The sequence below is a fragment of the Pongo pygmaeus genome, chromosome 12 (assembly GCF_028885625.2).
Source record: "Pongo pygmaeus isolate AG05252 chromosome 12, NHGRI_mPonPyg2-v2.0_pri, whole genome shotgun sequence".
NCBI lineage: Eukaryota > Metazoa > Chordata > Mammalia > Primates > Hominidae > Pongo > Pongo pygmaeus.
Window position 1 is genome coordinate 19,875,361 of NC_072385.2, and position 72,089 is coordinate 19,947,449.

The following is a 72,089-nucleotide window of genomic DNA, read 5'->3' on the forward strand; positions in this document are numbered from 1 at the left end:
AATGGAAGGGAATGTGCAATGGAATGGACTGGAATGTGGAATGGAACGTGGAACAGAATTTAATGGAAAGTGGAATGGAAAGTGGAATGGAATGGAATGGAATGTGGAATGGAATAGAAGGGAATGTGGAATGGAATGTGAAATGGAATGGAATGAAATGTGAAATGGAATATTGATTGGAATGGAATGGAATGTGGAATGGAAATGAATGGACTGCGGAATGGAATCTGGAATGGAATGTGGAATGGAATGTGGAGTGGAATGGAATGGATTGGATTGGAATGTGGAATGTCATGTGAATTGGAATGCAAAGGAATGTGCAATCGAAAGTGGAAAGAAATGCAATGCAATGAGAGTGGAATGTGGAATGGAATGTTGAATGGAATTTGCAATGGACTGCGGAATGGAATGTGGAACGGAATGTGGAATGGAATGCAATGGAATGGAATGTGGAATGGATTGTGAATTGGAATGCAATGGAATGTGGACAGGAATTTGGAATGAAATGCAATGTAATGAGAATGGAATGTGGAATGGAATGTGGAATGGAATGTGGAATGCAATGTGAAATGGAATGTGGAATGGAAACGATTGGAATGTGGAATGGAATGTGGAATGTAACATGGAATGAAATCGAATGGAACGTGCAATGGAAAACGGAATGGAATGTGGAATGGAATGTGGAATGGAATAGAATGTAATGTGGAATGGAATGTGGAATGAAGTGCGGAATGGAATGGAATGAAATGTGGAATGGAAGGGAATACAATGCGGAATGGAATGTGGAAAAGAATGTGGAATGCAATGGAATCGAACCTGGAATGAAATGGAATGGAATGTGGAATTCAATGGAAATGAATAGAATGTGGAATGGAGTGGAATGGAATGGAATGTGGAATGGAATGGAAATGATAGTGGAATGGAATATGGAATTAAATGGGATGAAATGTGGAATGGAATGTGGAATGGAATGGAATGAAATGTTGAATGGAATGTGGAATCGAATGGAATGGAACGTGGAATGGAATGGATGGTGGCATGGAATGGAACGCAACGCGCAATGGAATGGAATGGAACGTGGAATGGAATGTGGAATGCAATTTGAAATGGAATGTGGAATGGTATGCAACGGAATGTGGAGTGGAATGCACAATGGAATGGAATGTGGATTAGAATCTGGAAGGGAATGGAAAGGAAAATGAAATGGAATGGAATGGTGTGGAATAAGGAATGGAATGGAATGGAATCTGGAATGGAATGTGCAATGGAATGGAATGGAACATGAAATGGACCGTGGAATGTAATGTGGAATGTAATGTGGAATGGAATAGAATGCAATGTGGAATGAAATTCAATGGAATGTGGAATGGAAAGGAATGGAATGTGGAATCGAATGGAATGGAATGTGGAATGAAATTCAATGGAATGTGGAATGGAAAGGAATGTAAAGTGGAATGCAATGGAATGCAATGGAAAATGGAATGGAATGGAATTTAATGTGGAATGGAATGAAATGGAATGTGGAATAGAATGTGCAATGCAATTGAATGGAAAGTGGAATGGAATGTTGAATGCAATGGAATGGAGCAGAATGTGGAATGGAATGTGGAATGCAATGTGTAATGGAATGGAAAGTAATGTGGAATGGAATGAGGAATGGAAAGTGTAATGGAATGGAATGGAATGTGGAATGGAAGGTGTAATGGTATGGAACGGAAAGTGCAATGGAACGTGGAAAGGAAAGTGGAAGGCAACGTGGAATGCAACGTAGAATGGAACCTGGAATGGTTCCAGGTTGAGTGGAATGGAATGGAATGTGGAATGCAATGAAATGGAACGTGGAATGGATTGTGTAATGCAATGTGGAATGCAATGCGATGGAATGTGGAATGCAATGCAAAGGAATTTGGAATGGAATGTGGAATTTAGTGTGGAAGGGAATGTGGAATGGAATGGAATGGAATGTGGAATGGAATGTGGAATGCAGTGTGGAATGGAATGTGGATGGAACGGAAAGTAATGTGGAATGGAATGTGGAATGGATTGTGGAATGGAATGTGGAATGGAACTGAAAGGAATGTGAAATGGAATGTGGAATGTAATGTGGAATGGAATGGAATGCATTGTAAAATGGAATGGAATGGAATGATATGGAACCTGGAATGGAATGGAATGGAATGTGGAATGGAACGTGGAAAGGAACATGGAATGGAACTTAGAATTGAACGTGGAATGGAAGGTGGAATGGAATGGAACAGGACATGGAATTGAATGTGGAATGGAATGGAAGGGAACGTGTAATGGAAAGCGGGATGGAATGGAATGGAAAGTTGAATGCAATGTGGAATGTAAATAAATGGAATGTGGAATGGAATGGAATGGAAAGTTAAATAGAATGGAATGGAATGGAATGTGGAAGAGAATGGAATGGAATGGAATGGAATGCAGAATGGAATGGAATGTGGAATGCAATGTAACTGAATGGAATGTGAAATTGAATAAAATGGAATGTGGAATGGAATGGAATAGAATGTGGAAAGGAATGTGGAATGGAATGGAATGGAATGTGGAATGGAATGTGTGATAGAATGAGAAATGGAATGGAATGGAAGGTGGAATGGAATGGAATGGAATGGAATGCAGAATGGAATGGAATGGAATGTGGAATGGAAAGGAATGGAATGGAATGTGGAATGGAATGGAATGCAATGGAATGGAATGTGCAATGGAATGGATTGGAATATGGAATGGAATGAGATACGGAAAGGAATGAAATGTGGAATGGAATGGAATTGAATGTAGAATGGAATGGAATGGAATATGGAAAGAAATGGAATGGAATGCAGTGTGGAATGGAATGGAATGGATGTGGAAAGGAATCGAATACAATGGAATGTGGAATGGAATGGGATGGAATGGAATAAGGAATGGAATGGAATGGAATGGAATGGAATGTAAAGTGGAATGGAATGGAATGTGGAATTCAATGGAAAGAATCGTGGAATGGAACGTTGAATTGCTCATGGAATGTAAAGTGGAATGGAATTGAATTGAGCGTGGAATGGAACGTGGAATGGAACGTGGAATGGAATGGAATGGAAAGGAAAGGAATGCAGTGTGGAATGCAATGGAAAGCGGAATGGAATTTGGAATGGAATGGGATGGAATGGAATGGCATGTGGAATGGGATGTAATGTGGAATGGAATGGAATGCAATGTGGAATGGAATGGAATGGAATGTGTAATGGAATGGAATGGAATGGAATATGGAATGGAAAGGAAAGGAATGTCGAATGGAATGGAATGGAATTCCGAATGGAATGGAATGGAAAGTGGAAAGCATTTGAATGGAACGTAAGGGAATGTGGAACGGAACAGAATAGAATGTGGAATGGAATGAGGAATGGAGTGTGGAGTGGAATGTGGAATGGAACGGATGGAATGTGGAATGAAATGTGGAATGGAGTATGGAATGGAATGTGGAAAGGAACTAAATGGAAGGTGGAATGGAATGTGGAATGGAGACTGAAATGGAATGTGGAGTGCAATGGAATTTAAGGTGGAATGGAACGTGGAATGAAATGTGGAATGCAATGGAAGAGAGTGTGGAATGGAATGGAATGGAATGGTATGGAACATGGATCGAATGGAATGGAATGTGGAATGGGAAGTGGAAAAGAACGTGGAATGGAACTTGAAATGGAACGTGGAATGGAAGTTGGAATGAAATGGAACGGTACGTGGAATGGAATGTAGAATGATGTGGAAAGGAATGAGAAATGGAATTTGGGATGGAATGTAATGGAATGTGAAATTGAAGGTGGAATGCAACGTGGAATAGAATGTGGAATGCAATGTGGAATGGAATGTGGAATGTAATTGAATGGAATGTGCAATGGAATGGAATGGAAAGTGGAATAGAATGGAATGGAATGGAATGAGGAATAGAATGGAATGGATTGGAATGGAATGCGGAATGGAATGGAAATTGGAATAGAATGGAATGGAATGGAATGAGGAATAGAATGGAATGGATTGGAATGGAATGCGGAATGGAATGGAATGGAATGGAATGTGGAACGGAAAGGAATGGATTGTGGAATCGAATGGAATGGAAAGTGGAATCGAATGTTTTGGAATGTGGAATGGAATGCAACGGAATGTGGAAAGGAATGGAATGGAACGTGGAAGGGAATGTGGAATGGAAATGAATGGAAAGTGGAATGGAATGTGGAATGCAATGTGGAATATAACATGGAATCGAACGTGGAATGAAACGAGAAAAGGAATGTGGAATGGAATGGATTGGAATGTGGAATTGAGTGTGGAAAGGAATAGAATGCAACGTGGAATGGAATGCAGAATTGAATGGAATGGAATTTGGAATAGAAAGTGGAAAGGAACGTGGAATGTAATGTGGAATGTAACGTGGATTGGAATGAAATGTGGAATGAATTGTGGAGTGGAATGGAATGGAATGGATCGGAATGTGGAATGGAATGAGGAATGGAATTTGGAATAGAATGTGGAATAGAATGTGGAATGGAATTTGGAATGCAATGTGGTATAGAATGTAGAATGGAGTGGAATGGAACGCGGAATGGCAGGGAATGGAATTCACTATGGCATGTGGAACAGAATGGAATGCATTGGAAAGTGGAATGAAATGGAATGGAATATGGAAATGAATGCAATAGAGTGGAATGTGGAATGGAATAGAATCGAATGTGGAATGGAATATTTCGAATGTGGAATGCAATTTGGAAATGAACGGAAAGGAATGGAATGGAATGTGGGATGGAGTGGAAACTGGAATGGAATGGAATGCGGAATGGAATGGAATGGGATGTGGAACTGAATGTAATGGAATGTGGAATGGAATATGCAATGGAATGGAATGTGCAATTGAATGGATTGGAGTGCAATGGAATGTGGAATGGAATGGAATGGAATGCAATGTGGAATGGTATGGAATGTGGAACGGAATTGAATGAAATGTGGAAAGGAATGGAATGGAATGTGGAATGGAATGGAATGAAATGTGGAATGGATTCTGGAATGGAATGGAGTGGATGGAAAGGAATGTCGAATTTAATGGAATTGAATGCAATGTGCATTGGAAAGGAATGCAATGTAGAATGCAATGGAATGCAATGTGGAATGGAATGTAATGGAATGGAATGAAATGTGTAATGGAATGCAATGGAATGTGGAATTGAATGGAATGGAATTAGGAATGGAATGGAACGGAATGTGGAATGGAATTTGGGTTTGAATGGAAAGGAATGGAATGGAATGTATAACGAAAATTAAAGGAATGTGGAATCGAATGTAATGTAAAGTGGAACAGAATGGAATGGAATGAGGAATTGAATGTAATGGAATATGAAATAGAATGTGCAATGGAATTGAATGGAATGGAATAGATTGTGGAATGGAATGGAATGGAATTCACTGTGGAATGGAATGCAATGGAATATTGAAATGAATGTCATGGAATGGAATGTGTAATGGAATGGGATGAAATGCAATGTGGAATGGAATGCAATGGAATATGGAATTGAATGGAATGGAATGTGGAATGGAATGTTGAATTCAATGGAATGGGATAGAGTGGAATGTGGAATGCAGAGGAATGGAATATGGAATGGAATGTGGAATTCTGTAGAATGGGATGGAATGGAATGTGGAATGGAATGGAATATGGAATGGAATTGAATAGAATGGAATGTGGAATGGAATGGAATTGAATGTGGAAAGAATGGAATGGAAAATGGAACGAAATGGATGGAATGTGGAAATGAATGGAATGTGAAATGGAATGTAGAATGCAATGGAACGGAATGGAATGTGGAATGCAAAGTAATGGAATATAGAAAGGAATGGAATGGAGTGGAAAGTGGAATGCAATGTAATTGAAAGTGGAATGGAATGGAATGGAATGGAAAGTGCAATGGAATGGATTGGAATCTGGGAGAGAATGGAATGGAATGGAATTTGGAATGGAATGTAATATGGAATGGAATGGAATTGAATGTAGAATTGAATGTAATGGAATGGGGAATGGAATGTGCAATGGAATGCAATAGAAAGGAATGTGGAATGGAATGAAACGGAATGCAATGTGGAATGGAAAGCATTGGAATGTGGAATGGAATGGAATTGACTGTGGAATGGAATGGAATGTAATTGATTGTGGAATGGAATGGCATTGAATATGGAATGGAATGGAATGGAATGCAGTGTCGAATGGAATGTAATGGAATGAGGAAAGGAATTGAATGGAATTCGGAATGGAATGGAATGGAATGTGGAATTGAAAGGAATGGAATGTCGAATGGAATGCAATGGAGTGGAATGAGGAATGTAATGGAATGGAATGGAATGGAATGGAATGGAATTTAATGCAAAATGCAATGAAATGGAATGAGGAATGGAATGGAATGGAATGTGGAATGGAATGGAATGGAATGTGAAACGGAATGGAATGTGGAATGGATTGTGGAATGGATTGGAATGGAAGGGAATGGGATGTGGAGTGGATTCTGGAATGGATAGGAATGGAATGTGGAATGGAATATGAAACGGAATGGAATGAAATTGAATGGAATTTACAATGGAATGGAAAGGAAAGTGGAACGGAATGGAATGGAATGCATGTGGAATGGATTGGAACGTAATGGAATGCGATGGAAAGAGGAATGGAATGGAATGGAATGCGGAATAGAATGGAATGGAATGTGGAATGGAATGTGGAATTGAACGGAATGGAATGTGGAATGGAATGGAATGGAATGGGAATGCAATGTCGAATATAATTGAATGGAATGTAGAATAAATGGGAAAGTAATGTTGAATAGAAAGGAATGGAATGGAATGTGGAAGAGAATCGAATGGAATGGAATGGAATGCGAAATGGAACGGAATGGAATGTGGAATGCCAAGTAAATGAATGGAATGTGAAATTGAATAAAAGGGAATGTGGAATGGAATGGAAAGGAATGTGGAATGGAATGGAATGGAATGAAATGTGGAAAGGAATGTGGAATGGAATGGAATGGAATGTGGAATGGAATGGAATGGAATGGAATGTGGAATGGAATGGAATGCAATGTAATGGAAAGTAGAATGGAATGTAATGGAATATGTAATGGAATGTGAAACGGAATGCAATGAAATGTGGAATGGAATGGAATTGAATGGAGAATGGAATGGAATGTAAAATGGAAAGGAATGAATGTAATGCACTGTGGAATGGAATGGAGTGTAATGAGGAAAGTATTGGAATAGAATGGAATGTGGAATGGAATGGGATGGAATGGAATAAGGAATGGGATGGGACAGAATGGAATGGAACCTGCAAAGGAATGGAAGGGAAAGTGGAATTCAATGGAGTGAATCGTGGAATGGAACGTGGAATGGCCCAAGTAATCGAAAGTGGAATGGAATTGAATGGAGCATGGAATGGAACTTGGAATGGAACGTGTAATGGAATGGAATGGAATGTGGAAAGGAATGTTGTGTGGGATGCAATGGAAAGTGAAATGGAATTTGGAATGGAATGGAATGGAATTGAATGGCATGTGGAATGGAAATGAATGTGGAATGGAATGGAATGCAATGTGGAATGTAATGGAATGGAATGTGTAATGGAATGTGTAGAGGATTGTGTGGAATGTGTAAAGGATTGTGAAATGGAACGTGGAATGGAACGGAATGTAATTGGAATGCAATGGGGAATTTAGTGTGGAATGGAACTTGGAATGGAATGCAGTGGGATGTGGAATGCAATGTGGAATGGCAAGCAATGGAACGTGGAAGGGATTGTGGAATGGAACGTTTAATGGAATGTATTGGAATGTGGAATGGAATGTGGAATGTAACTTGGAATGGATTGGAATGTGGAACGGAACGTGAAATGCAATGGAATGGAAAGTAGAATGTAACGTGGAATGGAACGTGGAATGGAATGTGGAATTGAACTTGGAATGGAATGTGTAATGGAACGGAATGGAATGTGGAATGGAATGTGGAATTGTGTGCGGAATGGATGGTGGAATTTAATGGAATTGAATGTGGAATGGAATGGCATGGAATATGGAAGGGAATGTGGAATGGAATGGATTAGAATGTGGAATCGAATGGAATGGAATGTGGAATGCAATGGAATGGAATGTGAAATGGAGGAAAGAAAAGGAATGGAAAGTGGAATGGAACGGGATCTTCAATATAATGGAAAGGAATGTGGATTGGAAAGGAATGCAATGGGGAATGGAATGGATTGGAATATGGATTGGAATGGAATGCAACGTGGAATGGAACGGAATTCAAAGTGGAATGTAATGGAATGGAATGTGGAATGGAATGGAATAGAATGGAATGTGGAAGGGAATGTGTACTGGAATGTGTAATGGAATGTGGAATGTAATGGAATGGAATATGGAATGGATAGTGGAAAGGAAAGGAATGGAATGTGCAATGGAATGGAACGGAATGTGGAATGGAATTGAATTGATTGCGAAATTGCGGAATGGAATGGAATGCGATGTGGAATGAAAAAGAATGGGGAATGTAATGGGATGTGGAATGCAAAGTGGAATTGTAAGGAATGGAATGGAATCTGGAATGGAATGGAATGGTATGTGTAATGGAATGGAATGGAATGTGGAACGGAATGTGGAATAGAATGGAATGGAATGCGGAATGGAATGTGGAATGGAATGTGGAACGGAAAGGAATGGAATGTGGAATAGAAAGTGGAATGGAATGGAATGGAATGTGGAACGGAATGTAGTTTAATGAGGAATGGAATGTGGAATGGAATGGCATGGAATATGGAAGGGAATGTGGAATGGAATGGATTAGAATGTGGAATAGAATGGAATGGAATGTGGAATGCAATGGAATGGAATGTGAAATGGAGGAATGAAAAGGAATGGAAAGTGGAATGGAACGGGATCTGCAATATAATGGAAAGGAATGTGAATTGGAAAGGAATGCAATGTGGAATGGAATGGATTGGAATATGGATTGGAATGGAATGCAACGTTAAATGGAACGGAATTCAAAGTGGAATGTAATGGAATGGAATGTGGAATGGAATGGAATAGAATGGAATGTGGAAAGGAATGTGTACTGGAATGTGTAATGGAATGTGGAATATAATGAAATGGAATATGGAATGGATTGTGGAAATGAAAGGAATGGAAAGTGCAATGGAATGGAATGGAATGTGCAATGGAATGAATGCGGTGTGGAATGGAATCGAATGGAAGGGAATGTGGAATTGAAGGGAAAGAAATGTGGAATTTAATGTGCAATTGAATGGAATGGAATGCGGCATGGAATGGAATGGAATGTGGAATGGAATGCGGAATGGAATGGAATGTGCAAAGGAATGTGGAATGTAATGGAATGGAATATCGAAAGGAATGTTGAATGGAATGTGGAACTGAAGGGGAAATGGAATGGAATGTAATGTGGAATAGAACGTGGAATGTGGAATAGAACGTAGAATGTGGAATGGAATTGAATGGAATGTTTAGAGGAATGGAATAGAATGGATTGGAATGTGGAATGGAATGTGGAATAGAATGTGGAATGAAATGGAATGGAACATGAAATGAAACGTGGAACGGAAAGTGGAAATCAATGTGGAATGGAATATATTGGAATGTGGAATGGAATGCAATGCATCTTGGAGTTTAATGTGCAATTGAATGGAATGGAATGCGGAATGGAATGGAATGGATCGTGGAGTTGAAAGTGGAATGGATTGTGGAATGGAATGGAATGGATGGTGTAATGGAATGGAATGGATTATGGAATAGAATCGAAAGGAATTGAATGTGGAATCGAATGGAATGGAATGTAATGGAATGTGGAATGGAATTTAACGGAATGCGGACTGGTTTACAACGGAAGGTTTAATGGAATGGAATGGAATCTGGAATGGAATGGAATGCAAGGTGGAATGGAATCTAGAATGGAATGGAATGGAATGCGGAATGGAACGTGGAATGGGTTGAAAAGGAATACGGAATTGAATTTAATGTAATGGAAGGTGGAATGGAATGTGGAATGGGATGAAATGGACTGTGGAATGGAATGGAATGGAATTGAATGTGGAATGGAATGGAATGGAATCCGGAAAGGAATGGAACGTGGAATAGAATGGAATGGATTGTGGAATGCAGTGGAATGGAGTGGAATGGAATTTGAAATATAAAGCGGAATGGAATTTAAAATTGAATGAAATGCAACGTGGAATGGAATGAAAGTGGAAAGTGGAATGGAATGGAATTAAACGTGGATAGGAATGTAAAGGAATGTGGAATGGTATGAGTAATCTAACGTGGAATGGAATAGAAAGAAATGTGGAAAGGAATGGAATGGAAAGCGGACTGGAATGGAATGGAATGGAACGGAATGGAATGTGGAATGGAAGGTGGAATGGCCGGTGTAATGGAATGGAACGGAATGGAATGTGGAATGGAAGGTGGAATGGCCGGTGTAATGGAATGGTATGGAACGTGGAGTGGAACGTGGAATGGAACATGGAATGGAAGGTGGAATGGAAGATGGAAAGGAATAGAATGGAACGTGGAATGGAATGTGGAATGGAACGCAATGGAATGTGGAAAGGAAAGTAATCAAATGTGCAATGGAATGTGGAATGGAATGGATTGGAATGTGGAATGGAATGTGGAATGGAATTGAATGGAATGTCAAAGGGACTTAGGAAGGGAATGTGGAAGGTAATGTGGAATGGAATGGAATGGAATGTGGAATGGAATTTGAATGGAATGGAATGGAATGTGGAATGGAATGGAATGGAATGGAAAGGAATGTGGAATGGAATGGAATGTAGTATTGAATGGAATGGAATGCAATGAAATGGAATGTGGAATGGAATGGAATTGAATGTGGAATGGAATGGAAATGAATGTGGAATAGCATGGAATGTAATGCAATGTGGAAAGTAATGGAATGCAATGTGTAATAAATGAAGTGGAATGTGGAATGGAATGGAATGGAAACGAAGGGAATGGTGTGGAATGGAATGGAATGTGGAATGGAAACTAATGTGCAATGGAATGGAAAGTGGAATGGAATGGAATATGGAATGGAATGTGGAATGGAACGAGGAAAGGAACGGAGTGGAATGTAGAATGGTATGTGGAATGTAATGGAATGGAATGTGGAATGGAATGGAATGGAACTGAAGGGAATGCGGAATGATATGCAGTGAAATGTGGAATGGAATAGAAACTGGAATGGAATGGAATGGAATTCAATGGAATGTGGAATGGAATGCAGTTAAATATGGAATGGAATATAATGTGGAATGGAATGAAATGGAATGGATTGTGGAATGGAATAGAATGTGGAATGCAATGAAGTGGAATGGAATGTGGAATGGAATGGAAAGTGGAATGGAATGGAATGGAACTGAAAGGAATGTGGAATGGAATGCAGCGGAAAGTGGATGGGAATAGAATGTGGAATGGAATGAAATGGAATGGAATGTGGAATGGAATGGAATGGAATGTGGAATGGAATGGAATGTAATATGGAAAGGAATGGAATCCAGAATGGAATCTGGAATGGAATGGGGTGGAATGGAATGGAAAGTGGAATGGAATGGAATCTAATCTGGACTGGAATGTGGAATGGAATGTGGACTGCAATGTAGAATGGAATGGAATGGAATGTGGAATGGAATGGAATGGAATGAGGAATGGAAATTGGAATGGATTGGAAGGGTAAGTGAAATGGCATGTGAATTGGAAAGTGGAATGGAACCTGAAATGGAACGTGGTAAGGAAAGTGGAATGGACTAGAATGGAACGTGGAATGCAATGGAAAGGGATGTGGAGTGGAATGCAATGGAAAGGCATGTGGAATGGAATGCAATGGAATGTCCAATGGAATGTGGAATGGAATGGAATTGAATGCGGAATGGAATGTGGAATGGAATGGAAAGGAATAGAGTTTCCAATAGGTTGAATTGAATGGAATGGAATGTGGAATAGAATGTGTAATGGAATGGAATGGAATGTGGTATTAAATGGAATAGTAAGGGGAATTGAATCCAATGGAAAGTGGAATGGAAAGTGGAATGGAATTGAATGTAATATGGAACCTATTCCAACCATTATATTTCATTCGATTCCACATTCCATTCCACATTCTATTCCAGTCCTCTTTCCATTGCATTCAGTTCCATTCCATTCCATTCTACTTTCCATTACATGTTCCATTCCACGTTCCATTCCATTCCATTCCATTCCATTCCACATTCCATTCCACATTCCATTCCATTCCATTCCACTTTACATTCCACTTTCAATTCCATTCCATTCCATTCCATTCCACATTCCATTCCACATTCCATTCCATTCCATTACATTCCATTCCACATTCCATTCCATTCCATTACATTACATTCCACATTCCATTCCACATTCCATTCCATTCCATTACACATTCTATTCCAATGCATAGTATTCCAGTCCACACTCCATTTCATTCAATTCCATTCCACATTCCATTACATGCAAATTTGCATTACAATCCATTTCTAGCCACATCCTTTTCCATTCAATTTCACGTTCCATTCCATTCCACATTGCATTCCTTGCCACTCCACATTCCATTCCATTCCATTCTATGTTCCATTCCATTCCGTTCCACATTTCATTCCACTCCATTCCGTTACAGTTCACATTCTATTCCATTCCATTCCATTCCACATTCCATACCATTGCATTCCACATTCCTTCCATTCCATTCCACATTCCATTTCATTCCATTCCACATTCCGTTCCATTCCACGTTCCATTCTAAAGTTTCATTCCACGTTCCATTCAACATTCCATTCCATTCCATTCCGCATTCCATTCTATATTCCTTTCCATTCCATTACACAATCCATTCCACAATCCATTGCATTCCATTCCACATTCCATTCGACATTCCAGTAAATTCCATTCCAGTTCATATTCCTTTCAGTTACATTCCATTCCATGCTACATTCCATTCCATTCCATTCGACATTCCATTCCATTCCACATTCCATTCCATTAATTTCCATTCCACATTCCATTCCACATTGCATTGGATTCCATTCCACATTCCATACCACATTCTATTCCATTCCACGTTCCGTTCCATTCCACATCCCATTCCACTTTCCATTCCATTCCCTTCCACATTCCATTCATTCCATTTCAAATTCCATTCCTTTCCATTCCACATTCCTTTCCATTCTATTCCACATTCCATTCCACATTCCTTTCCTTTCCATTCCGCATTCCATTCAATTCCATTCCATTCCATTCCACATTACATTCCATTCTATTCCATTCCAATCCAATCCATTACATTCCATTCCGCATTCCATTCCATTCCATTCCATTCCATTCCATTCCATTCCACATTCCATTCCCCTCCATTCCACATTCCATTCCGTATTCCTCTATTCTTTCCATTCCATGTTCCATTCCACATTATATTGCATTCCATTTCATATTACATTCAATTCCATTCCACAATCCATGCCATTCCATTCCACATTCCATTCCATTCCATTCCATATTCCATTCAATTCCATTCCATTCCAGATTCCATTCCATTCCATTCCATTCCACATTCCATTCCATTCCATTCCACATTCCATTCCATTCCATTCCATTCCATTCCATTCTATTCCATTCCATTCCATTCCAGATTCCATTCCATTCCATTCCACATTCCTTCCCATTCTATTCCACATTCCATTCCAATCCATTCCAAATTCTATTACATTCCAACCCATATTCCATTCCATTTCATTCCATTCCAGATTACATTCTATTCAATTCCACATTCCATTCCATTCCTTTCCAAATTCAAGTTCATTCCATTGCACATTCCATTCCATTCCATTCTGTTCCATTCCATTCCACATTCTATTCCGCATTCCATTCCTTTCCTTTCCAATCCATTCCATTCCATTCCATTCCATTCCACATTCCATTAATTTCCATTCCATTGCATTCAACATTCCATTCCATTCCATTGCCCATCACATTCCAATCCATTCCGCATTCCTTAACATTCCATTCCATAGCACATTTCATTCCATTCCATTCTACATTCCATTCCTCATTCCTATATTCTTTCCATTCGACGTTCCATTCCACGTTACATTCCATTCCATTCCACAAACCATTCCATTCCATTTCACTTTGCATTCCACATTCCCTTCCATTCCATTCCACATTCCATTGCATTCCATTCCGTTCCATTCCGTTAAATTCCACATTCCAATCTATTACATTACATTCCATATTCCATTCCATTCCATTCCATTGAATTCCACATTAAATTCCATTGCATTCCATTCCACAATCCATGCCATTCCATTCCGCATTCCATTCTATTCCATTCCACATTCCATTGCACATTCCATTCCATTCCAGTCCAAATTCCATTACATTCCATTCCACAATCCAATCCATTCCATTCCATATTCCTTTTGATTCCATTCCATTCCATTCCACATTGCATTCCACATTCGAAACATTCCATTCCTCATTCCATTGCATTTTGCCTTCCATTCACGTACACATTCCATTCCATTCCACATTCCATTTCATTCCATTCCGTTCCACATTCCAATGCATTTTATTCGATTCCATTCCACATTCCATTCCACATTCCATTTCCTATTTCTTTCCGCGTTCCATTCTATTCTATTCCACATTCCATTCATTCCATTCCATTCCATTCCACATACCATTCCACATTCCATTCCACATTCCATTCGAATCACTGCATTCCACATTCCATTCCATTCCATTCCACATTCCACTCCCTTCCATTCCATTCCATTCCGCGTTTCATTCCACATTCCATTCCATTCCATTCCGCATTCCATTCCATTCCATTCCATTCCACATTCCATTCCTTTCCATTCCACGTTCCGTTACTTTCCATTCCACGTTCCATTCCATTCCATTCCACGTTCCATTCCATTCCTTTCCACTTTCCATTCCATGTTCCATTGCATTCCATTCCACATTCCATTCCTTTCCATTGCATTCGATTCCATTCCTCATTCAATTCACATTCCACTCCACATTCCACTCCATTCCACTCTACTTTCCTTTCCATTCCATTCCACATTCCATTCCACGTTCCTTTCCACATTCCATTGCATTCCATTCCACATTCCATTCCACATTCAATTCCATACAATTCCACTTTGCATTCCATTCCATTCCACTTTCCATTCCATCACATTCCAGGTTCCACTCCATTCCATTCCATGTTCCATGACATTCAATTGCACGTTCCATTCCATTCCGCTTGACGTTCCATTCTGCATTTCATTACATTCCACATACCAATCTTTTCCATTCCACATTCAATTCCATTCCATTCCACATTCCATTCTCTTCCATTCCACTTTCCTTTCCACATTCCATTCCATTGCATTCCACATTGCATTCCTTTCCATTCCACATTCCATTCCTTTCCATGCCACGTTCCATTCCTTCCCATTCCTCATTCGATTCCTTTACATACCACCTTGCATTCCACATTCCATTCCATTCCAAATTCCATTGCATTCCACTTTCCATTCCATTCCATTCCACATTCCGTCCAACATTCCATTCCATTCCACATTCAATTCCACTTTCCGTTCCACATTCCATTCCATTCCATTACATTCCATTCCACTTTCCATTTCATTCCATTACACATTGTATTCCATTCCATAGTATTCCACTCCACACTCCATTTCTTTCAATTCCATTCCACATTCCATTACATGCAAATTCGCATTACAATCCATTTCTAGCCACATCCTTTTCCATTCAATTTCACGTTCCATTCCATTCCACATTGCATTCCTTTCCACTCCACATTTCATTCCATTCCATTCTATGTTCCATTCCTTTCCGTTAAACATTTCATTCCATTCCATTCCGTTGCAGTCCACATTCCATTCCATTCCATTCCATTCCACATTCCATATCATTGCATTCCACATTCCATTCCATTCCAAATTCCATTGCATTCCACTTTCCATTCCATTCCATTCTACATTCCATCCCACCTTCCATTCCTTTCCATTCCACATTCAATTCCACATTCCATTCCACATTACATTCATTTCCATTCCATTCCACATTCCATTCCATTCCATTCAACATTCCATTCCATGATATTCCACCTTCCATTCCATTCCATTCAACATTCCATTCCATGACATTCCACCTTCCATTCCATTCCTATGCACATTCCATTCCATTCCATTCCACTTTCCATTCCATTACATTACACATTCCATTCCATTCCATTCCATTCCAGTCCACATTCCATTCCTTTCCATTCTACATTCCTTTCCACATTCCATTCCACATTCCATTACTTTCCTTTCCATTCTGTATTCCATTCCCTTCTTTTCACGTTCCATTCCATTCCATTCCACTTTCCATTCCATTGCATTCCATTCCATTCCACAATCAACGCCATTCCTTTCCACATTCCATTCCAATCCATTCCACATTCCTTTGCAATTTCCATTCCATTCCGTTTCACATTCCATTCCACATTCCATTCCATTTTGCATTCCATTCCATTCCATTTTACATTCCATTCCACGTTCCAATCCATTCCATTCCACATTCCATTCTTTTCCACTTTCCATTCAATTGCATTCCATTCCACTTTCCATTCCATTCAATTCCATTCCACGTTCCATTCCACATTCTCTTCATGCCATTCCACATTCCATTACCTTTCACATTCCATTCCACGTTCAATTCCACGTTGCTTTCCTTTCCATTCCACTTTGCATTCCACGTTACATTCTACTTTCCTTTCCATTTTACATTCTGCATTCTACTCCAGGTTCCATTCCTTTCCCTTTCTCTTTCCATTCCATGTTCCATTCCACGTTCCATTCCACGTTACATTACAGATTCCTTTCCACATTCCATTACACATTCCATTCCATCACTTTCCACATTCCATTGCGCATTCCATTAAACATTCCATTCCAATTTCTATTCCATTCCACTCCACATTCCATTCCAATACATTCTACGTTCAATTCCACATTCCTTTCATTTCCATTCCACATTCCATTGCATTCGATTCAACGTTGTATTCCACCATCCATTCCACATTCCATTCCATTCCATTACATTTCATTCCACATTCCATTCGAACTTCCTTTACACTCCATTCCACATTCCATTCCTGATTCCTTTCCATTCCATTCCACATTCCATTGCACGTCCCATTCCACATTCCATTCCATTCCATTCCAGTTTCCATTCCATTTCATTACACATTCCATTCGAACTTCAATTCCATTTTATTCCACATTCCATTCCATTCCATTCCACATTCCATTTCACGTTCCATTCCACATTCCATTCCATTCTATTCTATATTCCATTCCACATTAAATTCATTCTATTCCACATTCCATTCCAGATTCCTTTCCATTCCATTCCACATTCCATTGCACGTTCCATTACACATTCCATTCCATTCCATTCCAGTTTCCATTCCATTTCATTACACATTCCATTCGAACTTCAATTCCATTCTATTCCACATTCCATTCCATTCCATTCCACATTCCATTTCACGTTCCATTCCACATTCCATTCCATTCTATTCTATATTCCATTCCACATTAAATTCATTCTATTCCACATTCCATTCCATTCCATTCCACATTGCATTCCATTCCATTCCACATTGCATTCCATTACACATTCCTTTCCATTCCATTCCACATTCCATTCCGTTCCATTCCACTTTCCATTCCATTGCATCCCATTCCATATTCCATTCCACATTCCATTCCATTCCATTCCACCTGCCATTCTATTCCATTCCACATTCCATTCCATATTCCATTCCATTGCATTGCATTCCATTCCATTCCATTTTACATTCCATTCCACGTTCCATTCCATTCCATGCCACATTCCCTTCTTTTACACTTTCCATTCAATTCCATTCTATTCCACTTTCCATTCCATTCAATTCCATTCCACGGTGCATTCCACATTCTCTTCATGCCATTCCACATTCCATTGCATTCCATTCCACATTCCACATTCCATTCCATTCCTTTCCACATTCCTTTCCACATTCCTTTCCATTCCATTCCACATTCTATTCCACATTCGGGACCATTCCATTCCACCTTCCCTTCCATTCCATTCCATTCTACATTCCATTGCTTTCCATTCAACGTTCCATTCCACATTCCATTCCACATTACGTTCCATTCCATTCCTCGTTTCATTCCATTTCATTCCACGTTCCATTCCATTCCACTCCACATTCCATTCCAATACATTCCACGTACAATTTCATATTCCACGCCATTCCATTCCACATTCCATTCTGTTCCATGCCACTTTCCATTCCACTATCCATTCCACTTTCCATTCTATTCCATTCCACGTTCCATTCCACATTTCATTCCACATTCCATTCCACATTCTATTCCATTCCATTCCACATTCCATTCCACATTCAATTCCAATCCTTTCCACATTCTATTCCACATTCGAGTCTATTCCATTCCACATTCCCTTCCATTCCATTCCTTTCCACATTCCATTCCATTCCATTCCACGTTCCATTACGCATTGCATTCCACGTTCCATTCCATTCCTTTCCTCTTTTCATTCCAATCCATTCCACGTCCCTTTCCATTCCATTCCACTTTCCATTCCACATTCCATTGCAATCCACTCCAATTGCCATTCCATTCCATTCCACTTTCCATTCCACATTCCATTCCATTCCATTCCATTCAACTCTCCATTCCATTTAATTCCCTTCCATTCCACTTTCCATTCCATTCCGTTCCACATTCCATTCCATTCCTCATTCCATTGCACATTCCTTTCCACTTTCCATTTCACATTCCATTTTACATTCCATTCCCCATTTCATTCCATTGCATTCCACATTCCTTTCCACATTGAATTTCATTCCTTTCCACTTTAAATTTCACATTCCATTCCACATTCCATTCCATTCCTATCCACATTCCATTCCACTCCATTCCACATTCCATTCCATATTCCATTCCATTCCATTCCATATTCCATTCCATATTCCATTCAATTCCACATTGCATTCCATTCCATTCCGCGTACCATTCCTTTATATTCTATGATCCATTCCTTTTCATTCCACATTCCATTCCACATTCCATTCCATTCCATTCTTCATTCCATTCCATTCCATTCCACAGTCCATTCCATTGCAATCCAAGTTCCATTTCGTTCTTTTCCACGTTGCATTCCATTCCATTCCATGTTCCATTCCACTTTCCATTCCACGTTCCATTCCACGTTCCATTTCACGTTCCATTCCACTATCCACTCGACGTTCCATTCCATGTTCCATTCCCCGTTTCATTCCAGGTTCCATTCCATTGCATTGCACATTCCATTCCACAATCCATTCCACATTCCGTTCCATTTCACATTCCATTCCATTCCATTCCACATGCCATTGCACATTCCATTCCTTTACATTCAACATTGCATTCAATTCCATTCCATATTCCCTTCCACATTACATTACATTCCACATTCCATTCCACATTCCATTCCATATTCCACTCTACATTCCAAACCATTCCATTCCATATTCCATTGAATTCCTTTCCATTGCATTGCACATTCCAATCAATTCCATTCCACCTTCCATTCCATTCCCTTCCACATTCCATTGCAAGTTTCATTCCACTTTCCATCCCACGTTCCATTCCATGTTCAATTCCAGTCTATTCCGCATTCCATTCCATTGCATTCCATTGCATTCCATATTCCATTCCATTCCACTTTGCATTGCATTGCCTTCCACATTCCATTGCATTTCATTCCACTTTCCTTTCCATATTCCATTCCATTCCATTTCACATTACATTCCACATTGCATTTCACGTTACGTTTTACATTCCATTCCCCATTTCATTCCATTCCATTCCACATTCCTTTCCACATTGAATTTCATTCCTTTCCATATTAAATTTCACATTCCATTACACATTCCATTCCATTCCAATCCACATTCCATTCCGCTCCATTCCACATTCCATTCCATTTTCCATTCCATTCTATTCCATATTCCATTCCATTTTCCATTCAGTTCCACACTTCATTCCATTCCATTCCATATAGATTCCATTCTATTCTATGATCCATTGCTTTTCATTCCACATTCCATTCCACATTCCATTCCATTCCATTCTACATTCCATTCCATTCCATTCCACAGTCCATTCCATTGCAATCCAAGTTCCATTTCGTTCTGTTCCACGTTCCATTCCATTCCATTGCACGTGACATTCCACTTTCCATTCCACGTTCCATTCCACGTTCCATTCTACGTTCCTTTCCACGTTCCATTTCACGTTCCATTCCACTATCCACTCGACGTTCCATTCGACGTTCCATTCAAAGTTTCTTTCCACGTTCCATTCCATTGCATTACACATTCCATTCCACAATCCGTTCCACATTCCATTCCATTCCATTTCACATTCCATTCCATTCCATTCCACATGCCATTGCGCATTCCATTCCATTCCATTCAACATTGCATTCAATTCCATTCCATATTCCATTCCACATTCCATTCCCTTCCACATTCCATCCACATTCCATTCCATATTCCACTCTACATTCCAGTCCATTCCATTCCATATTCCAGTCTACATTCCAATCCATTCCATTCCATATTCCATTCAATTACTTTCCATTGCATTCCACATTCCAATGAATTCTATTCCACCTTCCATTCCATTCCCTTCCACATTCTGTTCCATGTTTCATTCCTCGTTCCATCCCACGTTCCATTCCATGTTCAGTTCGAATCTATTCGGCATTCCATTCCATTGCATTCCATATTCCATTCCATTCCACGTTGCATTGCATTGCCTTCCACATTCCATAGCATTTCATTCCACTTTCCATTCCACATTCCATTCCATTCCATTTCACATTACATTCCACATTACATTCCAAATTCCGTTACATTCCATTCCACGTTTAATTCCACATTCCATTTCACATTCCAATCCATTCCATTCCACATTCCCCTCCATTCCATTACACATTCACTTCCATTCCATTCCACATTCCCTTCCATTCCATTCCACATTCCATTCCATTCCATTCCACATTCCATTCCATTCCATTCCACATCCCATTCCGTTCCATTAAATTCCTAGTTCCCTTTCATTCAATTCCACACTCCATTCTTTGTTCCATTCCATTCCATTCCACGTTCCATTTCACGTTCCATTCCACGTTCCATTCCACTTTCCATTCCACATTTCATTACATTCCACTTCATATTCCATTCCACATTCCATTCCATTCTGTTCCACATTCTATTCCATTCCATTTCAAATTCCATTCCATTTCATTCCAATCCACATTTCATTACATTCCATTCCACATTTCATTACATTCCCTTCAACATTGCATTCCATAGCCTTCCAAATTCCATTCCATTCCATTCCGCATTCAACTCCATACTCCATTCCATATTCCATTCCATTCCATCCACAATCCTTTCCTTTCATTCCATTGCATTAAACATTAAATTACACATTCATTTACATTCCATTCCACATTTCATTGTACAATCCATTCCATTCCTTTTCACATTCCATTGAATTCCAATCCCTTCCATTCCACATTCCATTCCATTCCATTTGTCATTCTATTCCATTCCCTTCCACATTGCATTCCAACGTATACCACATTCCATTCCATTCCATTCCACATTCCATTCCAAATTCCATTCCATTCCATTCCACATTCCATTCCACCTTCTATTCCATTACATTCTCATTCCATTACAAATTCCCTTCCATTACATTCCACATTCCTTTCTACGTACCAATGCATTCCATTCCACTTTCGATTCCATTCCATTCCATTCCACTTTCCCTTCCATTCCATTCCATTCCATTCCACTTTCCCTTCCATTCCATTCCACCTTCCATTCCATTACTTTCCACTTTGCATTCCATTCCATTCCACGTTTCATTCCACTTTCCATTCCACGTTCCATTCCATTCCATTCCACATTCCATTCCACGTTGTGTTCCACATTGCATTCCATTCTATTCCACATTCCATTCCTCATTACATTCCATTCCATTCCACATTCTATTCGACATTCCATTCCATTCCATTTCTCATTCGATTCCATTCGACATTCCACTCTACATTCCAATTCATTCCATTCCGAATGGCATTCCATTCCTTTCCATTCCATTAGGCGTTCCATTCCACTCCATTCCACTTTCAATTAAATTCCCGTCAACGTTCCATTCCACGTTCCATTCCACGTTTCTTCCCACGTTACATTCCATTTTCCATTACCCTTTCCATTCCACTTTCCATTCCACGTTACATTCCATGTTCCATTAAATGTTCAATTCCAATCCATTCCACATTCCATTCCAATCCATTCCATATTCCATTCCATTCCATATTCCATTCCATTCCGTTCCACATTGCATTGCATTGCATTCCACATTCCATTCCATTCCACATTCCATTCCATAACATTCCATTCCACATTCCATTCCATTCCATTCCACATTACGTTCTAAATTCCATTCCAATCCAATCCTCATTCCATTCCACATTCCATTCCATTCCATTCCACTTTGCATTCCAAATTCCATTCCAATTCACGTTCCATTATATTCCTTTCCATTGCATTCCACATTCCATTCTATTCCCTTACACATTCCCTTCTATTCCATTCCATGTTCCATTTCTTACAATTCCACATTCCATTCCACGTTCCATTCCACATTCCGTTCCACGTTCCATTCGACTTTCCATTCCAATCCATTCCATGTTCCTTTCCTCATTTCATTCCATTCCATTACATATTCCATTTCACATTCCATTCTATTTCATTCCATATTTCAATCCACATTCCATTGCCCTCCGTTTCACGTTCTATTCCATTCCATTTCAAATTCCATTCCATTTTATTCCATTCCACTTTCCATTCCATTCCATTCCACTGCATTCCCTTCCACGTTGCTTTCCATTTCATTGCCAGTTCCATTCCATTCCATTACGCATCCCACTCCAGATTCCATCCCACATTCTTTTCCATTCCGTTCCACATTCCATTCCATTCCTTTCCTCTCCATTCCTCATTCCATTCCGATCCACATTCCATTCCACATTCCATTCCACATTCCAGTCCATTAAATTTCACATTCCTTACAATTCTAATCCATTCCATTTCACATTCCACTCCATTCCATTCGTCATTCTATTCCATTCCATTCCACATTGCATTCCATTGCATACCACTTTTCATTCCTTACCATTCCACATTCAATTCCAATTTCCATTCCATTGCATTCCACATTCCATTCCACATTCCATTCCACAATCCATTCCATTCCACTCCACATTCCATTCCACATTCCATTCCATTCCATTCCACATTCCATTCCAAATTCCATTCGATTCCATACAACTTTCCATTCTACGTACAAAACCATTCCATTCCAGTTTCCATTCCATTCCATACCTTTCCACATTCCTTTCAATTCCCTTCCACCTTCTATTCCTTTCCATTCCACTTTGCATTCCATTCCATTCCATGTTCCATTCCACATTCCATTCCACGCTCCATTCCACTTTCCATTCCACTTTCCATTCCACGTTCCACTCCACGTTACATTCCACATTCCATTCCACGTTCCATTTCACGTTCCATTCCACGTTCCATTCCACGTTCCATTGCACTTTGCATTCCTCAGTACTTTCCACATTCCCTTCCACGTTCCAATCCACGTTCCATTCCACATTAAATTCCACGTTCCATTCCATTCCATTCCACATTCCATGGCACTTTCCATTCCGTTCCATTCCTCATTGTGTTCCACGTTCCATTCCACGTCCGTTCCATTATATTCTACATTTCATTCCATATTCCATTCCATTCCACATTCCAATCAACATTCCATTCCATTCCATTCAACATTCCATTCCATATTCCATTCCATCCCATTTCACATTCCACTGCATTCCATTCCGCATTTCACTACATTACATTCAACCTTCCATTCCACTTTCCCCTCCATTCCATTCCACATTGCATTGCACATTCAATTCCACATTCCTTTCCACATTCCATTCCATTCCATTCCACATAGCACTCCATTGCATTCCATTCCACGTTCCGTTCCATTCCATTCCACATTCCACTCATTCCATTTCAAATTCCATTCCATTCCTTTCCATTCCATTCCATTGCAAATTCCATTCCATTCCTTTCCACATTCCACAAAATTCCATTCCATTCCGCAGTCCATTCCATTCCATTCCACATTGCATTCCTTTCCAATGCACAACCATTGCACATTCCTTTCCATTCCATTCCACATTATATTCCATTCCATTCCAAAATTCCATTGAATTCCATTCAACATTCCATTCCATTCCATTCCATTCCACATTGGATTCCATTCCTTTCAATTTCACATTCCATTCCATTCTTTTCCACATTTCTTTCCATTCCACATTCCATTCCACATTCCATTCTACTTTCCATTCAACATTCTATTCCATTCCCTTCCACTTACCACTCCATTCCATTCCATTCCACCTTCCATTCCATACCATTTCACATCCGATTCCATTGCATTCCGCATTCCATTCCATTCCATTCCATTCTATTTCGCATTCAACTTCATTCCATTCCACATTGCATTCCACATTCCATTCAATTCCATTCCACATTCCGTTCCACATTCCATTCCATTCCACTTTCCATGCCATTCCATTCCACATTCCATTCCACATTGCTTTCCGTTAGATTCCACTTTCCATTCCATTCAATTCCACATTCCATTCCACATTGCTTTCCATTCCATTCAACATTCCATTCCATTCGATTCCATTACATTACATTTCTTTCCACATTCCATTCCATTCCATTCCATTCCATATTCCATACCATTACATTGCATCCCGTTTTCCGTTCCATTCCATTCCACATGCCAATCCTTCCCATTCCACATTCCATTCCATTCCATTCCACATTCCATTGCACATTCCCATCCAGTGCACTCCACATTCCATTCCATTCCATTGCATTCCTTTCCACATTCAATTCCATTGCATTCCATTCCACATTCCAATCCAATCCATTCCACATTCCATTGCATTCCCCTCTACATTCCATTGCATTCCCCTCTACATTCCATTGCATTCGTTTCCATTCCATTCCATTCCACCTTCCATTCCATTGAATCCCATTCCGCAATTCCTTCCATTCCGTTCCAGATTCCATTCCATTCCATTCCACTTTACATTCCACATTCCTTTCCACTGCGTTCCACATTCCATTCCATTCCATTCCAAATTCCATTGAATTCCATTCCAGATTCCATTCCATTCCATTTCACGTTCTACTCCACTTTCCATTCCACTTTCTACTCCACGTTCCATTACATATTCCATGTCATGTTCCATTCCATTCCATTCCACATTCCATTCCACACTCCATTCCATTCCGTTCCACATTCCACTTCATTCCATTACATTCCATATTCCATTCCTTTCCATTCCTCCTTCCATTCCATTGAATTCCATATTCTATTCCATTCCATTCCATTTTACATTCCATTCCATTCCATATTCCAATGTACCTTCTACACCATTCCATTCCACATTCCTTTCCATTCCTTACCATTCCATTCCATGTTCCATTCCATTCCCTTCCACCTTCAATTCCACTCTCTTCCACGTTCCATTCCACGTTCCATCCCACGTTCCATTCCATGTTCCTTTCCACTTTCCATTCCACGTTCCATTCCACATTCCATCCCACGTTCCCTTCCATGTTCAATTCCATTTCATTCCTCATTCCATTTCATTCCATTCCACATTCCATTTCTTTCCATTCCATTCAATTCCACTTTCCATTCCACACTCAATTACAGACTCCATTCCACATTTCATTCCACATTCTATACCACCTTCAATTCTATATTCCATGCCATGTTCCATTCCACATTACATTCCATGTTCAATTCTATTGCATTTCACGTTCCATTCCACATTACACTCCATTCCTTTCCAAATTCCATTCCACATTCCATTCCACTTTCCATTCCATCGCATTCCACATTCCTTTCCACACTCCATTGCCTTTCATTCCAAGTTCCATTCTACAATCCATTCCACATTACATTTCACATTCTATTCCGTTCCATTACACATTCTATTCCGTTCAATTCCACAATCCATTCCACATTCCAATCCACTTTGCTTTCCACATTCCATTAAATTCCCTGCCACATTCCATTCCACATTCCATTACATTCCATTCCACACTCCATTCCACATTCCATTCCACATTCCATTCTATTCCATTCCACATTCCGTTTCACATTCCATTCCACTCTCCATTCCACGTTCCATTCGATTACATTCCATGTTCCATTCCACTTTCGATTCCATTCCATTCCACATTCCATTGCACATTCCATTCTCATTGCATTGCACTTCATTTCACATTCCATTCCACATTCCATTGCATACCATTTCACAATCCATTCCACATTCCATTCCATTCCATTCCATTCCACATTCCATTCCACATTCCATTCCGCAGTCCATTCCAATTTCCATTCCACATTCCAGACCACAATCTATTCTCATTCCATTACATTTATTTAGACTTTCCATTACAGATTCCATTGCATTCCAACTCACATGCCATTCCACATTCCCATCAATTCCATTCCACATTATATTCCACATTCCATTCCAAATTCCATTCCGCTCCCCATTCCAGTGCATTCCACATTCCATTCATTCCATTCCACATTCCATTCCATTCCATTCCACATTCCATTCCATTCCATTCCATTCCATTCCATTCCACTTTCCATTCCGCATTCCATTCCATTCCGTTACACGGTCCATTCAACACCAAATTCCATATTCCATTCCACATTCCATTCCGTTCCATTGCACATTCCATTTCACATTCCATGCCAAGTTCAATTTCACATTCCTTTCCATGTTCCTTTCCACGTTCCATTACATGTTCCATTCCACATTCCATTTCATTCCATTTCACGCTCCTTTCCACATTCCAATCCACTTTCCATTCCACAGTCCATTCCATTCCACATTCCATTCCATTCCAATCCAATCCACATTCCATTCCACTCCATTCCACGTTCCATTCCATGTTCCATTCTTCTTTGCATTCCATTCCACTCCGCATTCCATTCCACATTGCATTCCATTTCATTCTACATTGCATTCCACATTCCATTCTATTCCATTGCACATTCCATTCCACAATGCTTTCCATTCCATTCAATTCCATTACACATTCCATTCCATTCCATTCCACATTCCACATTCCGTTTCACTTTCCATTCCACGTTTGATTACACATTCCTTTCCACGGTGCATTCAATGTTCCATTTCATTCCATTCGACGTTCCATTCCACCTTCCCGTCCATTCCATGTTCCTTTCCAGATTCCATTCAATTCCATTCCATGTTCCATTCAATTCCATTTCACATTCCATTCCATTATATTCCATTCCACATTCCATTCCTAATTGCATTCCATTCTATGACATGTTAAATTCCACATTCCATTCCTTTCCATTACACATTCCATTCCATTCCATCCCACATTCCATTCCATATTCCATTCCATTCCATTCCAGATTCCTTTCCATTCCATTCCACCGTCCATTCCACTCCACATTGCATTTCACATTGCATTGCATTTCATTCCACGTTCCATTCCACATTCCATTCCAGTTTCCATACCATTCCATAACACATTCCATTCCAATCCATTCCACATTCCTTTCCATTCCATTCCACATTCCACATTCCATTCCACTTTCCACTCCACGTTCTATTCAACATTCCATTCCACGTTCCATTCCACATTCCATTCCACATTGTATTCCATTCCGTTCCGAATTCCTTTCCACATTCCATTTCACATTCCATTCCACATTCCATTCCATTCCATAACACATTCCATTCCATTCCACTTTCACATTGCATTCCACTTTCCATTCAAAGTTACATTCCACCTTCCGTTCCGCGTTCCTTTCCATTCCATTCTGCGTTCCATTACACATTCCATTCCATTCCATTACACTTTCCATTCCACGTTAAATTCCACATTCTATTCCTTTCCATTCCACATTCCATTCCGTTCCATTCCACATTCCATTCCATTCCACATTCCATTCCACATTTCTTTCCCTTCCATTCTACATTCCATTCCACATTCCATTCAATTCCATTCCACTTTCCATTCCATTCCATTCCACATTCCATTCCACATTCCATTCTATGCCATTCCAGTTTGCATTCCACATTCCATTTCTTTCAAATCCACATTCCATTCCCTTCAATTCCATTCCATTCAATTCCTTTACATATTCCATTCCATTGCATTCAATATTCCATTGCATTCCATTCCACTTTCCATTCCAATCCATTCCACATTCCATTCCATTCCATTCCACAATCCATTCCATTCCATTCTATACCACTCCAAATACCATTCCATTCCATTCCATTACAAATTCCATCCCATTCCACTCCACATTCCATGCCATTCCGTTCCACGTTACATTCAATTACATTCCACGTTCCATTCCACGTACCATTCCAGTTTCCGTTCCACTTTCCATTCCATAACATTCCACTTTCAATTCTATGTTCCATTCCACGTTCCATTCCACGTTGCTTTCCATTCTATTCCACTTTCTACTCAACCTCCCATTCCATGTTCCATTCCATTCCATTCAACCTTGCATTCCACTTTCCATTACATATTCCATTCCATGCCATTCCACATTTTATTCCATCACATACCACTTTCCATTTCACATTCCATTCCATTCCATTCCATTCCATTCCATTCCACATTCCATTCCACATTCCATTTCACTCCCTTCCACATTGCATTCTAGATAGCATTCCATTCCTTTCCACGTTCCATTCCATTCTATTCCAGACTGCATTCTATTCCATTCCACATTCCTTTCGATTCCATTCCACATTGCATTCCATTACTCTGCATTACACATTCCATTCGATATCCCATTCCACATTCCATTTGATTCCATTCCACATTCCATTCCATTCCATTCCACATCCCATTCGATTCCATTCCATTCCATTCCATTCCATTCCATTCCTTTACACATTCCTTTCCATTCCATTCCACATTCCTTTCCATTCCATTCCACATTCCATTCCACATTCCTTTCCATTCCATTCCGCATTACATTTCATTCCATTCCACATTCCATTCCACATCCCATTCCACTCTATTCCTCATTCTATTCCATTCCATTCCAAGTTCCATTCCACATTCCATTCCATTCCCTTCCACAATCCATTTCATTTCATTCCATTCCATTCCATTCCACCTTCCATTCCAATCCATTCCACATTGCATTCCATTCCATTTCATTCTACATTCCATTCCACATTCCATTCCATATTCCATTCCATACCCCGTTCCATTCCACATTACATTCCACATTCCAATCCATACCATTACATTTTCCATTCAACATTCCATTCAATTTCATTCCGCATTCCTTTCCATTTCATTCAGCATTCCGTACCACATTCGTTTCCATTTCATTCGATAATCCATTCCACTTTCCATTCCATTGCACATTCCATTCCACATTGCATTCCATTCCATTCCACATTCCATTCCATTCCATATTCCATTCCATTCCAAACCATATTCCTTTCTATTCCATTCCATTCGAAATTCCATTCCACATTCCATTCCATTCCACATTCCATTCCAATCCATTCCACATTGTATTCCGTTCCATTTCATTCTACATTCCATTCCACATTCCATTCCACATTCCATTCCATACCATGTTCCATTCCACGTTACATTCCACGTTCCATTCCATACCATTTCACTTTCCATTCCACTTTCCATTCAATTTCATTCCACATTCCATTCCATTCAACATTCCATACCACAGTCCTTTCCATTTCATTCGATATTGCATTCCACTTTCCATTCCATTCCACATTCCATTGCACTTTCCATTCCATTCCACATTCCATTCCACATTGAGTTCCATTCCATTCCACATTCCATTCCATTCCATATTCCATTCCATTCCAATCCAGATTGCTTTACATTCCATTCCATTCCAAATTCCATTCCACATTGCATTCCATTCCACTTTCCATTCCACTCTCCATTGCATTCCAGTCAACACTCCATTCCACATTCCTTTCCATTCCATTCCATTTCATATTCCATTCCGTTAAATATTCCTCTCTATTCCATTCCTCTTTCCATTCCATTCCATTCTTTTCCATTCCACATTTCTTTCCACATTCTATTCTATTCCATTCCACATTCCATTGCACATTCCATTCCAAGTTCCATTCGACATTCCATTCCATTCATTTCCATTCCACATTATATTCCACATTCTATTCCATTCCATTCCACTTTCCATTTCGTTCAATTCCATTCAATTCCACTGTTCTTTCAACACTCATTTCCATATTACATTCCACATTACATTCCATTACATTTTACGTTCCATTGCACATTCCATACCAAGTTCAATTGCGCATTCCTTTAAACGTTCCTTTCCACGTTCCATTCCACGTTCCATTCCCTTCCATTCCACGTTCCATTCGACATTCCATTGCATTCCATTCCAATTTCCATTCCATAATCCATTCCATATTCCATTCCACCATCCATACCGTTCCATTCCACATTCCACTCCACATTCCATTCCATTCCATTCGAGATTCCATGCCCTTGCATTCCATTCCATTGCACGTTCCATTCCAATTTGAATTAAATTCCGCTCCACATTCCAGTCCACATTCCAGTCCATTCCATTGCACATTGCTTTCCATTCCAATCGACATTTCATTCCACAATTCATTCCATTCCATTCCACATTCCATTCCACATTCCATTCTATTCCATTCCACATTCCATTCAATTCCATTCAATTCCATTCCACATTCCATTCCACATTCCATTCCACGGTCCATTCCACATTGAATTCCATATTCCATTCCACATTCCATTCCGTTCCATTGCACATTCCATTCCACATTCCATGCCAAGTTAAATTCAACATTCATTTCCACGTTCCTTTCCACGTTCCATTCCACGTTCCATTCCATTCCATTCCACGTTCCATTCGAAATTCCATTGCATTCCATTCCAAGTTCCGTTCCACACTCCTTTCTATATTCCATTCCACCATCCTTACCGTTCCATTCTACATTCCATTCCACAAGACATTCCACATTTCATTCCACTATGCATTCCACATTCCATTCCACTTTCCATTCCACATTCCATTAAAGTTCATTCCGTATTACATTCCGTTCCATTCTTCATTCCATTCCACATTCCATTCCATTCCATTCCACATTCCATTCCATTACACTCCTCATTTCATTCCACATTCCCTTCTATTCCATTCCACATTTTATTCCAAGTTCCATTCCATTCAATTACACGTTCCATTCCACGTTTCATTAAACTTTCCATTCCACATTCCGTTCTAATTCCTTCCACATACCATTCTACATTCCATTCAGTACCATTACACTTTGAATTCCACATTGCATTCCATTTCACGTTCCATTCCACATTCCATTCCACATTCCGTTTCATTCCATATTCCATTCCACATTCCGTTTCATTCCATATTCCATTCTACATTTCATTACATTCCATTCCACATCATTTCACATTCCATTACATTTCATTCCACATTCCATTCCACATTCCATCCCATTCCATTAAACATTCCATTCCACATTCCTTTCCACATTCCTTTAAATTCTATTACACATTCCATTGCACATTTCATTCCACATCCCATTCCTTTCCATTCCACATAGAATTCCACATTCCATGCCACATTCCATTCCACATTCCATTCCATTCCATTCCACATTCCATTCCACATTCCATTCCACATTGTATTCCATTCCATTCCACATTCCAATCCACTTTCCATTCCATTCCATTCCACTTTCCATTCCACCTTCTATTCTACATTCCATTCTCATTCCATTGCATTTCATTCCACATTCCATTCCACATTCCATTGCATTCCAATTTACATTCCATTCCACTTTCCATTCCATTTCATTCAACATTCCTTTCCACATTCCATTGCATTTCATTCCAAGTTCCATTCCACACTCCATTCCACAGTACATTCAACATGCTATTGCGTTCCAGTCCGCATTCCATTACAAAATCCATTCCTCATTCCAATCCACTTTGCTTTCCACATTCCTTTAAATTCCATGCCACATTCCGTTCCACATTCCATTCCATTCCACACTCCATTCCGTATTCCATTCCACATTCCATTCTATTCCATTCCACATTCCATTTCACATTCCATTCCACTTTCCAATTCTTTCCATTCCATATTCTATTCCATTAAATTCCACATTCCATTCCTTTGCATTCCATTCCTTTCCACATTCCATTCCATTCCATTCCATTCCATTCCACATTACACTCTGTTGAATTCCGCATTCCATTCCACTATATTCCATTCCATTCCACATTCCACTCCATTCCATTACATTCCACAATCCATTCCATTACATTCCACATTCCATTCTGTTCCATTGCACATTCCATTCCACTTTCCATTCTACGTCGCATTCCATGTTCCATCCCATGTCACAATCCACGTTCCATTCCTTTCCATTCCACATTGCATTCCACGTTGCATTCCATTCCATTGCATGTTTCATTCAAAGTTCCATTAATAATTCCATTCCGCATTCCATTCCACGTTCCATTCCATTCCATTCCATGTTCCATTCCACATTCCGTTTCCTTCCATTCCATATTCCGTGCCTTTCCATTCTTTTCCATTCAACATTCCATTCCATTCCATACCACATTCTATTCCACATTCCAATCCATTTCATTCTCATTCTTTTCCATTCCATTCCACATTAAATTCCAAGTTCCATTCCACGTTCTTTTCCACGTTCCACTCCACTTTCCATTTCACATTTCATTCCATTCCATTTCAGATTTCATTCCATTCCATTACACATTCTTTTCCACAATCCATTCCATTCCATTCCACATTCCATTCCACGTAATATTCCATTTGATTCCACCTTCCACTCCGTTCCTTTCCACATTCCATTCCTTTCCATTCCACGTTACATTGCATATTCTCTTCCACCTTACATTCTACATTCCATTCCACTCAATTCCAAATTCCATTCCATTCCATTCCACATTCCATTCCACATCCCATTCCTTTCCATTACACATTCTCTTCCATTCCATTCCACGTTCCATTCCACGTTCCATTCCACGTTCCATTCCAAATTCACTTCCACATTCCATTCCAGCTTCGATTCCACATTCTAGTCCATCCCATTCCACGTTCCATTCCATTGCATTCAACATTCCATTCCTCATTCCATTCCACATTCCATTCCATTCCATTCCATTCCACATTCCATTCCATTCCACATTCCATTCCATTCCCTTCCACATTCCATTCCACATTCATTCCGTTTCATTCCACATTCCGTTGCACACTCCAATCCATTCCATTCCACATTCCATTCCATTCCATTGCACCTTCCGTTCCACTTTCCATTCCACATTCCATTACATTTCTTTCCACTTTCCATTCCACATTCCAATCTGCTTTCCATTGCACATTCCATTGAATTCCATTCCACGTTCCAGTCCACATTCTATTCCACATTGCATTCCACACTCCATTCGACGTTCCATTCCATTCCATTCCACGTTCCATTCCACATTGCATTCCACTCCATTCCAAGTTCCATTCCACATTCCATTCCACATTCCATTCCACTTTCCATTCCATTCCATTTCCATTCCACATTCCATTCCATTCGATTCCACATTCCATTCCACGTTCCATTCCACGTTCCATTCCAGTTTGCATTCCATGTTCCATTCCATTCCATTCCACGTTCCATTCCACATTGCATTCCACTCCATTCCACGTTCCATTCCACATTCCATTCCATTGCAATCGACATACCATTCCACATTCGATTCCATTCCATTCCACATTCCTTTCCACATTCCATTCCATTTCATTCCACATTCCTTTCCACATTCCATTCCATTTCCTTCCACATTCTATTCCACATTCCATTCCACATTGCATTCCACATTCCCTTTCCCATTGTTTTCCATTCCATTCCACTTTCTATTCCACATTCCATTGCATTCCATTCCACATCCCATACCACATTCCATTCCACATTCCCTTCCATTCCGTTCCACATTCCATTCCACATTCCATTCCATTTCATTCCACGCTCCATTCGTTTAATTTCCACATTCCGGTCCACATTCCATTCCACGTTCCATTCCATTCCTTTCCACTTTCCATTCTAATTTCAATTAGGCGTTCCATTCCATTCAATTCCACGTTCCATTCTACATTCCATTAGATGTTCCATTCCACGTTCCATTCCACCTTCCATTCCATTACATTCCACGTTACATTCCATAATCGATTGCATTCCAATCCACATTGCATTCCATTACATTCAACATTTCACTCCATTCCATTCCACGTTCCATTCCAATTTCGATTCCGGGTTACATTCAACGTTCCATTGCACGTTCCATTCCATTCCATTCCACATTCCATTCCACGTTTCATTGTATTCCATTCAACGTTCCATTCCACTTTCCATTCCATTCCATTCCACTTTACTTTCCACGTTCCAATCCACATTCAATATCACATTATATTCCGTTCCATTCCACATTCCATTCAACATTCCATGCCATTCTATTCCACATTCCATTCCACGTTACATTCATCATTCCATTCCACATTCCCTTCCGTTCCATTCCACTTTACATTCCACATGGAATTCCATTCCATTTCACATTCCGTTCCATTGAATTCCTTATTTCATTCCTATGAATTGCACGTTCTGTTCCATTCCATTCCCATTCCATTCCATTCCATTCCTTTCTATTCTACATTCCATTCCAGTGCATTGCACATTGCATTCCATTCCATTCCACATTCCATTCCACATTCCATTCTAAGTTGCATTCCATTCTATTCCACGTCACATTCCACAATCCATTCCACATTTCGTTCCATGTTCCATTCCATTCTATTCCAAGTTCCTTTCCATTCCATTCCACGTTCCACTCCACGTTCCATTCCATTCCATTTCACGTTGCATTCCACATTCCGTTCCACATTCTATTCCACTTTCAATTTCACTTTCCATTCCATTCAATTGGATGTTAAATTCCACGTTCCTTTCCATTCCATTCCACGTTCCAATCCACATTCCATTGCACATTTCATTCCACGTTCCATTACACATTCCATTCTACGTTCCATTACATGATCCATTCCACTTTCCATTCCACGTTCCATTGCATTCTATTCCACGTTCCATTCCACATTCCATTCCCTTCCATTCAACATTCTATTTAACATTCCATTCCACATTCTGTTCAACATTCCATTCCACATTCTGTTCCATTCCATCCCGCCTTCCATTCCATTCCACATTCCATTCCACATTCCATTCCATTCCATTCCACTTTCCTTTCCATTCCAATCCACATTCCATTCCATTCTGTTCCACATTCCATTCCACATTCCATTCTACATTCCATTCCATTTCATTCTATTCCATATTCGATTACATTACATTCAGCATTCCATTCCATTCCATTCCAAATTCCATTCCATTCCATTCCATTCCAGTTTACAATCCACGTTCAATTCCACTTTCCATTGCATTCCATTCCACGTCCCATTCCACATTCCAATCCATTATATTCCACTATCGTTTTCACATTCCATTCCACATTACATTCCTTTCCATTCCACATTCCATTCCACATTCCGTTCCATTCCATTACACTTTCCATTTCATTCCATTAAACACTCCATTCCACATTGCATTCCGTTCCATTCCACATTCTATTCCACATTCCATTCCACATTCCATTCCGTTCCATCCCTCACTCCATTGCATTCCATTCCACATTCCTTTCCACATTATACTCCATTCCATTCCACATTTCATTCCATTCAATTCTACATTACATTCCACATTATATTCCACATTCCATTCCACTTTCCATTCCATTCCATTTCAGGTTCCTTTCCACATTCCATTCCATTCCATTTCACATTCCATTCCATATTCCATCCTAATTAATTCCACATTCCATTTCACGTTGCATTCCATTCCATTCCACTTACATTTCCGCAATCCATTCTGCAGTCCATTCCACATTACATTCCGTTTCATTCTACATTCAATTCCACGTTCCATTCCACATTCTACTCCATTCCATTCCACATTCCATGCCACATTCCATTCCATTCAATTCCACAGTCCATTCCATATTCCATTCCATTCCGTTCAACTTTCCACACCACATTCCATTCCATTCCACTCAATTTCATTCCACATTCGTATTTATTACATTCCACATTCCATTCAATTCCATTCGACATTCCATTCCACATAAAATCCACTTTCCATTCCATTCCATTGCACTTTCCATTCCATTCCATTCCACATTCCATTCCTCATTCCATATCACACACCATTACATTGCATTCACCATTCCATTGCATTCAACATTCCATTGCATTCCATTATACATTCCATTCCATTCCTTTCCACATTCCATTCATTTCCACATTCCATTCCGCATTACATTCCACGTTCCATTCCATTCCATTCCGCGTTCCATTCCACGTTCCATTCCATGTTCCACTCCATTCCATTACACGTTCCATTCCATTCAATTCCACATTCCGTTGCACATTCCATTGAATATTCCATTCCTCTTTCCAATCCATTCGTTTCCACATTACATTCCACATTCCACTAAATTCCATTCCACATTCCATTAAACATTCCATTCCACATACCATTCCTTTCCATTCCACTCTCCGTTACACGTTGCATTCCATTGTATTCCATGTTCCATTCAACGATATATTCCACATTGCATTCCACATTCCATTCTGCTTTCCATTTCAGATTCCTTTCCACATTCCATTTGACATTCCATTCCATTTCATTTCACATTCCATTCCATATTCCTTCCATTACATTCCACATTCCATCCCACTTTCCCTGCCACATTCCATTCCATTCCATTCCACATTCCTTTCCACATTCCATTCCATGGTCCATAACATTCCATCCCACATTCCATTCCACTTTCCATTGCATTCCTTTCCGCATTGCATTCCACCTTCTGTTCCACATTCCATTCCACTTTCCATTCCACATTCCATTCTATTCCATTCCACATTCCCTACCATTCCATACCATTCCATTTCACAGTCTATTCCATTCCATTCCACTTTTGATTCCACATTCCATTGAACATTCCATTCTGTTCCGTTCCACATTCCATTCCCCGCTCCATTCCACTTTCCATTCCACATACCATTCCGTTCCATTCCATATGCCATTCCACATTCCATTCCACATTCCAAAGCGTTCCATTCCACATTCCATTGCATTGCATTGCACATTCCTTTCCACATTCCATTCCATTCCATTCCACATTCCATTCCATTCCATTCCACATTCCATCCCTTTCCATACCACTTTCAATTCCATTCCGTTCCATGTTCCATTACACGTTCCACTCCATTACATTCCAGGTCCCATTCCACATTCCATTCCACTTTCCATTCCACTTTCCATTGCGTTCCATTCCATATTCAATTCCACATTCCATTCCACATTCCATTGCGTTCCATGCCACATTCCATTTCATATTCCATTCCAACTTCCATTGCACATTCTATTCCACATTCCATTACATTGTGTTCCATATTTCATTCCACATTCCATTCCGTTCCATTCCACATTTCATTCCAAATTGCATGCCATTCCTTTCCACATCCCATTCCACAATCCATTCCATTCCTTTCCACATTCCATTCCATTTTATTACACCTTCCATTCCACATTTCATTCCATATCCTATTCCATTCCATTCCACATTCCATTCCACATTCCATTCCACATTCCTTTCCATTCCACATTTCATTTCACATTCCATTCCATTCCATTCCACATTCCATTCCACATTCCATTCCATTCAATTCTACTTTCCATTTCATGGCGTTCTACATTCCATTCCTCATTCCATTACACAAACAATTGCGTTCCATTCCACATTCCGTTCCACATTCCATTCCATATTCCTTTGCTCATTCCTTTCCATTCCATTCCACATTCCATTCCACATTCAATCCCACATTCCATTCCACCTTCCTTTCCATTCCATTCCAGGTTAAATTGCACATTCCGTTGCATTATTATTGACATTCCATTACACATTCCAGTCCACATTCCATTTCACATTGCATTCCGTTCCATTACACATTCCATTACACACTCCATTCCACATTCTGTTCCACATTCCATTCCCTTTCATTCCACATTCGTTTCCACTTTCCTTTCCGCATTGCATTCCACAATCCATTCAACATTCCAATCAACACTACATTCCACGTTGCATTCCACATTCCATTCCGTACCATTCCACATTCCTTTCCACATTCCATTCCACATTCCATTCCATTACATTCCACATTCCATTCCACATTCCATTCCATTGCATTTCACATTCCATTCTGTTCCATTCCACATTCCTTTCCACATTCCATTCAATTCCACATTTCTTTTCATTCCATTCCACATTCCATTTCACATTCCATTCCCCATTCCATTTCACATTCCATTCCCCTTTTCACTGCATTCCATTCCACATTCCATTCCTCATTCCATTCCCTTCCACTCCACAATACATTCCAGATTCCATTCCACCTTCCATTCCACATTCCATTCCACATTCCATTACATTCCATTAAACATTCCATTCCATTCCATCCGACATTCCGTTCCACGTTCGATTCCACATTCCATTCCACGTTCTATTCCATATCATTCCGTGTTCCATTCTGTTCCATTCCACATTTCATTCCACCTTCCATTTCGCATTCCATTTGACTTTCCATTACACATTCTTTCCATTCCATACCACATTCCATTCCATTCCATTCCACATTCCATTCCATTCCTTTCCAAATTCCTATCCTTTCCACATTCCATTCCACATTCCATTCCACGTTCCAATCCATTGCATTCTACTTTCCATTCCACATTACATTTTATGTTCCATTCCATTCCATTCCATATTGCGCTGCACATTCCTTTCCATTCCATTTCACGTTCCATTCCACATTTCAATTACAAATTCCATTCCACTTTCCATTCCGTTCCTTGTCACATTCCATTCCACGTTCCATTCCACATTCCATTCCATTCCATTCCACATTCCATTCCACACTGCTTTCCGTTCCATTCCACATTCCATTCGACACTCCATTCAACATTTCATTCCACATTCCATTCCACATTCAATTACACATTCCATACTGTTTCATTCCACTTTCCATTCCACAGTCCATTCCAAATTCCTATCCTTTCCACATTCCAGTCCACATACCATTCCACGTTCCATTCCGTTCCATTCCACATTGCATTCTACATTTCAATCCATTGCATTCCACTGTCTATGCCACATTTCATTCAACAATCCATTGCATTCCATTCCCCATTCCATTTCACATTCCATTCCCCATTCCATTTCAGATTCCATTCCCCTTTTCACTGCATTCCATTCCACATTCCATTCCTCATTCCATTCCCTTCCACTCCACAATACATTCCAGATTCCATTCCACCTTCCGTTCCACATTCCATTCCACATTCCATTCCATTCCACATTCCATTCCATTCCATCCGACATTCCGTTCTACGTTCGATTCCACGTTCCATTCCACGTTCTATTCCATATCATTCCGTGTTTCATTCTGTTCCATTCCACATTTCATTCCACCTTCCATTTCGCATTCCATTTGACATTCCATTACACATTCTTTCCGTTCCATACCACATTCCATTCCATTCCATTCCACATTCCATTCCATTCCTTTCCAAATTCCTATCCTTTCCACATTCCATTCCACATTCCATTCCACTTTCCATTGCATGTTACATTTTATGTTCCATTCCATTCCATTCCACGTTGCGCTGCACATTCCTTTCCATTCCATTTCACGTTCCATTCCACATTTCAATTACAAATAACATTCCACTTTCCATTCCGTTCCTTGCCACATTCCATTCCACGTTCCATTCCACATTCCATTCCATTCCATTCCACATTCCATTCCACACTGCTTTCCATTCCTTTCCACATTCCATTCGACACTCCATTCAACATTTCATTCCGCATTCCATTCCACATTCAATTACACATTCCATGCCGTTCCATTCCACTTTCCATTCCACAGTCCATTCCAAATTCCTATCCATTCCACTTTCCATTCCACGTTACACTTTATGTTCCATTCCTTTCCATTCCACGTTGCACTGCACATTCCTTTCCACAGTACGTTCCACGTTACATTTTATGTTCCATTCCTTTCCATTCCACGTTGCGCTGCACATTCCTTTCCACAATCCATTCCACGTTCCATTCCACATTCCACATTCCTTTCCTTACCATTCCTTTCCGCGATCCATACCAATTTCCATTCCATTCCGTTCCACATTCCATTCCATTGCATTCCACTTTCCATTCCCTTCCATTCCACATTCCATTCCACATTTCATTCCATTCCATTCTATTCCACATTCTATTCCATTACATTCCACATTCCATTCCACATTCCATTCTATTCCATTTTGCATTCCTTTCCATTCCACATTCCATTCAATTCCATTCCACATTCCATTCCACGTTCCATTCCATATTCTATTCTACCTTTCATTCCACATTGCATTCCATATTCCATTCCGTTCCATTTCACATTACATTCCACTTTTCATTCCACAGTCCATTGCACTTTCCAATCCACATTCCAACCACATTCCATTCCATTCCGTTCCTCATTCCATTCCACATTTCATTCCATTCCATTCCACGTTGCATTCCACTCTCCATTCCACATTCCATTCCACTTGCCATTCTACTTTCCATTCCATGTTCCATTCCATATTCCATTCCACACTCCATCCCACATTCCATTCGACATTCCATTCCGTTCCATTCCACGTTCCTTTCCACTTTCCTTTCTGCATTGCATTCCACATTCAATTCCATATTCCAGTCCACACTCCATTCCACATTCCATTCCACAATTCATTCCGTGCCATTCCACATTTCTTTCCACATTCCATTCCACATTCCATTCCATTCCGTTCAACACTCCATTCCACATTCCATTCAGTTGCATTTCACATTCCATTCTGTTTCATTCCTCGTTCCTTTCCACATTCCATTCCACATTCCATTCCACAATCCATTCCACATTCCATTCCATTCCATTCCAGAATCCATTTCATATTCCAATCCGTTCCTTTCCACATACATTCCATATTCCATTCCACATTCTGCTCCACATTCCTTCCCATTCCATTCCACATTCCATTCCATTTCATTCCACATTCCATTTCACATTTCATTCCACAATCCATTCCACATTCCATTCAATTGGTTTCCACATTCCATTCCACATTCCATTTAACTTTCCAATCATCTCCATTTCATGTTCCATTTCACGTTCCATTCCACGTCCCAATCCATTTCATTACACGTTCAATTCCACAGTCAATTCCATTCCATTTAACTTTCCATGCTATTTTCCATTCCACATTCCATTTCACGTTCCATTCTGTACATTCCACATTCCATTCCAAACACCATTCCACATTCCTTTCCCCATTCCATTCCGTTCCATTCCACATTCCATTCCACACTCCATTCCAAATTCCTTTGCACATTCCAATCCGTTCCTTTCCACATTCCTTTCCAGATTCCATTCCACATTCCATTCCACTCCATTCCACATTCCATTCCACAACCCACTATATTGCACTCCACATTCCATTCCATTCCATTCCATTCCACATTCCTTTCCAAATTACATTCCACATTACATTCCACATTCCATTCCATTCCACTCCACATTGAATTTCACATTCCATTCCACATTCAATTCCACGTTCCTTTCCATTCCATTCCTCTTTCCATTCCATGTTCCATTCCACGTTTCATTCCATTCCATTACACGTTTCATTCGACGTTATATTCGCCGTTCCATTCCATTCCATTCCACGTTCCATTCCATATTCCATTCCATATTCCATTCCAAATTCCATCCCATTCCATTCCATTCCACATTCCATTACACATTCCTTTCCATATTCCATTTAATTCCATTCCACGTTCCTTTCCATGTTCCATTCCACGTTCCATTCCATGTTCCATTCCATTCCACTCCACTTTCCATTCCATTCCATTCGACATTTCTTTCCATATTCCATTTCACATTCCATTCCACATTCCATTCCAGATTCCACTGCATTCCATTGCACATTCCATTACACAACCCACTACATTCCCTTCCACATTCCATTGCAGTCCACATTTCTTTCCACAATCCATTCCTCATTCAAGTCCACATTCCTTTCCACATCCCATTCCACATTCCATTCCATTCAATTCCACATTCCATTCCACGTTCCATTTCACGTTTCATTCCATTCCTTTCCACGTTCCATTCCACGATCCATTACATTCAATTCCACGTTCCGTTCCACATTCCATTCCATTCCATTCCACATTGCATTTCACATTCCATTCCACATTCAATTCCACATTTCTTTCCATTCCTTTCCTCATTCCATTCCTCGTTCCATTCCATGTATATTTCCATGTTCCGTTCCACGTTCCATTCAATGTTCCACTCATTTCCGTTCCACGTTTCTTTCCACGTTCCATTCCACTTTCCATTCCACATTCCTTTCCATTCCTTTCCATTCCACATTACTTTCCACATTCCATTCCACTTTTTATTCCATTACATTCAACGTTCCTTTCCACGTTCCATTCCACGTTCCATTCCATTCCCTTCGACATTCCTTTCCACATTCCATTTCACATTCCATTCCACATTCCATTTGACATAACATTGCATTCCCTTCCACATTCCATTCCACATTCCTTTGCACATTGCCTTCCATTCCATTGTATATTCCTTTCCAAATTCCATTCCAATCCATTGCTTTCCACATTCCCTTCCTCATTCCACTCCATTCCATTCCGCATTCCATTCCATGTTCCATTCCACATTCCATTACATTCCATTTCACATTCCATTCCACGTTTCATTTCACATTCCATTCCACATTCCATTTCACATTCCACTCCATTCCATTACCTTCCACATTCCATTCTACATTCCATTCCACATTCCTTTCCATTCCATTTCACATTCCATTCCACGTTCCATTCCATTCCATTCCACTTTCCATTCCACGTTCCATTCCACATTCCATTCCACTTTCCATTCCATTCCATTCCACTTTCAATTCCACATTCCATTCCACATTCCATTCCACATTCCATTGCGTTCCATTCCATATTCTGTTCCATATTCTTTTGCACATTCCTTTCCATTCCATTCCACATTGCATTCCACATTCCATTCCATACCATTCCTCATTCCATTACACATTGCATTCTACGTTGCATTCCACATTCCTTTCCACGTTTCTTTCTAATCCATTGCATGTTCCATTCCCTTCCATTCCACGTTCCATTTCATCCCGTTCCAGTTTCCATTCCATTCCGTTCCACATTCCATTCCATTCCTTAATATTCCAATTTCAATTCCATTCCATTCCACTTTCCATTCCCTTAAATTCCACATTCCATTCCACGTTCCGTTCTACATTCCATTCCATTCCTTTCCACAATCTGTTCCACACTCCATTACACATAGCATTCCACATTACATTCCGTTCCATTCCACATTCCTTTCCACATTCCATTCCGCATTCCATTCCATTCCATTCCACAGTCCATTCCAAAATCAATTCCACAATCTATTCCATTCCAATCCACATTCCATTCCACATTCCATTCCTTTCAATTCCACATTCCATTCCATTCCATTTCACATTCCATTCCCCATTCCATTCCACATTCCATTCCCCATTCCATTCCATTCCAATCCACATTCCATTCCACATTCCATTCCACTTTCCATTCCTCATTCCATTTCACTTGTCATTGCACTTTTCATTCCATTCTATTCCACATTCCATTCCATTCCATTCAATTCCATTCCACATTCCATTTCATTCCATTTCATTCCACATTCCATTCCTTTCCATTACACATTCAACTCCATTCCATTCCACACTGCATTCCATTTCATTCCAATAAATTCCTCATTGCATTACACTTTACATTCCCTTCCATTCCACATTACATTACATTACATTCCACATTTCATTCCACGTTCCATTCCACTTTCCATTCCGCGTTCAATTCCACATTGAATTCCAAGTTCCATTCCACGTTCCATTCCATTCCATTACAGATTCCATTCCAGATTCCACTGCACACTACATTCCATTCCATTCCATGTTCCATACCATTATATTCCATTGTATTCCACATTCCATTCCATTCCACATTCCATTCCAGATTCCATTCCATTGCATTCCTCAATCCATTCGGCATTCCATTAAATTCCATTCCATATTCCATTGCATTCCATTCCACCTTCCATAACTTTCCATTCCACATTCCATTCCACATTCAATTCCACGTTGCATTCCACATTCCATTCCACATTCCAGTCCACGTTCCATTCCATTCCATTCCACGTTCCATTCCACGTTCCCTTCCACATTCCATTCCACATTCCATTCCACGTTCCTTTCCATTCCATTCCACGTTCCATTATATTGCATTCCACGTTCCATTCCACTTTCAATTCCGTGTTCCATTCCGTTTTATTCCACGTTCCATTCCACATTCCATTTCATTCTATTCCACGTTCCATTTCACATAGCATTGCACACTGCATTCCACGATCCATTCCATATTACATTGCATATTCCATTCCACGTTCCATTACGTGTTCCATTCCACTTTGCATTCCGCATTCCATTCCACGTTCCTTTCCATTCCATTCCACATTCCATTCCACATTGCATTCCACGTTTCATTATGTTCCATTCCACATTTGATTCCAAGTACCATTCCACATTCAATTGCACATTCCATTTCATATTCCATTCCATTCCTTTCCACATTCCATTCCACATTCCATTCCACTTTCCATTCCACATTCCATTTCACATTCCATTCCAGATTTCATTCCATTCTGTTCCTCATTCCATTTCATTCCATTCCACTTTCCATTCCACTCTATTCAAATCCATTCCACATTCCATAACATTTCATTCCATTCCACATTCCAGTCTTTTCCATTACACATTCGTTTAAATTCCATTCCACATTCCATTCCATTTCATTCCATTGCATTCCACATTCCATACCACATTCCATTCTACCTTCCATTCCACGTTCCATTCCATTCCATTCCATTCTATTCCATTCCATTCCATTCCACATTTCAGACAATACCATTCCATTCCACAGTGCATTCCATTCCATTCCACATTCCATTCCATTTCATTCTAAGTTCCATTCCATTCCATTCCATTCCTTTACACATTCCATTCCACATTCCATTTCCTTCCATTCCACATTCCGTTTCCTTCCATTCCACATTCCATTCCATTCCATTCCACATTCCATTCCACATTCCAATCCACCTTCCATTCCAGGATCCATTCCACATTCCATTCCATTCCTTTCCACATTCCACTACATTCCATTAAACATAACATTCCTTTCCATTCCACGTTACATTCCACATTCCATTCCACCTTCCATTCCACATTCCATTCTAAGTTCTATTCCACATTCCATTCCACAATCCACTCCGTTCCATTCCATTCCATTCCACATTCTATTTCACATTCCATTCCATTCCACATTCCATTCCTTATTCAATTTGATTCGATTCCACATTCCAGTCCATTCCATTCCACCTTCCATTACACTTTTCATTCCAGTTTGCATTCCACATTCCATTCCACATTCCATTCCAATTTCCATTCAAATTTCCATTCCACGTTCCACTCCATTCCATTCCACGTTCCGTTGCACATTTCATTCCATTCCGTTCCACTTTCTATTCCACATTCCATTCCACATTCCATTCCGTTCCATTCCATGTTCCATTACATTGCATTCCACATTCCATTCCACATTCCTTTCCATTCCATTTCACATTCCGTTCCAAATTCCTTTCCATTCCATTCCACTTTCCAATCCACTTTGCCTTGCATTACATTCCACATTCCATTCCACATTCCAATCCAGTCCATTCGATGTTCCATTTCACGTTCCATTCCACAACACATTTCACATTCGATTCCACGTTCCATTCCATTTCACTCCACGTTCCAGTCCACTTTCCATTCCTTTCCATTGCACGTTCCATTCCACTTTCCATTGCACATTCCATTCCACTTTCCATTCCATGTTCCATTCCACATTCCATTCTATTCCATTCCACATTCCTTTCCACATTTCGTTCCAGATTTCATTCCACATTGCTTTTCACATTCCTTTCCATTCCATTCCACATTCCATTCCACATTCCATCAAATTCCATTCCACATCCGATACCACCTTCCATTCCAAATTCCATTCCATTCCTTTCCACATTCCTTACCACATTCCATTCCATTCCAATCCACGTTCAGTTCCATTACATTCCACATTCCATTCCACTTTCCATTACATTACATTCCACGTTCCTTCTACTTTCCATTTGACGTTCCATTCCTTTGCACTCCACTTTCCAGTCTACTTTCCATTAGTGGTTCCCTTCCAAGTTCCATTCCACCTTCCATTTCTTTACATTCCACATTACATTTCATATTCCATTCCATTCCATTGCACATTCCATTCCATTCCATTCAACATTCCATTCCATTCCACGTTCCAGTCAATGTTTCATTCCACGTTCCATTTCGCATTCCATTCCATGTTCGATTCCATTCCATTCCACGTTCCATTTCATTCCATTCCATGTTCCATTCCACGTTCCATTTCATTCCATTCCACGTTCCATTCCACATTCCAATTCACATTCCATTACTCCTTCCATTCCATTCCATTCCATTCCACTCCACATTCCATTCCATTCCATTCCACTTTCCATTCAATTCAATTCCACATTCCATTCCACTCCATTGCATTCCATTCCGTTCCACATTCCATTCCACATTCCATTCCATACCATTCCGCATTCCATTCCATAAAATTCCGCATTCCATTTCACTCCATTCCATTACACATTCGATTCCATTCCATTGCACATTTCATTCCATTGCATTCCACATTGCATTGTATTCCATTCCATTCTGTTCCACATTCCATACCATTACATTCCATTCCACATTCCATTCGACATTCCATTGCATTCCATTCCACATTCCATTGCATTCCATTCCATTCCATTATACTTTCCAATGCACATTCCATTCCCTTCCATTCCACATTCGATTCCTTTCCATTCCACATTCCATTCCATTTTGCATTCCACGTTCCATTCCACATTCCATTCCATTTTGCATTCCACGTTCCATTCCACTTTCCATTCCATTCCATTCCATTCCATTCCAGTCCATTCTGGATTCCTTTCCATTCCATTCCACATTATATTTGACATTTCCTTCCGTTCCATTGCACATTGCATTCCACTCAATTCCACATTCCATTCCATTCCATTCCACATTCCATTCCTTTCCTTTCCACATTCCATTCCACTTTCCATTCCATGTTCTATTCCGTGTTCCATTCCACGTTCCATTCTATGATCCATTCCATTCCATTCCAAGTTCCATTCCACATTATATTCCACATTCCATTCCAGGTTCCGTTCCATTCCCTTCCACGTTCCTTTCCACTTTCCATTCCAGGTTCCTTTCCATTCCCTTCCACGTTCCTTTCCACTTTCCATTCCACGTTCCATTCCATTCCATTCCACATTCCATTCCACGTTCCTTTCTGTAACATTCCACATTCCATACCATTCCATTCCATTCCATTCCATTTTATTCCATTCCACATTCCATGCCACTTTCCTTTAACTTCCATTCCACATCCTTTCCATTCCATTCCACATTCCTTTGCATTCCATTCCACATTCATTCTATATTCCATTCCACATTCCATTCCATTACATACCGTTCCACATTACATACCATTCCATTCTATTCCACATTCCATTATTTTCGATTCCACTTTCCATACAATTCCATTCCATTCTACATTCCATTACTTTCCATTCTACATTCCATTCCATTCCATTCCAGATTCCAATCCTTTCCATTCTATACCATTCCACTTTCTATTCCCTTCCATTCCACATTCCTTTCCATACCATTCCTCATTCCATTCCACGTTACATTCCACTTTCCATTCCATTCCATTGCACATTGCTTTCCACTCCATTCCACATTCTGTAACTTTCCCTTCCGTTCCATTCCGCATTCCGTTACATTCCTTTCCATATTCTATTCTCATTCCATTCCATTGCATTCCACAATCAATTCCACATTCCATTCCATTCCATTCCACTTTCTATTCCATTCCATTCCACATTCCATTCCTTTCCTTTCCACATTACATTCCACATTCCATTCCATGTTCCATTCCAGGTTTCATTCCAAGTTCCATTCCACGTTCCATTCCGTTCCACTATACGTTCCATTCCATATTCCGTTCCATTTCATTACACTTTCCATTCCACATTCCTTTCCACATTCCATTGCACATTCCATTGCTTTCCATTCCACATTCCATTCCACAGTCCATTCTACATTGCTTTGCATTCCATTCCACATTCCATTCCATTCCATTCCACATTCCATTCCATTCCATTCCATTCTACGTTGGATTCCATTCCATTTCACTTTCCATTCTGCTCCATTCGGCATTCCATTCCACATTGCATTCCATTCCATTCCACATTCCATTGGACATTCCATTCCATTCCGTTCCACATTCCATTCCATCACTTTCCACTTTCCAATTCCTTGCACATTCCATTCCACCTTCCATTCCACATTGCATTCCATTCCATTTTACGTTGCATTCCACATTCCATTCCACATTCCATTCCACTTTCCATTCCGTTCCTTTCCACATTCCATTCCACATTCTACTCCACATTCCGTTCCACATTCTATTCCCTTCCACTCTACGTTTCATTCTACATTCCATTCCACATTTCATTCCAAATTGCAGTCCATTCCATTCCACATTCCATTCCACATTCCATTCCATATTCCATTCCACATTCCATTCCACGTTCCATTCCATTCCATTCGAAATTCCATTCCATTCCATTCCACGTTCCATTGCATTCCATTCCACATTTCATTCCATTCAATTTCACATTGCTTTCCGTTACATTCAACATTCCTTTCCGTATTCCATTCCACTTTCCAATAAAGATTTCATTCTGTAATCCTTTCCACATTCTATTGCATTCCATTCCTCATTCCATTCCATTCCATTCCACATTACATTCCATTTCATTTCACATTCCATTCTGTTCCGTTTCACATTTCTTTCCACATTCCATTCCACATTCCATTCCACATTCCGTTCCACATTCCATTCCACATTCCGTTCCATTCCATTCCACATTCGATTCCTCATTCCTTTCCACATTCCATTCCATTTCATTCCACATTCCATTCCACCCCATTCCACGTTAAGTTCCACGTTACTCTCCCTATTCCATTACACGTTCCATTCCACCTTCCATTCCATTCCATTCCACATTCCCTTCCATGCAATTTCATATTCCATTCACCATTCCATTTCAGATTCCATTCCACATTCCATTCTATGCAATTTCACAGTCCATTCCGCAATCCATTTCACATTCCTTTCCACATTCCAATTCACTTTCCATTCCATTCCATTCCGCATCACATTCCATTCCGTTCCACATTCCATTCCATTACTTTCCACATTCCATCCCACAGACCATTCCACGTTCTCTTCCATTCCATTCCACGTTCCGATCCACGTCCCATTCCTCATCCCATTCCATTCCATTCCACGTTCAATTCCATATTCAATTCCAATACATTTCACTTTCCATTCTACAATCCATTCCACATTCCATTCCACCTTCCTTTCTCTTCAATTCCACATTACATTCAACAGTCCACTCCACATACCATTCCACATTCCATTGCATTCCATTCCTCATTACATTTCACACTCCATTCCATATTGCATTCCATCTTCCATTCCGTTCCATTCGACATTCCTTTCCACATTCCTTTCCCCATTCCATTCCACATTCCATTCCATTCCATTCCAGATTCCATTCCACACTCCATTCCATTCCATTCCACATTCCATTCCCCATTCCATTGAATTCCATACCCCATTCCATTACTTTCCATTCCTTATTCCACTCCATTCAATTTCACATTCCATTCCATTCCACGTCCTATTTAATTACATTCCATTCTATTCCATTCCATTCCACATTCCATTCCATTCCACGTACCTTTCCATTCCATCCCACGTTCCATTCCACATTCCGTTCGACGTTCTACTCCACGTTCCATTTCACGTTCCATTCCACATACTTCTACATTCTATTCCACTTTCCATTCCACTCCATTCCACTTTCCATTCCTCATTCCATTCCATTCAATTCCACTTTGCATTCCGTTCCATTCCACGTTCCATTCCATTCCATTCCACATTCCATTCCATTCCATTTCACATTCCATTCCATATTCCATCAGATTCCATTAAACATTCCATTCCACATTCCATTCCATTCAATTTCATTCCACTATCCTTTCAACTGCAAATTTCATTCCTCATTCCATTCCTTTCCATTCCACGTTCTATACCATACCATTCCATTCCACAATACGTTCCATTCCATTCTGTACCATGTTCCATTCTGTTCCACATTCCATTCCATTCCATTCCATTCCATTCCATTCCATTCCATTCAATTCCACGTTCCATTCAATTCCATTCCAAGTTTGATTTCATTCCATTACATGTTCCATTTCATTCTACATTCCACTGAACATATCATTCCATTCCGTTCCACATTCCATTCCACATTTCATTAGATTCCATTCCACATTCCATTCCACATTCCATTCTGTTCCATGCCACATTCCATTCCACATTCCATTCTGTTCCATTACACATTGGATTACATTCCATTCAACATTGCATTCCATTCCATTTCACATTCCATTTCGTTCGACGTTCCATTTAATTCCTTTTCATTACATTACTTTACTTTCCTCATTCAGTAGTATTCCATTCCTGATTCCATTCCATTCCATTCCATTACCTTGCATTCCATTCTACATTCCATTCCATTGAATTCCACATTCCATTCCATTGCATTCCATTCCATTCCACAATCCATTCCAATCCATTCAACATTCCATTCCATTCCACATTCCATTTCAATCCATTCCATTCCACATTTCATTCCATTTCACATTCCATTTTATTCAATTCCGTTCCACATTCCATTCAATTCCAGTCAATTCCACATTCCATTACATTCCATTTCACATTCCATTCCATTCCATTCCACATTTCATTCCATTCCATTCCACATTCCATTCCACATTCCGTTCCACTGCATATTGAGTTCCACATACCATTCCATTGAAAATTTTATTCCATTCCATTCCACATTCCATTGCATTTAATTCCAGTCCATTGCACATCCGAATCCTCATTCCATTCCATTCCACATTCCATTCCATTCCATTCCACATTCCTTTCCATTCCATTCCACATTCCATTCCATTCCATTCCACATTCCATTCCATTCCATTCCACATTCCTTTCCATTCCATTCCACATTCCATTCCATTCCATTCCACATTCCATTCCATTCCATTCCGTATTGCATTCCATTCCTTTCCACATTCCATACCATTCCATTCCACATTCCATTCCATTCCATTCCATTCCTTTCCACATTCCATTCCATTCCATTCCACATTCCATACAATTCCATTACACTTTCTTTTCCATTCCATTCCACATTACATTCCATTCCATTCCACATTCTATTCCATTCCGTTCCTTTCCTCATTCCATTCCATTCCATTCCTAATTCTATTCCATTCCATTCCATTCTATTCCACATTACATTCCATTTCATTCCAGTTTCCATTCCATTCCATTCCACATTCCATTACACTCCATTCCATATTCCGTTCCATTCCATATCCCATTCCATTCCATTCCATTCAATTCCAATCCATTCCTTTCCATATTCCGTTCCATTCCATTCGATATTCAATTTCACATACCGCTCCAGATTACATTCCATTCCACATTCTATTCCATATTCCATTCCAAATTCCATGCCACATTCCATTCCAATCCATTCTACGTTCCATTCCACATTCCATTCCACATTCGATTCCATCCCATTCCAGATTCCGTTCCATTCCATTCCACTTTGCATTCCACATTTCTTTCAATTCCATTCCACATTCCATTACACATTCCTTTACATTCCATTCCACGTTCCAGTCCACGTTCCATTCCATGATTCATTCCATTCCATTCCACATTCCATTCAATTCCATTCCGCATTCATTTTCATGCCATTGCACATTCCGTTCCACATTCCATTCCATTCCACATTCCATTCCATTCCATTCCTCATTCCATTCCATTCCATTCCACATTCCATTCTATTCCACCTTCCATTTATAATTACACTCCATTCCATTCCACTTTCCATTCCACATTCCCTTCAATTCCATTCCATTCCAGGTTCTATTCCATGTTCTAGGCCACTTTCCATTCCTCGTTGCCTTCCACACTCCATTCCATTCCATTTCACATTCCATTCCACCATCCATTCCATTCCATTCCTCATTCCATTTCATAATCCACTCCATTCCATTCCACATTACACTCCAAATTCCATTCAATTCAACTCCATTCCATCACAGACTGCATTCCATTCAATTGCATTCCACATTCCATTCCATTTCACATTCTAATCCTCTTTCCATTCATTTCCATTCCACATTCCATTGCATATTACATTTCATTCCATTTCACATTCTATTCCATTCCTTTCCACATTCCATTCCATTCCAATCCACGTAGCATTTCATTCCATTCCACGTTACATTGCATTCCATTCCAGGTTCCATTCCATTGCATGCCACCATCCATTCCATTCCACATTCCATTCCATTACATTCCGCATTCCATTACATTCCATTCCACTTTTCATTGCGTTCCATTCCACTTTCCATTTCATTGCATTCCACATTCCATTCCACATTCCATTTTACATTCCATTCAATTTCCATTTCAAATTCCATTTCATTCCACATTCCATTCCACATTCCATTCCACTTTCCATTCCACATTCCATTCCACATTACCTTCCATTCCATTTATCGTTTCTGTCCACATTCCACCGCATTACATTCCACATTCCTTTCCACATTCCATTCCACATACCATTGCAAATTACATTCCGTTCCACTCCACATTCCATTCCACATTCCATTCCATTCTATTCCATATTCCGTTGCACATTCCATTCCACGTTCCATTCCACTTTCCCTTCAACTTTCCTTTCCAGGTTCCATTCCACATTCCATTCCATTATATTCCACATTCCATTCCTTTGCATTCCACGTTCCATTCTACATTCCATTTCATTCAATTTCACGTTCCATTTCGTATTGCATTCCACATTACATTCCTCATTCCATTTCACGTTCCATTGCACGTTCCGTTTCATATTCAATTCCACGATACATTTTAAGTTCCATTCCACATTCCATTCCATTCCATTCCATTCCACTCCACATTCCCTTCCACATTCCATTCCACATTCCATTCCACGTTCCATTCCACATTCCTTTCCACGTTCCATTATACGTTCCATGCAACATTCCATTCCATTCCTTTCCATGTTCAGTTCCACGTTCCATTCCATTCCATTCAACTTTCCATTCCATATTCCATTGAACATCGCATTCCACTTTCCATTCCATGTTCCATTCCACTTTCCATTCCACACTCAACTCAACATTCCATTACAAATTCCATTCCACATTTTATTCTACATCCCATTCCATTCCATTCCACATTCCATTACACATTCCATTCCAGATTCCATTCCATTCGAGTCTACATTCCATTCTACATTACTTTACACGTTCCATTCCACATTACATTCCACCTTCCATTCCACCTTCCATTCCATTCGATTCCTCGTTTGAGTCCACATTCCATTCCATTACATTACACTTTCCTTTCCACTATCCATTCCACATTCCATTCCACATTCCTTACCAGATTCCATTCCACTCCATTCCACATACCATTCCACATTCCATTACACGTTCCATTCCACGTTCCTTTCCACGTTGCATTCCACCTTCCTTTACATTCCTTTCCTAGTTTCAGTCCATATTCCATTCCATTACACTCCACTTTCCATTCCACATTTCATTCCACGTTACATTCCGTTCCATTCCACATTTCATTCCATTGCATTCCACATTAAGTTGCACATTCCATTCAACGTTCCATTCCACATTCCATTCCATTCCATTCCACTTTCCTATTAAGATTCCATTCCACATTGCATTCCATTATATTCCACATTGCATTCCATTACATTCCACATTCCATTCCACATTCCATTCCATTCCATTCCACGTTCCATTCAATATTCCATTCCATTCAATTTCACATTCCATTCCATATTCCATTCCACTTTGCATTCGACATTGCATTTCACCTTCCATTCCACAATCCATTTCACATTCAATTCCACGATACATTGCACGTTCCATTTCACATTCCATTCCATTTCATTCCACTCCACTTTCCCTTCCACATTCCTTTCCACTTTCCATTCCACATTACTTTCCACTTTCCATTCTACTTTCCATTCCACATTCCATTCCATTCCTTTCCACATTCAATTCCGCGTTCCATTCCATTCCATTCAACTTTCCATTCCATATTTCATTGAACATCCCATTCGACGTTCCATTCCATGTTGCATTCCACGTTCCATTCCACGTTCCATTCCACTTTCCCTTCCACATTCCATTCCACATTCCATTCCACGTTATATTCCGTTCCATTCCACATTCCATTCTTCATTCCATTGCACATTCCATTCCATTCCATTCCTTTATCCATTCCACATTCTGTTCCACATTCCCTTCCACATTCCATTCCTTTACATTCCACATTCCATTCCGCTTTCCATTCTCATTCCTTTGCATTTCATTCCACATTCCATTACATTCCAATTCACATTCCATTCCATTCCATTGTATTCCACATTCCATTCCACATTCCGTTCCACATTCCATTCCGCAGTCCTTTCCAAATTGCATTACACATTCAATTTCACATTCCATTCTCATTTCATTGCATTTCCTTCCACTTTCCAGTCCACTTTCCATTGCATTCCAATTCACTTGCCATTCCACATTGCATTCCATTCCATTCCGTTCCATTCCATTCCACATTCCATTGAACATTCCATTCAACTTTCCATTCCGCAGTCCATTGCATTCCAGATCCGATACCACATTCCATTCCACATTCCATTCCATTCCTTTCCACATTCCTTACCACATTCCATTCCATTCCATTCCACGTTCATTTCCATTACATTGCACATTCCATTCCACTTTCCATTCTATTCCATTCCACGTTTCATTCTGCTTTCCATTTGACGTTCCATTCCATTCAATTCCACGTTCCATTCTATGTTCCATTAGTGGTTCCATTCCACATTACATTCCAACTTTCGTTTCTTTCCATTCCACGTTGCATTCCATATTCCATTCCATTCCATTCCACATTCCATTATATTGCATTTAAAATTCCATTCCATTCCACATTCCAGTCAACATTTCATTCCATATTCAATTCCACATTCCATTCCACGTTCCATTCAATTCCATTCCACGTTTCATTCCATTCCATTCCACGTTCCATTTTATTCCATTCCTCGTTCCATTCCACAATCCAATTCACATTCCATTCCACCTTCCATTCCATTCCATTCCATCCCATTCCATTCGACATTCCACTTCATTCCATTCCACTTTCCATTTCATTCAATTCCACTTTCCATTCCATTCCATTCCACAATCAATTCCATACCGTTTCGCATTCCATTCCATAACATTCTGCATACAATTTTATTCCATTCCGTTACACATTCGATTCAATTCCATTCCACATTCCATTCCATTCCGTTACACATTGCATTCTATTCCATTCCATTCCTTTCCACTCTCCATACCATTCCATTCCATTCCACATTCCATTCCACATTCCATTCCATTCCATTCCACATTCCATTCCATTCCATTCACATTCCATTCCCTTCCATTCCACATTCGATTCCTTCCCATTCCACATTCCATTCCACGTTGCCTTCCACTTTCCATTCCACTTTCCATTGCATTCCATTCCATTCCACTCCATTCTTTATTCCTTTCCATTCCATTCCACATTATATTCAACGTTCCTTTCCATTCTATTGCACATTGCATTCCATTCCATTCCATTCCACATTCAATTCCATTCCATTCCATTCCACATTCCATTCAATTCCTTTCCGCATTCCATTCCATTCCAATGCATTCCACATTCCATTCCATTCCATTAAATTCCAGATTACATTCCATGCCATTCCCAATTCCATTCCTTTCCATTCCACTTTCCATTCCATTCCATTCCTTTCCATTCCACATTCCATACCATTCCATTCCATTCCAAATTCCGTTCCTTTCCATTCTCCTTTGCATTCCATTCCATTCCACATTTCTTTCCTTTCCATTCCACATTCCATTGCACATTGTATTCCATTCCACATTCCATTCCATTTCCCATTCCATTCCACTCCACATACCATTCCATTCAATTACACATTCCTTTCCATTCCTTTCCCTTCCATTGCACATTCCATTCCATTCCACATTGCATTCCATTCCATTAAATTCCATATTCCATTCCATTCCATTCCATTCCTCACTTCATGCCAATCCATTCCTCATTCCATCCCATTTCATTCCATTCCATTCCACATTACATAGAATTCCATTCTATTCCACATTACATTCCTTTCCATTCCACCTTCCATACATTTCCATTCCACTCGACTTTCCGTTCCTTTCCACTCTACGTTCCATTCCATTCCATTCCACATTCCAGTCCATTCCATTTCAAATTCAATTCCATTCCACATTCCCTTCCATTCCATTACACGTTCCATTCAATTCCATACCACATTACAGTCCATTCCATTCCACATTCCTTTCAATTCCATTCTACATTCCATTCTATTCCATTCCACATTCCTTTCCACATTCATTTGCATTCCATTCCTCATTCCTTTCCACATTCCATTCCATTCCATTGCACATTCCATTCCATATTCCATTCCTTTCCACATTCCATTCCTTTCCATTCCATTCCACATTCCATTGCATTCCACATTCCATTTCTGATTCCACTCCATTCCATTCCACTTTCCATTACACATTCCCTTCCATTCCACTCCGTTCCACATTCCATTCCACGGCATGGTCCTCTTTCCATTCCACGTTCCATTCCACACTCAATTCCATTCCATTCCACATTCCATTCCATTCCAATTCATATTCAATTCCATGTCATTCCATTCCACATTCCATTCTGTTCCACATTCCATTCCATTCCATTTCACATTCCATTCCATTCCATTCCACATTCCATTCCATTCCATTATATTCGATATTCCATTCAAATCCATTCCACACTGCTTTTCATTACATTTTACATTCCATTCCACATTCCATTCCAATTTCCATTGCGTTCCATTCCACATTCCATTCCATTCCATTCCCCATTCCATTCCATTCCACATTCTATTTCAATCAATTTCACATTCCATTCCCTTACATTACATTCCACATTCCATTCCATTCCATTCCGCATTCCATTCCATTCTATTCCACTTTCCAGTCCATTCTATTCTATTCCACATTCCATTCCAGTCCATTCCACATTCCATTCAATTTCATTCCACATTCCATTCCACGTACCATTCCAAATTCTTTTCCACTTTCCATTCCAAATTCCATTCCACATTCCATTCCATTCCATCCCACATTCGACTACACTTTCCATTCCATTCCATTCCACATTGCTTTCCACGTTCCTTTACATTCCGTTCCAACTTCCATTCAGTGTTCCATTACACGTTCCATTCCGCGTTCCTTTCCATGTTCCATTTCACATTCCACTCCATTCCATTCCACATTCCATTCTATTCCATTCCATTCCGTTAAATATTCCATTCCTCTTTCCCTTCAATTTCACATTCCATTCCATTCCACTCCATATTCCATTCCATCCCATTCCATTCCATCCCACATTCCTTTCCATTCCATTCCACATTCCATTTCATTCCTTTCCACATTCCATTCCTTTCCGTTACATTCCTTTCCACATTGCATTCCATGCCATTCCATTCCACATTAAATTCAATACTATTCCTCGTTCCATTCCATTCCATTTCACATTCCATTCCATTCCATTCCTCATTTCAGTCCATTTTCCATTCCGTTCCACTCCACATGGCATTCCACTCCATTCCACTTTCCATTCAATTCCATTTCACATTCCGTTCCACATAACTTCCATTCCATTCCATTCAATTCCACATTCCATTCCATTCCACATTCCATTGCATGCCATTTGGCATTCCATTCCATTCCGTTCCACATTCCATTCCATCCCATTCTGCATTACACATTTCATTCCACTTTCCATTGCACATTCCATTCCACGTTCTATTCCATGTTCCATTCCATTCCATTCTGCGTTCCATTCCACATTTCGTTCCACATTCCATTCATTCCATTGCACATTCCATTGCATTATATTCCACTTTCCATTCCTTTCTATTACATCCCATTCAACTTGCCTTTGCATTCCATTCCACTTTCCTTTGCATTCCATTCCATTCCATTTCACATTCCGTTTCATTCCATTCCACATTCCGTTCCTTTCCATTCCACATTCCATTCCATTCCTTTCCACATTCCATTCTATTCCATTCCATTCTGCATTCAATTCCATTCCACATTCCATTCCATTCCATTCCAATCCTGATTTCATTCCACTCCTTTCCATTCCATTCCACATTCCATTCCACTTTGCACTCCATTCCACATTCCATTCCATTACATTCCACATTCCCTTCCATTACGTTCCTTTCCATTCCTTATTGCTTTAGGAATTCCTTTCCATTCCATTTCCATTCCATTCCATTCCATTTCTCATTCCTTTCCACATTCCATTCCATTCCATTCCACAATCCATACCATTCCATTCCACATTCCATACCATTCCATTCCACATTCCATTCCATTGCATTCCACATTATATTCCATTCCATTTCACATTCCCTTCCATTCCACATTCCATTCTATTCCAGTCCATTACAAAATCCATTCCATTCCACATTCCATTCCACATTCCATTCCAATCCACATTCCATTCCATTCTATTCCACATTGCATTCCATTCCATTCAAATTTCCAATCCATTCCAATCCACATTCCATTCAATTCCACTTTCCATTCCATTCTATTACATTTTAAATTCCATAGCACATTCTATTTCATTTTACATTTCATTCAATTTCATTCCATTCCACTTTCCATTCAATTCCATTCCATTCCCCATTCCATTCCATTCCATTCCACATTCCATTCCATTGCATTGCATTCCATTCCACGTTCCATTATATTCCATTCCATTCCACATTCCATTTCATTTCATTCCACATTCCATTCCTTTTAATTCCATTCCACATTCCATTCCACATTGCATTCCGTTCCTTTCCACTTTCCATTCCATTCCCTTCCACATTCCATTCCATTCCACATTATATCCTCTTCCATTCCACATTCGATTTCATTCCAATCCATATTCCATTGAATTCCACTCCACATTCCACATTCCTTTAAACGTTACATTCCACTTTGCTATCCACGTTCCATTCCACGTTCCACTCCATTCCATTCCACGTTTCATTCCACATGATGTTCCACATTGAAATCCATTCCATTCCACATTTCATTCGATTCCATTACACACTCCATTCCATTCCATTCCATTCCATTCCACATTCCATTCCATTCCATTCCATTCATTCCATTCCATATTCCATACCATTCCCTTCCACTTTCCATTCCATTCCACATTCCATTCCTTTCCATTGCATTCCCCATTCCATTGCATTCCATTCGATTTTACATTGCATTTCACATTCCATTCCATTACACACTACATTCCATTCCATTGCATTCCACTTTCCTTTGCATTCCATTCCATTAAATTCCATTCCATTCCATTCCATTCCACTCCATTCCATATTACAATCCATTCCATTCTATGCCACATTCAATTCCATTCCATTCCATTCCCTATTGCCATCTATTCCATTCCATTCCATTCCATATTCCATTACGCTTTCCATTCCGTTCCACATTCCATTCCATTCCATTCCACTTTCCATTCCGTTACATTCCATTCCATTCCACATTCCATTACACATTATCCATTCCATTCCACATTCCATTACATTCCATTCCACATTCCATTCCTTTTAATTCCATTCCATTGCACATTCCTTTCCACTTTCCATTCCATTCCACATTTCATACCATAACATTCCACATTCCATTCCATTGCATTCGATATTACTTTCCATTCCAGTCCACATTCCACTCCATTCCTTTCCACATTCCTTTCCATTCCTTTCCACGTTCCCTTCCATTCAATTCCATTCCACATTCCATACCATTCCATTCCACATTCCATTCCATTCCATTGCACATTCCATTCCATTCCATTCCACATTACATTCCATTACATTTCCCATTCCATTCCATTACTTTCCACATTCCTTTCCATACCATTCGACACTCCATTCCATTCCAATTGAATCCATTCCTTTCCATATTCCATTCCATTCCATTCCATTCCTCATTCCAAACTCATTCCCTTCCCTTCCACATTCCATCCAATTCCATTTCCTTCCATTCCACATTCCATTCCATTCCATTCCACATTCGATTCCATTCCATTCCACATTCCATTCCATTTCATATTCCATTCCATTCCACATTGCAATGCATTCCATTCCACATTCCATTCCATTCCATTCCATTCCATTCCACATTCCATTCCATTTCATATTGCATTCCATTCCACTCCATATTTCATTCAATACCATACCACATTCCATTCAATTCCATTCCGCATTCCATTCCATTGCATTCCACATTCCAATCAATTCCACATTCCATTCCTTTCCATTCCATCACACATTCCATTCCACATTCCATTCTATTCCACATTCCATTCCATTCCATTCCAAATTCTATTTCACTCCATTCCATTTTCCATTCCATTCAATTCCACATTCCTTTCCATTCCATTCCAATTTCCATTCCATTCCATTCAACTTTCCATTCTATTCCATACCACATCCCATCCCATTCCACTTTCCATTCCATTCCATTCCATTACACATTCCATTCCACTTTCCATTCCATTTCACATTTCATTAAATTCCATTCCATTCCATTCCATATTCCTTTCAATTCCATTCAATTCCACATTCCATTCCATTCATTTCCACATTCCATTCCATTCCATTCTACATTCCATTCCATTCCATTCCACATTACATTCCACTCCATTCCACTTTCCATTCAATTCCAGTACATTCCATTACACCTTCAATTCCATTCCATTCCATTCCACATTCCATTCCAGTCTGTTCCACATTCCATTGAAATCAATTCCATTCCACATTCCATTCCACCTTGCATTCCATTCCATTCCACTTTCCATTCCATTCCATTCCGTTCCACATTCCATTCCATGCCATTCCGCATTCCATTCCATTCCATTCCATTCCATTCCACATTCAATTCCATTCCAATCCACTTTCCATTCGCTTCCACTCCACATTCCACATTCCATTCCAAGTTCCATTCCACTTTCCATTCCATTTTCCATTCCACGTTCCATTCCATTACATTCCACATTCCATTCCACTTCCCATTTCTTTCCATTTCACATTCCTTTCCATTCCATTCCACATTCCATTCCGCATTCAATTCCATTCCATTCCACATTCCATTGGACATTCCATTCCACATTCCATTCCGCATTCCATGCCATTCCATTCCACATTCCATTCCATTTCTTTCCATTCCCCATTCTATTCCATTCCACTTTCCACTGCATTCCATTCCATATTCCATTCATTCCCATTCCGTTCCATTACACATTTCATTCCACGTTCCATTCCATTCCTTTCCACGTTCCATTCTGTGTTTCATTCCTCAATCCATGCTAAATTTCATTCCACATTCCATTCCATTCCATTCCACATTCAATTCCGTTCCATTCCACATTCCATGCTACATTTCATTCCATATTCCATTCCACATTCCATTCCACATTCCATTCCATATTCCATTCCATATTCCATTCCATTCCACTTTCCATTCCACATTCCATTCTATTCAATTCCACAATCCATTTCATTCCATTCCACATTCCATTCCAAATTCCATTTCACTTTCCATTCCATTCCATTCCATTCCACATTCCATTCCATTCCATTCCACATTCCATTCCACATTCCACTCCATTCCGTTCAATAACCCATTCGATTCCACTTTCCATTCCATTCCATTCCACATTCCATTCAACATTCCATTCCATTCCATTCCACTTTCCGTTCCATTCCATTTCACATTCCAGTACCATTCCATTCCAAATTCCATGCCATTCCTTTTCACTTTCCATTCCATTCCATTTCATATGCCATTAAATTCCACTCCATTCCACTCCACATTCCTTTCCACAATCCATACCACGTTCCTTTCCACATTCCATTCCACTTTCCATTCCTCTTTCCATTCTGTTCCATTCCAGATTCCAATCCACTTTGCATTCCACATTCCCTTCCACATTCCATTCATCATTCCATTTCACCTTCCATTCCATTCCATTCCACATTCCGTTGTCAATCCATTGCATTCCTTTCCAAATTCCTTTCCACATTGCATTCCATTCCATTCCACATTTCTTAGCACATTCCATTCCACATTCTATTCCATTTTCCATTCCACGTTCCATTCCACCTTCCCTTCCATTCCATTCCATTCCACGTTCTAATTCATTCCGTTCCACATTCCATTCCACATTCCATTTCACATTTCGTTTCACATTGTATTTCACTTTCCGTTCCATTCCATTCCATTCCACAGTGCATTCCAGTCCATTCGATTCCATTCCAACTTTCATTCCATTGCATTCCACATTCCATTCAATTGCAATCCATTCCATTCTGTATTCCACTCCATTCCATTCCATTTCACATTCCATTGCATTCCTTTCCACATTCCATTCCATTCCATTTTACGTTCCATGCCACTTTGCATTCCACGTTGCATTCCAAGTTCCATTCCGTCCCATTCCACGTTCCGTTCACGTTCCATTCCATTCAATTCCACTTTCCATTCCATTGCATTCCACATTCCGTTCCATGTTCCATTCCATTCAATTCCCCTTTCCATTCCAAATTCAATTCCATGTTCCATTCCTTTCCATTCCACATTACTTTCCATTCCATTTCACATTCCATTCCATTCCATTCGACATTCCATTCCACCTTCCATTCCACGTTGTATTCCATGTTCCATTCCACATCCTATTCCACGTTCCATGCCTTTCCATTCCACAATCCATTCCATTCCATTCCAGATTCCTTTCCTTTCCTTTCCACATTCCATTCCACATTCCATTCCTCATTCCATTCCATTCCATTCCACGTTCCATTCAACCTTCCAATCCATTAAATTTCACGTTTCATTCCATATTCCATTCAACATTCCACACAACCTTTCCTTCCAGTTCCATTCCAAGATACATTCTACTTTCAATTACAGGAAACATTGCACGTTCCATTGCACATTCCATTCTATTCCATTCCATTCCATTCCATGCCACATTGCCTTCCACATTCCATTCCACATTCCATTCCACATTCCATTCCATTCCATTTCACGTTCCATGCCACTTTGCATTCCACGTTGCATTCCAAGTTCCATTCCGTCCCATTCCACGTTCCATTCACGTTCCATTCCATTCAACTCCACTTTCCATTCCATTGCATTCCACATTCCATTCCACGTTCCATTCCATTCAATTCCCCTTTCCATTCCAAGTTCAATTCCACGTTCCATTCCTTTCCATTCCTCATTACTTTCCATTCCATTTCACATTCCATTCCATTCCATTCGACATTCCATTCCACGTTCCATTCCACGTTGTGTTCCATGTTCCATTCCACATCCTATTCCACGTTCCATGCCTTCCCATTCCACAATCCATTCCATTCCATTCCAGATTCCATTCCTTTCCTTTCCACATTCCATTCCACATTCCATTCCTCATTCCATTACATTCCATTCCACGTTCCATTCAACCTTCCAATCCATTAAATTTCACGTTCCATTTCATATTCCATTCAACTTTCCATACCACCTTTCCTTCCAGTTCCATTCCAGGATACATTCTACGTTCAATTACAGGAAACATTGCACGTTCCATTGCACATTCCATTCCATTCCATTCCATGCCACATTCCTTTCCATATTCTATTCCACATTCCATTCCACTTTCCATTCCATTTCATTCCATGTTCCATTCAACGTTACTTTCCTTTCCATTCCACCTTCCATTACACATTCCATTGCACATCCCATTCCACTTTCCATTCCATGTTCCATTCCATGTTCCATTCCACGTTCCATTCCACGTTCCATTTCATATTCTCTTCCATTCCATTTTACTTTCCCTTCGAAATTCCATTTTACAATCGTTTCCATGTTCCATTACACGTTCCATTCCACGTTCCGTTCCACACTCTATTCCATTGCATTCCACTATCCATTCCACTTTCCATTCCACATTCCATTCCACATTCCACTGCAAATTCCATTCCAAAATCCAATCCACATTGCATTGCACATTCCATTCAACATTGCATTCCACGTTCTATTTCTTACCATTTCACAATCCTTTCCATTCCATTCCACATTCCATTCCACATTCAATTCCATTCCATTCCACATTCCGTTGGACATTGCATTCCATTCCATTCCACACTCCTCTCCATTGCATTCCACTTACCATTCTAATCCATTCCCCGTTCCATTCCATTCCCTTCCCCATTCTATTCCATTTCATTCCATTCCACATTTTATTGCATTCCACATTCCATTCCATTCCGTTTCACATTCCATTCCATTCCATTCCATTCCATTCCACATTCAAGTCCAATCCATTCCACATTCCATGCCATTTCATTCCTTTCCATTTCATTCCAATCCACATTCTCTTACATTCCACAGTCCATTCCATTCCACATTCCATAGCACTGTATTCTATTACATTCCATTCCACATTCCGATCCATTCCATTCCATTCCACATTCCATTCCATTCCATTCCACTTCCATTCCCTTTATTTATTGCATTCCATTCCATTCCATTGCACATACCATTCCATTCCACATTCCATTCCACTTTCCACTACACTTTCCATTCCACGTTCCATTCATTACCATTCCAAATTCCATTCCATTCCATTCCACATTCTATTGCATTCCATTACGCATTCCATTCCTTCATATTCCACATTCCATTCCACATTTGGTTCCATTCCATTCCACATTCCTTTCCACATTTCATTGCACAGTCCATTCCATTCCATTGCACATTCCATTCCATCAAATCCACACTCCATTCCACATTCCACTCCATTCCATTGCATTCCACATTCCTTTCCATTCCATTCCACTTTCCATTGCATTCCATTGCACATTCTATTCCACATTCCATTCCATTCCATTCCACATTCTATTCCATTCCATTCCCCATTCCATTCCATTCCACTCCATTCCACATTCCATTCCAGATACCTTTCCAGTCCATTCCACATTCCATTCAACATTCAATTCCATTCCATTCCACATTCCATTCCATTCCATTCGATACCACATTGCGTTCCGCATTCCATTCCATTCCAATCCACATTCCATTGCACATTCCATTCCAATCCAAATTCCATTCCACATTCCATTAAATTGCTTTCCATTTCAAGTTCCTTTCCGCATTCCATTCCACATTCCATTCCATTCCATTCCATATTCCATTCCACGATTCATTCCTCGTTCCATTTCACATTCCATTCCACATTCCAATCTGTTCTGTTCCACATTCTATTCCACATTCCATTCCACATTCCATTCAACATTTCTTATTCCACATTCCACATTCCATTCCGTTCCATTCCACATTCCATACCACATTCCATTGCACATTCCATTTTACATTCCATTCCGTTCCATTCCACATTGCATTCCACATTCCATTCCACATTCCATTCAACATTCCATTCCACATTCCATTCCATCCTATTCCACATTCCATTCTCTTTCTTTGCATTCTTTTACACATTCCATTCCACATTCCATTCTATTCTATTCCACATTTTATACCACTTTCCATTAAACGTTCCATTCCATGTTCCATTCCACGTTCCATTCCATACCATTCCTTTCCATTCCATTCCACGTTCCAATTCATTCCTTTCCTCGTTCCATTCTACATTCCAATTCACATTTCATTCCACATTCTATTTCTGTTTAAATTCCATTCCATTCAATTCCATTCCACATTCCATTCCATTCCATTCCACATTCCATTCCATTCCATTCCACATTACATTCCACATTGCATTCCATTCTATTCCTCATTCCTTTCATTTTCATTCCATCTTCCATTGCGCATTCCATTCCATTCCACTCCACATTCCATTCCACATTCCCTTCCATTCCTCTCCATTTCTCATTGCATTTCTCCTTCCATTCCACATTCCATTCTATTCCATTCCACAATCAATTCAACATTCCGTTCCACGTTACATTCCACATTCCATTCCTTTCCATTCCACATTCCATTGCACATTCCATTCCACATTTCATTCCGTTCCATTCAACATTTCATTGCACGTTCCATTCCACATTCCATTCCAGAATCCTATCCGTTCCATTCAACTTTCCATTCCACAGTCCATTCCAAATTCCATTCCACATTCCATTCCATTGCATTTCACATTCCATTCTCATTGCATTGCATTCCATTCTACATTGCATTCCATTCCAATCCACATTTCATTCCACATTCCATTCCATTCCATTCGAGATTCCATTCCAGATTCCATTACACATTCCATTCGATTTTCCATTCCACGTTTAATTCCACCTTCCATTTCATTCCATCCCTTTACATTTTCCATTCCTTTCCATTCCACGTACCATTTCATTCTGTTTCTCATTCCACTCCACATTCCATATCACATTCTTTACCACATTCTATTTCACTTTCCATTCTATTCCATTACACATTCCAGTCCATTCAATTCCACTTTCCATTCGAAATTCCATTCCACATTCCATTCCATTCTATTTCACCTTTCATTCCATGCCATTCCACATTCCATTCCGCATTCCATTCCATTCCATTTCACTTTCCATTCCATTCCATTCAACATTCCATTCAACATTCCTCTCCATTCCATTCTACTTACCATTCCAAATTCCATTGCATTTCATTCCGCATTCCATTCCATTAACTTCCACATTCCATTCCATTCCATTACACAATCCATTCCTCATTGCGTTCCACATTTCATTCCACATTACATTCAATTCCATTCCACATTCAAATCCGATCCATTCCACATTGCATTCCATTCAATTCCACATTCCATTCCATTAAATTCCATTCCTCATTCCATTCCATTCAATTCCACATTCCAATCCATTCCACATTCCATTCTATTCCACTCCATTCCATTCCACATACCATTCTATTCCATTCCAGATTACAATCTCATTCCATTGCTTTCCATTCCACATTCCTTTCCACATTCCATTCCATTGTATTCAAGGATTCATACCACATTCCATTCCATTTCATCCTACATTCCATTCCACGTTCCATTCCACTTTCCATTCCATGATCCATTACACGTTCCATTGCTAGTTCCATTCCGTTCCGTTCCACGTTCCATTCCATTCCATTCCTTTCCACTTTCCATTTCATTCAGTTCCACATCCCATTCCACATTCCATTTCACCTATTTTTCCACATTCTATTTCACTTTCCTTTCCATTCCATTACACATTCCATTCCATTCTGTTCCACATTAAATTCCATTCCATTCCATTCCACATTCCATTCCATTCCATTCCACTTTCCATTCTACATTCCATTCCATTCCTTTCTATGATGCATTCCACATTCCTTTGCACATTGCATTCCACATTCCGTTCCGTTCCATAACACGTTCCATTCCACATTCCATTCAACATTCCATTCCGATCTATTCCACATGCCACTCCATATTCCAGTCCACATTAGTCTGCATTCCATTCCACCTTCCTTTCCACATTCCATTCCCTTACATTCCACGATCCATTGCACATTCCACTGCACATTGCATTCCACACTCCATTCCGTTCCATAAAGCGTTCCATTCCACATTCCTTTCCACATTCCATTCCGTTCTTTTCCATATTCCTCTCCACATTCCAGTCCACATTCCATTCCATACCATTCCACATTCCATTCCAGATTCCATTCCATTCCATTCCACATTCTGTTCCACATTACCTATCACTTTCCATTCCACATTCCATTCCACATTCCCTTCCTCCTTCCGTTCAATTCCATTCCACATTCCATACAAAATTCCATTCCATTCAATTCCACATTCTATTCCACTTTGCATTCAACATTCCATTCCATTCCATCGCACATTTCATTAGACATTCCATTCCATTCAATTCCATATTCCATTCTACATTCCATTCCATTTCATTCCACATTGCAATCCACATTCCATTCCACATTCCCCACCTCATTCCATTCCATTCCACATTCCATTCCACATTCCTTTCCATTCCATTCCACATTCATTTCCACTTTCCATTTGATTTCATTCCACATTCTTTTCCACATTCCATTCCATTCCATATCCACTTTCTATTCCACTTTCCATTCCACATTCCTTTCCACGTTCCATTCTGTTGCATTCCACATTCCATTCCACATTCCATTCCAAAATCCGTTCCATTCCGCATTCAATTCCACATTCCATTCCACATTGCAATCCATTCCATTCCACGTTCCATTCCACTTTCCATTCCATTCCATTCCACGTTCCTTTCCACATTCCATTGCACATTCAATTCCACATTCCATTCCGAAATCCATACCACGTTTCATTCAATTCCATTCCACGTTCCATTCCATTGCATTCCACTTGCCGTTCCACGTTCCATTGCACTTTCCATTGCTTTCCATTCCATGTTGCATTTCACTTTTCATTCCATTCCGCGTACCATTTCACTTTCCATTCCACATTCCATTCCACATTACACTCCGTTCCATTGCAAGTGCCACTCCACATTCCATTCAATATTCCGTTATATTCCATTCCACATTCCATTCCATTCCTTCCACATTCCTTTCCATTCCATTCCAGATTCCATTCCGCATTCCATTCCATTCCGTTCCACATTCAATTCAACCTTCAATTCCACGTTCCTTTCCATTCCATTCAAAGATCTATTCCTGCTTCCATTCCACTTTCCATTCCATGTTCCATTCCACTCCATTCCACGTTCCATTCCACGTTCCACTCCACATTTCATTCCACATTCCATTAAAAACTCCATTCCAAATTCCATTCAATTCCATTCTAAGTTTCATACCACATTCCATTCCACATTCCATTCCACATTCCATTCCACGTTCCATTCCATTCCATTCCAGGTTCCAGTCCACATTCCATTCCATTCCATTCCACAGTCCATTCCATTCCACACCACATTCTATTCCACATTCCATTCCAATCCATTCCACATTCCATTCAACATTGCATTCCTTTGCATTCCACATTCCTTTCCATTCCATCCCACATTATATTCCATGTTACATTCCAAATTGCATTCCACATTCCATTCCATTCCATTCCAAGTTCCATTGCACTTCCCAATCCATTCCATTCCATTCAGCTTTCTCTTCTGCATTCCATTCCACATTCCATTCCAAATTCCATTCCGTTCCATTATACATTCCATTATATTACATTGCACATTCCATTCCACATTCCATTACATTCCATTCCAGAATCCATTCCACATTGCATTACATTCCATTCCACATTACATTACATTCCATTCCACATTCCAAACGTTCCATTCCACTTTCCATTCCACATTACTTTACATTCCATTCCACATTCCATTCCACATTCCATTCCACATTGGCTTGGATTCCATTCCACATTCTCTTCCACATTCCATTTCAATCCATTCCACATTCCGTTTCACATGCCATTCCACAGTCCATTCCATGTTCCATTAAACGTTCCATTACATTCCTTTCCACGTTGCACTCCAGTTTACATTCCTTTCCATTCCATGTCCCATTCCACTTTCCATTGCAAATTCCATTCCAAGTTCCATTCAACTTTCCATTCCACGTTGCATTCCATGTAACCTTCGAAGTTCCTTTCCATTCCATTCCACGTTACATTCAACATTCCATTCCTTCCCATTCCACATTCCGTTCTGTTCCATACCTCGCTCCACTCCACATTCCATTCCAAATTACATTCTACAATCCATTCCGTTCAATTCCATTCCATTCCACGTTGCATTCCACATTCCATTCCAATTTCCATTCCATTCCATTCTACGTTCCATTACACATTCCTTTCCACATTCCACTCCATTCCATTCCATTCCACATTGCATTCTACTTTCCATTCCATTCCATTCCACATTCCATTCTACATTCCTTTCCACATTCCATTCAATTCCATTCCACGTTTCATTTTACATTCCATGTCACATTCCAGTTCGTTCCTTTCCTGTTTCCATTCCACTATCCATTCCATTCGATTCCATGCTCAATTCCACGTTACATTCCACTTTCCATTCCACTTTCCAGTCCATTCCATTAAACGTTCTTTTCGACATTCCAATGCACATTCCATTCCACATTCCATTTCGTGGCATTCCACGTTCCATTCCACATTCCATTGTAGTTTACATTCCAAGTTCCATTCCACATTAATTTCCACGTTCCATTCCAATTTCTATTCCATTCCATTCCAAGTTCCATTCCATCTTCAATTCCATTCCATTCCACGTTCAATGCCACATTGCATTCCACATTCCATTCCACGTTCCATTCCACATTCCATTGCACATTTCGTTCAACATTCCATTCCACGTTCCATTCCACGTTCCATTCCATGTTCCATTCCATTCCATTACACGTTGCTTCCACTTTGTATTCCATTCCATTCCAAGATCCATTCCACATTCCATTCCACATTCCATTCCAGATTCCATTCCACATTCTCTTCCACTTTCCATTCCATATTGCATTCCACATTCCCTTTCACATTCCATTCCGTTCCATACCAGTTTCCATTACACATTCCATTCCATTCCATTCCTCATCCCATACCACATTGCATTCCATAATCTAGTCCATTCCATTCCACATTCCATACCACTTTCCATTCCATTACATTCCACGTTCCATTCCATTCCATTTCACATTCCGTTACACATTCAATTACACGTCACATTTCATTCCATTCCATTCTTCATTCTATGTTACATTAGAAGTTTCATTCTATGTTCCATTCCAAGTTCCATT